The sequence below is a fragment of the Ruditapes philippinarum genome, unplaced genomic scaffold (assembly GCF_026571515.1).
Source record: "Ruditapes philippinarum isolate M1 unplaced genomic scaffold, ASM2657151v2 ctg1099_1_1_1_1, whole genome shotgun sequence".
Classification (NCBI taxonomy): Eukaryota; Metazoa; Mollusca; class Bivalvia; order Venerida; family Veneridae; genus Ruditapes; species Ruditapes philippinarum.
Genome location: NW_026862937.1, coordinates 159,343 through 225,182, shown reverse-complemented (window position 1 = coordinate 225,182; position 65,840 = coordinate 159,343). Strand labels below are relative to the sequence as shown.

The following is a 65,840-nucleotide window of genomic DNA, read 5'->3' as shown; positions in this document are numbered from 1 at the left end:
AACGGGATGTAGCGACAATGCGACACCTGCTGTCATAATATGAAAACAAAATATTGCAACTCGCATTATGCTTACCGCCAACTGCTTAGTGCGTACTGTAAAATGCGACTATAATATTGCTATCGTTGTTTGTTGTCGATGCGCGCTGATCATGTCTTGCATTATTTTTGTAATCAGTGAATATATTGCAGCATATGAATGCTAAGACACGTCAAATTCGCCCAAGTATTGATCAAAATCAATTATTTATTGTGAAATAGTGTCGACAATGTAAGTGGCAGATTTATAGCAAATTAAAGGTACTTTCAGGAACTTACCATTATACATCTAGTTATATAAAGAACAAGCAAAGAATGTTATCTTAAACACTGAACATATTACGCTGTCCTTAAAAAAGATGCAATTAATAGCATATTAAAATATGTGAGTTTCATGGTTCAGAAAACATGAAGTTGCGATTACATGATAATGCATTCAGTAATAATCATGCATGACTGTATTCAGCAAAACGTAGGTTTCCATTGTCATAAAGAAGTATGGAAGCAAACATAATAAAAGTCCAAATATCATCAAGCAAGATGGAATAAATGCACTAATTCTGTTCCACAATTATCCTAAGTCTAGAGCAGATATCATTTATAATGACAAAAATAATACAAGTACTTAAACAAATATAACAATTTTCAATTAAATTTTCCAAGTTCATCAAGAGCTGTTGGAGGACAGCAATGCTCGACTATTCGATAGAGTTGTCACAAGGATGTTTCATTGAGTATAAAAAGGGGCATAAATATGTAAATAAGTAAATCAGAGTTATGGGACCTGTGCCAATCATGTTAAAAATCACAGTGAAAATGTATATTAAGTTTCATTCCATTCCTTTCAATAGTTAGGGAGATACCAGCTCACAAGCAATAAGTTAACCATGAGTTTCATCCATCAAAAAATATTTTAATGCACCAAAACTTTAATGCGGACTCCGGGGCGAGTAGGACAGCTCTCTATATACTTTGTATAGTCAATTTAAAAATCAAAATCATTGAAGGGCCATTTCTTTGATAGATATAATTGAACCCAAAAATGTTGACAAGATGCACAACTAGACTTGTAACTGATCTTTCTTGTAAAGTTTAGATGAAATTGCACCAGTAGTTTTTGAGTAGTCCGGACAAACAGTACAGAAGTACTTACATGACTTTTCCTTTGATCATTTCATTCATTTTTAGTCACACAAGGCTTAAAAGAAGACACACAATTAAAAAAAAATAAAAAGAATCAAAGAAAATGTACCAATACCTATTATTTTCCTAGTCACCAATGTGTTTTGCACGGACAGACGACGGAGAAGTGATCCCTATATGTCACCACTACTCTGTAGAGGCAACACAAAAAGTTACAGAACCACCAACATACCAAAAGTTAGCCTGTTAGACAACTACAACTGACAATGCCTATCAAATGTATACTTTATTCATAAGTAATATAACAAAATTGTATTTTGTAAGTAAACATAGACAAGGAATGGAATAGTCTCCAAAATGTCCGACAGGATACTCACCTCTGTATTCATTTGGCTCAAATTGCACAGGATTTCAACCAAACTTGTATTTTGATTTTATTATGATTCATTATCTTTATTATGATTTACTATAGCATCAAAGAGCAAGGTTTACCTTATGACAAGCATCTCTCCTCACACTGGAACAACTTCTTGTTGTACAAATCTGCCAGCACATAGATGTACTTTAAGCTATTCCATACCATATCCTTCTTGCGAGTATATAGGCACTGGAACTCTCGAAGAACTGATAGTCTTGTCCACTTCCACTTCATCACTCCTCCATGGTCTGAAAAATCACCAGGGTTTACAAAATAACATTCTAATTCACAAGGCTTAAAAGAAGACACACAAGTAAAACAGAATAAAAAGAATCAAAGAAAATGTACCAATACCTATTATTTTCCTAGTCACCCATGTGTTTACAAAATAACATTCTAATCTTATAATGTTAATATTTATCATGTCTTTACAAATTACTTTTCAAATAAGCAGGTAATTATCAATATTTCATTGGTTTTATATAATATGATGACCCATACTTTATTATATGGCAGATAAAGGCCGTCAAAAGAGTTTCAGGGTGGGGCAAGTTCATGCCTAGTAGAACCACTTACCTTCCAGTCTAGCTAGCTAAAAGACTATCTCCAATAGACAATTCCTATCAACTGTTTGTTGAACTAGCTGAACTTTTTTTATCTTGTAAATAATTGATACTTTGCAGGCACAAATAAACGGTTACAAAAAAATCCTTAAAGTATAATATTGAAAATACCTAATTTCTCCATCATGCCAGTTTCCAACCAATGATACACATCTATCCACATCCTCACGTCTTCGCCACAATGTAGAACTAGAACACCAACATCTTCTTTCCAGGTGGTTTTCAAAAAGACAAAAAAACACAAAACATTAGAATATAGGCAAAAAAAAAAACATTTAAAGAACCTGGCAAATAGATCTGCAATACAAAAATATAGGTATTAGAGCAAACAAATACATAATTAAACATATCAAACATAATCATAGTACACAAATTCTAAAAACACAAGTCAAATACAATACGCGAGTATAAGTATATCAAAAAACTGCGGGCGCATCACGTAGCCTGGCCAGAATCACATTTTATAACAACCATCAACAATAACTTCAACTCAACACATTACTAAATACAGGGATAACTTACATAAAGATTTTTTATAAATCGCGAGTATATATCAAAAAACCGCGGGCGGATCACGTAGCCTGGCCAGAATCACATTTTATTACAACAACCATCAACAATAACTTCAACTCAAAACATAACTCTACAGGGGTTCAGGGATAACGTATATTAAGATTTTTTTTGTAAATCGTAAGTATATCAAAAAAACGCGCGCGCATCACGTAGTCTGGCCAAAATCACATTTTATAACAACAACCATCAACAATCACTTCAACTCAACACATTACTAACTACAGGGGGTACAGGGATAACTTACATAAAAAAAAATTTATAAATCGCGAGTATATCAAAAAAAAAACGCGGGTGGATCACGTTGCCTGGCCAGAATCACATTTTATTACAACAACCATCAACAATCACTTCAACTCAACACATTACTAACTACAGGGGGTACAGGGATAACTTACATAAAGATTTTTTATAAATCGCGAGTATATCAAAAAACCGCGGGCGGATCACGTAGTCAGGCCAAAATCACATTTTATAACAACCATCAACAATAACTTCAACTCAACTCATAAGAACATATATAAAGAATTTTTTATAAATCACATTTTAAAACAACAACCATCAACACTAACTTCAACTCAACACAATACTAACTACAGGAATAACATATATAAAGACTTTTTTATAAATCGCGAGTATAAAATTATCAAAAAACCGGGCGCATCACGTAGTCTGGCCAAAATCCCATTTTATAATAATCATCAACAATAACTTCTACTCAACACATTACTAACTACAGGGATAACATAATTATATAAAGATTTTTTTTTAAAAAATCGCGAGTATATAAAAAGAAAACCGCGGGCGCATCACGTAGTCTGGCCAAATCAAATTTTATAACAAACCATCAACAATAACTTCAACTCAACACATAACCAACTACAGGGGGTACAGGAATAACTTACATAAAGATTTTTTATAAATCGCGAGTATATCAAAAAACCGTGGGCACATCACGTCGTCTGGCCAAATCACATTTTATAACAACAGCCATCAACAATCACTTCACAGGGGCGGATACAGAACATGGTTTCCTGGGGGGTGGGGGAGGTGGCTGACATATGGGTGGAATATTTTGATAAAAATAACAAAAAATGTGCATGTTTGAAGATTAGGCCAGAATCCTGTTCATGTGACAAAAGTTGTAATTGATGAGTTTTATAGCTCATCTTATGAGTAGCTGCTCAGTAGCAATAAACTTTATATATATATGTGTATACTATATATTTTTTGTAAATATTTAGATGATATGGAATAAAGAAAAATATGTAATTGGGGTGGGCCTGGGAGGGGTGTCCCCTCCCATAGACTGAGAAAATTTTGAAATATGAGGTTAAAAATGGTGTTATTTCCTTGACTTTCTAGTGCTGTTTATGGTTTTTTTTGGATGGTTTTACATCACACTGTATTTTGTAGAGGTTAGTGTTTCAAATAAAATTACCCTGGTGTTTAGTAGTAAGCATTTACAAAATAACAGCACACTTACCAATGTATGCGCGACCATTATAAAAAATAATTTCAAACACTTGATCAATTTACTCATCTGAATAATAGACAACTTTTTCAAAGTAAAGTGGTATTAAAATACTGCCTTTCTATTGTACAAAAAACATAATTTCAAACACTTAAATATTCAATAAGATTTTTTAAGCCATCAATGAATCCAGAGGTCATTACAATTTAAATTTTATTTCAAAAATATAACTGTGATAAAAAGTTATTAAAAGCAAATGATAAATCATTTCATATTGATAAATATCTTAGTAAAACTAGTTATTAAAACGTGATTCCTTTAATATTATCTTCATTAAACTCGCCAAATCTTTTTTATTTACAAAACAAATAATAATTTTCATAATTATAGGGCTTTCAAAAAGAAAATGTAAAACAAAGATATTAAAATATGGTGTAAAATGTAACACATCAATTTGCCACTATCTGTGACTATTAATTTCATTAGACCTCTGGAAAGTAATAAACCAGTCAATTATGCAGTTTAAACTCAACTCATAACTAACTACAGGAATAACATACATATTCAAAGATATTTTATAAATCGCGAGTACATGAAAAAATAGCATACATAAATAACAATATAAACAATCAAATACAAAAGTTGTAAAATATCATCACACTTACTCTATTAACAAAGAACGACTTCTCACCAAAAATGAACTGTTAGCTCAAATGATGACGTGGACTGTAATCTGTGAAGCGGGAAAATTCGGCATTTTCCGCCGTGCTTCTCAACTCTGACCTTTTCAGTATTGAAATATTGTTGGCCAATATTGGCCTGAGACATTTGAATATTCAATGACCTTTTATCGGCAATCATCGGAATCCGGCATTCAAATAATTATGATCGAGAATGGGAAATCTTAATTTATAAGTACACAGGGGTGGCAGGATAAAGCCATATACGAAAACGCACGAACAGGAATAACATATGGCCCGTTAGAGTAGTGGTTAAGGTCCTTGTTTCGCATGCGGAAAGTCATAAGCTCAAATCCCACAATGGGTGAAACTTTTATTAGCCCTTTGAATTAAATTATTCTATTTTTGTTTTACTTTTTAATTAATTGATTTTTTTATATATTTTTTTTAAATTATTAATAATCATTATTTTATATATTTTTCCATGTATTTCATATACGAGAATGATATAGCTTATAATGTATGGTGGCTGAGTTGGTACACTTTGCGCGTTGCGTTGTCGATAGCGACAACACAACCTTTATCGTTATCGTCTTTTCGTCTTGTCGCTAGCGGAACGCACCAAACGGCGCGTTGTCGCACTGTCGTCTTGTCGCTTGGCTTATAAGCCAATCCTTTGATTTGAGCGACATCGCGACAACACGCCGCACGACAACGCGCCGTTTGGCGTGCTTCGCTAGCGACAAGACGAAAGTAACTAATATATGTAGTAGATATAAGCCGAAAACTGTCCAATATGTCAAATATTTAATTTCATGAGGCGCGTAGCGCCGAAGGGAATTCAATATTTTACTTATTGGTCAGTTTGAGGCTTATATCTTACTTAAATTACTACTTTTACTATCAAATATCATGTTATCCATCGAAAAATTAGACATTATGTATCTTGTGCTAGAAATGTACAATTTTTATGTTTTAGTAATTATTTTTTTCTTACCTGCAAAACCCTATAGGGAGCCTCTAAAATAACAAAATGTCCGAAGCATGAAAATTTCGTGTTTTGAAATAAGACCAATTATGTACATGAACACGATGATATACACAAAATAAACCAGTTACACAAAATGTTGGATTTACACACATACAGTTACATAAATTTGTACATTGGAGATTTTTACAAGAAATAGTAAAAATAAAAGTTTTCAAATTTGTGTTAAATCTTGGATATTTTGAATGCTTGACTGAGATGACTTTATGGATTCTTTTTTTCTCTATTTTATTACTTTTATGAAGGATTTTTACTGACCATTAAGTGTTAAAAATGATATTTTTATTTTTCATATGACTACAGCTATCACAGATGTAAAATGTTGTGTTAAAATGACCATTAGGGTTAATTTTGGATATTTACGCAACGAAATGAGATTTTCTTATTTTTGAATTGATATTTGTCATACCACAGGGGTCTGGAATCGTTTATATAAGTCAAACATATATATGTAATCAAATATAACAGCTTTTGTTTTGAAAAGATGAATTTATTTTCTCTATAATTTCATCTATCTGAAAAGCTGACCATTACACTTATTTGAAAAGTTGACCTTACTGAAGCAGTACGTACATACAATGAATCAAATCAAGTATAATTGTCAATTAAAATACATGTAAAAAGACAAAAACGGACAATAGGCAAGAATTATCAATCCCATTAAAATCATATTTAAACTGACTTCCACTACCTGACTACGGAAGCGTAAACGGTAATATAATTTTAAGAGCTTGGAGATCGAAAACCAGTAGGCTTGAAAATAGAATTCGTGAAATGAGCAAAGAAATCATCGACAGATAACAATATTATTGTTCTTTATGTAAAATTCTGTAAAATACGTAATGGGCAAAGGAAAAACGTTGCATTACTCGTGTTAACTTACATTTTATTTAATCTTTTATTCTTTCTTTAATTTTGATGATTTTCCACAAAATCCTGTGGTCATCGAAGCTTCTTTCATATTAACAGTGATTAATGTGTTTATACACAATTAATTTTGGACTTACACGTTAATATTGGGCACCTACCTGTACTGTATTAAAAACAGTACGGTCAGAACAAAGGAATGACGTCACAGAAGTAATTTAAAGTTATATATAACTATAATTATTGATAGTTAAATAACGATATCAACATACAATTAAGCAAGACGCACACAGCAGAAAGCATAATGTGCATGTAAGAAAGCAAGATGTAAAAGTCAGAATGCAAGATGTACAAGTCAGAATGCAAGATGTACAAGTTAGAAAGCACGATGTAACGTAAGAAAGCAAGATGTAATTTTTGCGTTAATACCCTTCCATATTAAAGAAATAAATCCACATTTAATTGTATTGTTAAATTCCAGTGTTTCTTTTTGTATTTTATATAATTACAAAACGTAGCATGTTTTTTACACGTATGTAACCATTTCATATTTCTTCGTTTAATAATATAAAACATAAACATTTTAATAAGCCACGGTGAACAACTATCAAAACTGACCATAAGAAACTTTCTGTCAAATTGTGTATACACAGTGACCAAAACTACTGTTAACTGTCAAGATATAAACAATAATTATTGGTCGAATCAGAGGTATATTAATCATTATAATAATGATAAACCAGGGTCTTTAAACTATTTGAAAGACCCTTGATAAACATAAGCAGAAAAGTAGACAAATAGTCATTTCGCGAAATAAAGTTTATTTCGCACTTTTCACCACATACCGAGGTTGATCGAAAGGATTGTCAAACATAACAGACAAGTTCGACAAATTCCTTAAATTTTACTAAAGCAATTCGTTGCTAGATGTACTTCCCCCAAATACCATTTTATAGAACAGCCACGCGACTTGTCGTTTTTACTCACTCATAGACAAGATGCACGTTTTATGTAACTCTTTACAGCTTATAATTCGGAGGGATGGTTCCTTTAATTCCGTTTTGCATCATTAAAACGACTCTAAGAAGCCGTATTAATTTGCTTTCCCTGGTCTTATAATTCTAACGACTTGCAAATTGTAAGCTTTGAGAGACAAATAATGCAAAATTAATGCAGTTTATTACGGTGCATTTCTTGCCCTATGCAATATAATGAATATAATTTATGTTTTGCTAATGCTACATAATTTTGATTTCTTGAATTATTTTTCGGGAACGCATTGCTTAGTTCATTAAAGGTTCAAGTTTTAAAATTGTATCTATAGAAAAAAAGTAGTAGGAAGTTGAACAAGAGCAGTTATCTTTACAAATCATTCATGTAAATAAACAAACTAAATAATAATGAAATTCAAATTTTATGTCTGTAATTTGTATAATTTGTCTAAGAATTAGATTTCAGAGAAATATGAAAATAATCAATCAGAAAATGTTTTGAACATAAAACCCTGAAAATCATTCTTCAATTATCACGGTGATAGGGCGTTTACCTCAACTTTTCCGCACAACGTCAAAATATCATACCGCGTATTTTTCTGTCGTACAAAAATGTATGTCAAGCCTAAATATACAAGAAAATTAAAACCACAAACAATTAGAATTTAGTTTTACTAGATAGTCAATCTTATGGAGGACAATCTAAGAGTGTTCAAGGGCTATATGATTCTCAAAGCTAGATACCTTCGTGGCATATTGGTAAAAGTCGCTAAATTCGATTCACTTACGCCTCATCGTTGCGACTTCGAAACCCGTCTGGAGCCATAAATCCTTTCAGAAGAGGAAGCTAGGTACCGATCGTTCTACGCAGGTGGTTTTTCAAAAACAGATTTTGCAAATATTGGCATCAGAAGCCTTCCTAGGCCAGTCATCATTCGACATTAAGAAACCAAAAGGTCTAGTTAGGACCTTTCCTATGTTCAAATGCGACGATAACATTTGTATTGCTTTTCCTAGAAATTTTAATTCATCAAGATTATGCATGATAAAAGCAATTACCAAACAATATACTAAAACATGGCCGTAACTTGGAATTTTATGTAAGGGAGGTAAATTTCAAATCATTGCATATGTTACGGATATGATTAGCAAGAAAATAATATATCAAAACAGTCACATCTGCCAAAATCGACAAAGGGAAGAAACTCTGATTGACAAATCAACATTTGGATAACGTTTTGTTCTTTCCTTTTTCAAAGAATAAGATATGATAGGATGACTGTAAGTGCTTTATTCTCTGCTCTGTGGTTATTAACCTTTCATTTTGTTTACATAAAAATATCATTTATGATGCCTGGATGGGTTAACACGTGATATTTGTTTACGGTAATATTGGGGTCTATGCTTATTTTCCGTTTATTTAATATTTGAATAATAAGTTTAAACATTTTTTCATGGTAAATATTTTCCTATTCCAATGGTATAAAACTTTTCATCAGAGCTCTTTTATATATCCCATGATGAATGCAGAAACAGAAAAATATGTACCATTGGAACCGGAAAATATTTACCTGGAGCATGATGTTCATCATGTTATAACGAAAATTAGCAAAAACCGTTAGAGTTGACCTAATGTTATCGTACACAAAAGACGTCTATAGTCTTTTTGGGATGTGTCTTAACCCACACTGTACTTTTCCAAGTAACGATAAAACTGATTATATTATCATAAAACAGTTAAGTAACAAAGTATTAGATTTTAAATGTTTGTAATAAATCACACAGTCTTACAATCTCTTACATATCAGATTTGGTATACTGTAATTGTTTGTGCTTGTGCCGGTGCTGGAATTTGTCATTTTATACCCCAAGGTGTAACATGAGTTGAGTGCTTTGCATAACGCCATTATTCCGCATGTTTATTCATACACAACTATGGAAGTAATAAACGGCATGAATATTACATTGAGGGTTCCATGCTCACCACTGTTTGAACATATTCGTGGTTGTTTCCATAATCCAAATTTAATCATTGTCTAAATCTAAATGTTTAAATATTAAATAATGCTTAAATCGGTGCTAAGAGACGTTGACAGTAGATTGCGTTTACCAATACCGTTTATAAAACATGCTCAATATAAACAGAGCCACCAAATTTTCAATTGTGCCGTTTTTGGCGTTCTTAAAGGAAAACATTTTATCTGTTCTTTATAATTAGTTGTTTGTTTTTTTGTTGTTGTTTTTATATAAGTAAATATTTTTAAATATAAATATATATTATATGACATGATTTGTGTATTTATTTGCGTTTATTTATACTCGCCACCGGTTGCCCATATGGGATTTTGGAGGATAGTGCAATTACAGATACAGAAAGACCCCAATTACAGAAGCTTCTTCAGGTTCTTAAGCCTGCCAAGCGTTTCAGCACTCATACACGGGACCTCGATTTAAAGTCTCATCCCAAAGACTGATTAGTAATTTTAGCTGGCCAGCCGGGAATCGAACCCGCAGTGTCGAGATTACAAGTATCGCGCTCTAACCGATTAAGCTTTGCGGGCTGTCAATATAATATGAAAGAGGAAGAAAGAATCACTTGTTGCCTAGCAACTAGTGTTTACAGATTGTAAATTTTCAAAGAAACTCATTGTTTAGCGGCGGTAACTCGGTCTTGAAACCGCTGTGACATTTATCATCCAGAAACCAGCAATCACTGTGATTTCTTCAGATACAAGTACAAATGTTGCTGCAATGCAGCAATTGAGAAGCTCCGCGCAAAAAAAATGCGCTCATTACAGATACCTTACCAAATTATTCCTACGCACAGGTCATGTTATATTCAGATTAAGTACTATTGTAGATTTTTTCCGAATGTTTTGTAAACCATTTTTTGCCTAATTATACTTATCTTATGCACTGTCCATAATTAAAAAGAGGGGAAAGATATTTGATATAAAAAGGCTTTCACTGATGCCTACCTGGTAAGGAAAGTAATTCCATTGAATGCAAACAAGACTTACAAGATTTGTAAATGTTATGTGACATGACTGTACTATGTTCTGTTTGTGTCACTACTGCAGTCAGTAACATAAGATGATAAAAATATCAAAGTCTGTTTTTTTATTATTATAATTGTAACAAATATACAAATAGTTACAAAAGGGACTAATATTATAATATATTAATATTGAATGCATTTTTTTCATGTCAAATTAAAAAAAAATGGTATCTTTCAATACTGAAAGTAGAACACACTCTGGAATGAAAAAAAATGGGATGAATTTCAAAAAGACCAAATTCAGGATTTTTTTGTTTGTTATACACGCGTTACATGGTGATACAGTATTTATTAATATAATAGAAGACTGTTACCTGAATTTTAGGCAGGTATGAGGAAATTCACTAATATCATGTTCGTGCGAGTCAAAGATATAGAAGCTATTTGACATTGGTGATATATATATATATATATATATATATATATAAATCTTTTGTTAATTGATTTATTTGGAGATCAATATACTTTATTGTTGAATTGCTTTAAAACCATTCATAAAAAAACATTACACTTCATGTTCAAAATGCAGATCAAATCAACGATGCTTTCTATCTATAGCTAAGCTAATGAGGGTCCATCCGCTCGTAAGGCCACAAAATACAGGTTTCGCTGTCGAGTACGGACCCCGGACATGTCACCAGTCATACCCTTCGCAGGACGAGCTATTTTTTACGGACGCGGACAGTCACGGATAGGTCGCGTCACGACAAAATGCCTCGAACAAAATTAAATACTTTATCGATTTCGAAAGAGAATTTTAAAAAGCTCAACAAAATAGTGTTGGAGAACCCATAAGTTTATGATGCACCAATGACAGATTAAAACATCTGGTCTTCGGTTGCTAAAGAGATGTTATTCAAAAACCTAACTGGTATTCAATCTTTTTCCTTTTTCTTTTTACCTAATTCTTTGATGTTACAACTGGTTTTGGTATTTGAATGATATTATATCATATTCTACAAATAATTATCCTCTGTTCGCTATACTAAAATTAAAAGTATGTAGAAAATAACGTACATATGAAATATTAGGCCGCTATTCCATTTATACGTGATCAGTGGTCCGCGTCCGTCATCCGCATCCGTTACCGATTCGCTAATCAAAGAATACGTTGAATCTATTCCTTTTGTCCGTTTACCATCCGCTTCCGCGACGGCATCCGCGACGTTTCGCAGGATGAGCGATTTTTAACGGACGCGGACAGTCACTGACATGTTTCATCCCTACAAAATGCCTCGAACGAAACTAAATACTTTATCGATTTCGAAAGAAAATACTAAAGAAGTCACCAAAATAGTCTGGGAGAACCTATAAGTTTATGATGCAGCAATGACAGATTAAAAAAAAACAACATCTGGTCTTCGGTTGCTAAAGAGATGTTATTTGAAAACCTAACTGATATTCAATGTTTGTTACCTAATTCTTTGATGTTACAACTGTTTTTGGTATTAGAATGAAATTATATCATATTCTACAAATAAGTATCCTCTGTTCGCTATACTTCAATTAAAAATATAGAGAAAATAACGTACCTATGGAATAAAACCCCACGGACATGCCCGGACACGGATCACTGACGCGGGTCACGGATCACGTACTAATGGAATAACGGCCTACTCATGGACATGCACCGTACACGGATCACGGACGCGGACCATTGGAGTAGCTGGCTAATGAGTTATTTATGAAGCACAAAGTGGTGTGCTGTATCACTGTCGCATTGAAATGTAACCCTTTATACTAAAGTTTAATTATTTCGAAACAACCAATATATCAACATGTTATTATTAAACATTTAATTTCATAAATATAAATTAAGAATAATTATCAAAAGCAAAATTATTAAAGTTTTATGCATGAAATCTTTTTTATATTGACAAATTCAATCATTAATAGTATACTTGATATGCTGTTTGTAACTTAATTCAAAATGTAACAAATTATAATTTCATGTACTACTAAAAAGGGAAATAACAAATGTATAACCTAAGTGTCAAAAATCAGAACATTTATAGCTATTTATAGCTTTCGAATTCATGTACAGCAGAACTGCTTACCTGTTCTGATTCATTAATATGACATGTTGCTAATCACCGAAGGGGAAACCAATATAGAGATCGAAAGGAGTTCTTGAATTCGGATTTATTTTTAGCTGTAAATCGAGGGAATTAAATGATCAAATCCGGGCCCATGGACAAAAAAAATAGTAAACACAAATAGCCCCGCGCCTGTGGGCGCGGAGCAATAAAATTGAGCCGTGCCATGACAAAACCAACATAATTAGTTTGCGACCAGCATCCGCGCAGTCTGATCAGGATCCATGCTGTTCGCTTACCAACCCTATTGCAAGTAGAGAAACTGATAGCGAACAGCATGGATCCTGATAAGACTGCGCGGATGCGCAGGCTGGTCTGGATCCATGCTGGTCGAAAACGCACTATGTTGGTTTTGTCATGCCGCGGCTCAAATATTTACTGCTCTCATGGATCATTATCTTTTATCTTGTTTTCTTTCTTGTATAAATGAGCTAGAATTCTGTTCCACATATCATAAATATAGATCAGTTTACCTATACCAGTCATGCTTAGCTTTCAGCATAAACTACAGGATGTTTGTATCTAATGTTTACATTTGAAATGAGGTTATCTTTTTATGTGTTGTCGTTAAAGAGAGTAATTAGAGGAGGACAGAAACATTGTTAGCAAAAATGTTGACAGAGATGACAAAAATATGCGCTTTCCTAGAATGGCCGTGACAATGTTATGTAAAACCTGAAGAGCCTAAACATGTTTTCTTCCTTTCAAAACTGTTAATTTCAGTTTTATAAACAAAACTTTTTCTAATTATATTACTTCTGATTTTCAGGAAATACGCTATCGGATATCTGCGCTTCGTTGAGTTTGTATTAGTTCTTTTCCCAGTTGCTGAAGTTACCTTCCGCGTTTTAAGGCCTTTTATAATTCAGGACATTAACTTTCTTGCATTTTGCAATGAAAATAACGTCATTTTAACCTTAAAGGACATATAACTATTTTTAATGTTGTTTTGTTATAAATTTTAAAAAGAGGTAAAATTATATTGTTTCCTACAACCAAAGTTGGTTTATCAAATAGTTATAACATAGAATGTTTATGCAGGCGTCACACTGTCCCGAAATTGACACCAGATGGACATACGAATATGAAATTTTTAATTTCGTGCGAAGATAGCCCCGAAATTGGTTGACAGTCTCTCAACAGCCGAAACAAGTACGATTCCTACAGAAGGTCACGCGATCGCATCCGAGCCACACACGATTCCTATCGAAGGTCACGCGATCGCATCCGATACACACACGAAGTCACTTCAAATATGCAATTTTGTACGAAGTAGTTTACCAGCAGGACACGCGAAGGTCACAAGATAGGTATCCGACGTGGTATTTTGAGTACGATGCCTTCTTACGTGGTTACGAAGGCGTCAAGTGACCTTCGGCAAATTTCAGTTGCGGATAGTATTGGGAGCTAATTAAACTACGTTTAAACTTTATTTTGGCTCTTCATATTACTATCAAAAACAATTCTATTCACACAAAACTCTATGATAAAAGTGACGACTTTGATTATGGTATAGTAAACTATCCACATTTAGATGGAGACGTACCGCATGCAACATCTGACGGGGTATATGTATCTCAGTAAATTAGATTCGCTAGAGCTTTTAGCAATGTGAAGGAAATATCTTCATTACTAGCAAGCTTCTCAAACAGGGCTACCTCTATTATAAATTACGTAGATATTTTACAAAATTTAACAATCGTAACTTTGATTTAATCTCAAAATTCAGTAGTGATTCAAAAATGATTTTAACGGAGATGTTATTTACAAACTTCTCTACTTTTGACTCTACTTTTTTAGATATACCGCATGCATAGTGTTCAACACTTTAACAGTTGGTTCTTTCCTCTTTTGATTACATCTGACGGACCAAGTGGGATACTCTATGATGGACAGTTCTTAATGCCCTGTGGGACTGAATTGCCTTAATGTTCGTCTTCTGCCTTGATTCGTCGGGCCCTTGTATGTGATTTTTTTGTTACTCTGTCTTCCTTTAAATTATTGAGTACTTTCGTTATGGTCATATGGGGATTCCTTTATTTCTATCTACATAATCATCTCGGTGTTTTACTTATTTTACCTTTTGAAACCATAACAACTGTTATAAATTTACTTGGCGGGGATTCATTTTATTTACACCGTCTCGTTTATAGGAGCATGGTGGGCTAAGAGTGATTTTTGGTGCACCATTAACCGGTTTAGACTCCCCAGCAGTGCTTATGCTGCTGACCGATCCAAGGCGGCGCCCCTATTTGTTCCTCAGATGCACGTCTTTGTTATATCATACTGTTTTGGTGACACTTTTGTCGGCATCCCTTGTTGTTTTCTCGTCTACGGTAAGTATTTTCCCTTTTGCCCCTAGTTTTATTTATTTTATAAATCAACCATTATTTGTTTTCTTTGATTTCCTTGTCGTTTACCATTATTTCGTCTTATGTATCATTTAAGTGATAAGCCTATCCGTGCTCTACCTTGCGCCCTGTCCGTTTTTCTGGGGGGGGGGGTCCTTTTGGAGTTACTTGGCTCTTGTTGCTTGGTTGTGTGGGAGTTGCGTTCATTGAACGTTGCCTTTCCTTCTTGATCTTGTTTATCATATTTGATAAAACTTTATCATACCACTCAAAGTGTGCCCGTGTGCTTCATTATGTTTTCCAAGGTGTCTTAAAAGTAGCAGTGCTGCTGCCTTTTTTTCTCGTTTGACGCATCATCAAAGCATGTAATTTCTGCATGAAATAAACTGAAAATAATTGTAAATTAATTGTAAATAATGGAAGCTTTTGATGTCTCTGTAGAGATGTGCAAGAGTGACAGATGAGGAAGATGGTCTAGCCGTTTATATGTCCACAATGATAACATGCAAAAAAACGCTTGAGCCACTAAAAATTGCTTTCTTCGGCCTCTTCGTGGTCCCATCTCGATGGCATCGTACCAAAATACGATGGCGACACGACGGTATTGCGGGGGCTTCACGTAGTCGTGTTCCCTTTTTAAGACTATCGGGAATCTTCGTGTTTACTTCGTATTGTCTTCTTGAGGCTAAAAATGTCAGATTGCACCGATGACCACACGAAGAAAAGACGAAGACTACACGATTTGACAAGATGGCTTCACGGCGGCCTTACGAAGGGCAACATTGACATACGAATTCAACACGAAAATGAACCTTCGCAATGTCTTCGGGCAATTCTTTGGCATGCCAAAGATTTTGGAACCGCTCACGAAGTTGCTGCCGGAGCTTGTAATATTCAGCCGGGGATTATACGATGGCAAAAGATGCCCTCACGAATGGCACGATGTTATTACGATCAGATCCGAATTTGAACATTTCCTTATTCGTGTGTCCATCTGATGCCAAATTCGGGACAGTGTGACGCCTGCATTATGATTTGACACACACGAATACTGTAAGTAGACAAAAAAATGTTCCTGCTGCCCTTTTTTTCGTAGGATTTTTACCGTTACATATTTCTTTCAATCATGTAGTTTAGATTTTATCTTTTTATTTTCAAAAATCAAGCAAAGATTTTGTAAACTGCATTCAGCAAAGATATAGCTTTGTACACACTAGAATCAGAAAAAATATTGTTTCTTCAACATGCAGACGTAAAATTGAATCTGCTGTTTAATGTATATATTGAATAGCAAATGCCTATAATGATATGCATATTGAAGCAAAATTTTGCACAGTTCGCAATGTGTTATATTCATTAAAGGGTCACCACTGAGGTTTTATGACATGACGACATACATTTTAGAGATTAATGTTCCATTTCATGTAGGTCTAGAGAAATAAGTTGTTTGCAAATTTTCAGATCATTTGCCTACTCCGTTTTACCAGACTAATTATTCTAATTTTGAAAAGCGTTGTAATGTTTTTCACCTAAATCGGGATAAGAAGAGCACAAAAATACACATTTCAATTTATAACTCAGTAAATTCCATAATTATCTTTTGCTTATCTTTCTGTTTTAAATGCTCAAGTCCATCTATGTTAGAAATTCAAACTTTATGATTTAAGGCTTTGGACCTCTGTAGATTCCGTTTAACCAAATACACATATTTTATTTTCCTCTCATAAATGATGCATAGTATTTGTTGTAAAAATAAGTTCGGCATATTTATTTACCAAGAAAATATACAGTGAACCTATAACATCGAAGTACTGCTCGAATTGAATAAGATGAAAATAATTCAATAAATATGCAGCAGGTGATTTTTGTCAGGTTATATGGCCCTAAATAAACTGTTGTTTGTGGCTCTGATTATATTGCAAATATCGTTTATATACGCCCATATAACCTGCTAAGAATCTTTTATAATAAACTTTTATTATCGTAATCTTCCAAAAACGCATATGACCTCATAAATTGACAGCATCCGTGTAATAGTTTTTATAATACTGCACGTTTGTAACGTCATTTTTCATTGGATAATCGTAACGTTTATATAGTTTTATATACACGGCTGCTGTCGATTCATGAAGAAATCTTACTTTTTTTATAAAAATGATGCTTGCTGTATTATAAATTCGTTATAAAGATTGTTGACAGGTTATATGGCCGTAAATAAACGGCTAACGGTTCGGGTTATATTTACAAATAGCCATTTATATAGGGCCATATAACCTGCCAACGATCTTTATAACTAATGATATAAACGTGGCGAGTATCCAATGAAAAGCGACGTTACAAACTTGCAATGTTATTAAGCGAGAATTAAACGCAGTGATTATCCAATTAAAAGCGACGTTCCAAACTTGCAGTTTTACAAGTTCTGTATTTCCGCAATTCAAATCAGAATTTAAACTGTTGCACGCACTGACTAAATTATTTAATGACATTCTAATTACATTACATTTTTTTAGAAAATTGGCAAAAAAATCATATTCTAATTAAGTTATTGCATTGATGACGGAATTGGAAACCTTATACATTCTTTATTACCCTGTTAATTATGGCTTAAACTTAAATGCAGATTAAGAACATCTGTGAAGATTGAACACATTAATATACGGGCTGATCTAATAAGTGTCATATTGAATTATGAAAGATATGTTATTTAAAAAAATGTGTACTTGTTTCCTCGTGCATGCCGTATTACGGAAACCAAACAAGTAAAAACTAAGTGAAAATCAACGAATATATTAATTTATTATGGAAACCAACCAAGTAAAATTAAAGTGGAAATTAACAAATATATTTAATATTTATGGAAACCAACCAAGTAAAATCAAAGTGAAAACTAACGAATACATTAAATTATTATGGAAACTAACAAAGTAAAATCAAAGTGAAAATTAACGAATATATTAAATTATTATGGAAACTAACAAAGTAAAACCAAAGTGAAAACTAACGAATACATTAAATTATTATGGAAACCAACCAAGTGAAATCAAAGTGAAAATTCATGAATATATTAATTTCATTAAACCCTTCTTTCTTTGAGGTACAGTTCTTATTTTATTTATCATATAATTATGTAAAAAAATTATTTGACATTTGACATTTAAACATTCCACATTTTATACATATGAGCCGCGTCACGACAAAACCAACGTAATGCGTTTGCGGCCAGCATGGATCCAGACCAGCCTGCGCATCCGGGCAGTCTGATCAGGATCCATGCTGTTCGCTTACAAACCCTATTACAAGTAGAGAAACTGATAGCGAACAGCATGGATTCTGATCAGACTGCGCGGAGGCGCAGGCTGGTCTGGATCCATGCTGGTCGCAAACCCACTATGTTGGTTTTGTCGTGACGCGGCTCATATGTATTTTAAATACCATTTTTTAACAACAACATCAATCAGCAAAATAAGAATGATAATTTTTGGATACAACGTCTGAAGATATTGAGTAAACAATGAAAAGTCAAAGTAATGATATAATTTAGTAAAAGTAATGATTGTTCAATAATAAGACCACATTTCTAAATAGTAGATGCGTCCTCTCCATTTTGTACAAGAAGATTCATATTCGGAGAAGCTCTGTCTAGTGTGTTGTATTTTGAAGCAATGGTGTTCATATTGAGACTAATGGCTGAGTTATGTTTCTTTAAACCTATATCCCGTGTTTCCCGACGCCGTCGATGGGAGTGCTTCACCAGAGATGTTACCTGAATGGTAAAAAAAATATGTCATTTTGACGAATATATAAGCAAACAAACACACATGACGAAAACATTGGTCAAGTTTGCGAGTGTTTCATTCATTAAATAATAGGACAGGCAAAGGAACACGGAGGAATAGAATTGGTTTAAACATAATTATGTCTCAGGCGTTGCCTCAAAGGGATGAGCGATCAGAATTGCAGCCTCCGTTTATCCCTGCGTGATCGTAAGAAGAGATTGAATGGGTTCGAATAACGGGAGTTTATGCATCTCTTAGCTCCGGTAGGGGAGGTGATTTTGACCCATGGTGTTGCTTTAAGTTTGTAACATCCTAGGCTTGCCAAAGTCATCTTTCCTGTTTTAGCGCCATATGATCTAAATTGTGTTGGTGCGCCGTAAAACCAATTATTATATTCACACTGTATTACCGGCGCCAGTGATAACAGATTACTACAGTGATGACAGAAATGGTTGGAATATTTACATTGCGCAAATAAGGATCCTTGCATTGCAATAGATTTGCTGTCCATTGACGCGAGGATACTATCAGGTAATTTTGAATTCTCGTTCCCCGATTTCATTAAATGTTTTGAGCGGATAAAAAAAGGGCACCTTTTTAAAGATATATCAAGTTTAGGGGTTTTGTGTAATGCATATTAACAGAAACCATTTTGTTGAGAACTTTACAGGCGTCAAAACTAGCCCGGTCGAACAGACAATGCTACGGTTATAGGCGGAAGTGTATTTTAGAGGCTTCCGACGATGAATGATTTAGGTTTTACTTATTTTTAAAATAGGCTTAAAACTATCAAGTCTGTGTCCTGAAACTAACTAGTACTGGTTTATGCACGTGACTCTAATGCACGGGTTAAGCTGCAGACACTTTAACAACCATGTCATTTTATCCTTTGTAAAACTGATTAAGCATGTTCAGATATATGAAAACATTCTGCACAAATTGTTCTATTCAATAATTGTTTTGCAACATAATGCATAATATAATTGATACATAGCGAGTGCACTGTCCACTTCCTTAGTGATCTTTCCTCCTACTAAAATACTCGGATGAATCGTTGCTGTCGTAATAACACTTTAAAGCCTATGGCCTTTTCTAATTGCAATAATTAGTCAATCGTACGTTGAACTGAAGAATGATCCGGATAAGTCATGATTGATTGCGTGGGGAAACATAAATAGGAAAGGTGGAACAGAAATAGAAATAATTGAGACTTACTTCTCCGTTACAAAGACAAAATATAACTGCTACGAACATTCCCTGAAATATTCAAGTGAGTGTGGTTAACGATTTAACAGAATTGTTATGGTGTAAATAATATCAACTACGTTCTAACTTGAGAATAAAGCACCTTCATTCATCTTTGTAATCAAATATTTTAGATCCTAACGAAAACTTTTTGCCTTCATTAGTCATTATAGCTAGGCCAAAATGTTAATTATGTTAATCAAAACCTAAATGAATGCCGACTTAAGATAAACAAGTATTTACCTGTGAATTAGTTACGAACTCCGAAAACCGTTCGTAATGATAAAATCCCGTAGAATTCGGCGGGAGTCTATAAACTGTGACAAAAAGTTGTACTCCGAAAAGTGGAATCAACACAAACGTGGCTTTTAAAGCTTTCCTGAAAACAAATATCATATACTTTAATTTTAAGCAATATTAAGTTATTAAAAAGCATAATAATGGGTTGGACGGTATATAGTGGTTAAGGTGTCTGGCTCTCAAATCAACACTGGTTATATTTTCGTTCAAACCAGGGTGATTTATATGGAAAAAACTAAAATAACCAATTATTATACTGATTACAGGAAAGCTTATACATTTTAATTTTTTTTACTATATTTCAATTATTACCGACAATAAAGCATCTACCTAAAATGACTTGGCTCATCAGGGTGTACTTGAAGCTGTGTAAGAAGTATTCGAAGTATACTGCACAGGAAATATATATTTGCCTGTAAAATGAATGTTGAAAAGTTAGTTCTACATCGTCAGTAACAAAATGGGGATCAAAGTACTTAAAGGGTATAAAATTATATGTAAAGAAATGATTTTCTAAAATGTTTGTAAACGGTAAAACTTTGAAATTTCAATAATTTTATGGTCGACTCTGGATAGAATTTTTCTGCTATTTAACACATATGGATATTGTATGTAAACGGAATAAAATGTTCATGTACAAAAAACACGCTGTTATTTTTATTGTGTTTTATTTCACAAAGTTTATCAACCTCCAACGTATTGAGGGCTTAAACCCCTCCTTATCAAGGAGTTTGCTGGAGATAGGTTATAAGTCGCATATTTATTATTTATCCTCTTTTTTTCTAACAGTATCCTCGATTAAGTCTAGCCCTTCGAAACGTTGGGGGTTGATCAACTTTGTGAAATAGATAGTTATTTTTTTAATCGTTATTAGTTAATAAATTGACATTTTAATCGTTTAGCAATGATTTCGTGCATATTCCGTACGCTCCGAAGAAAATTTACAAATATATTCTCTCACACAAGTATTTTGGAATTATTTCTTTTTACTATGTTGTTGACTCAAGGCTGTAGTAATATAACTTTATACACTTAAAACACTTTGCTTAGGCTGTTACGTTTAATTCAAGTAAGTTTGAATCTACTATTATGTATTACTGACAACGGATTAGTAGAAAAATACATATATTTATTATTAAATTAACAGATGTCGTTAAACTTACATACTAGATATAGCATCATAAATAAAAAAAGTTTTGCTCACCAGTAATAAGAAAACAAAGTTTTGCTTATCATTAATAAAAAACAACAGTTTTGCTCATCTTTTAATTATGGTTATAAATCAATATTAACTTACAAAACAATTCATTATAACAAAACTTTTTTTATAATTCATTGTTCCAGACGGGTTCAAATTGAAAAGATACAATACACAAATGATATAAATAATGCGACCTTAACCGTTGGTCACCGGGGTACTTCTATGGATAACGCTTGTAAAAAAGGGAAAGAGCATCGATATGATAAAGTACATAAAAAGGGGGAGAAAAGCATAAAAAATGATAAAATACATACAATTAGACAGAATAAGTTAGGTGAGTATAAAATCCACTGTAAGTCACCAATACTTTTAGCCCAGCAACTGTAAAAGAAAGGGCAAAAACATTTTTATTATGTAGAAATAATAGTTGAGTACATGCAAGGTGATTGTTACCTGAAAAAAGTAGCGCTAAATGTTAAATAATTTGTCATAAAAGTATCAAAATGTAATTAATGTAGTATTTTGACTTCCATACAAAATACTTAATCACTGTAACTGTACTTATTCCCAAAAAGAAACCCAAAAAGACAGTTTATGTAATTGGTCAAAGAGTAACATTTTGGAAACTATAATTTTGTTTGTTTGTTTGTTTGTTTGTTTGTTTCATTTTACGCCTTTTCCCAACAGTACCAACAGTATTTCAGTCATCAGTCATATAGGCGGGTAGTTTCCTAACCATCGTTCCTGGAGAGTTACACCAGTACTAGACTACTTTCCTTCGTGCTAAACTACCAAAGTATCTCCCGGGGATCGAACCCACGCCAGAGAGATAACTAGATTAGAAGTCATAGACTCTAACCCCTCGACCACGGAAGCGGTTTGGAAACTATAAAAGTACATCAAAAATTTAAAAAAAAACTTTTGAGAAATAATAATACAATGTAAAATCATTTCTGGGGTATAATGGGCCTTTAAAAATGGTATGTCATATTATGTTTAACTTTCTATTTCACATTAAGAAATGATTGCAGATATGCATTGTTTATATCTATGCAACTTTTGTCAAGGATTTAATCTTAAACAAAGTTAATGCATTTCTATAATGAATGATCAATTATTCTTAAGATAAACGACCCGATCCTCATAGACAATAACGTAAAACCTTTGGTGTATACATAAGCACGTACACATGCCATTGGCTATTAATAAATTCCGGAAAACATCAGACAAATACAGTGTAAATAGTTATAAACATTTATGAAATAACAATAACAAAAAAGAGTCTGCAGAAAGTCTACTTAAATGTAAATAGTAATATAATACCGGAAGTCATACTCTTCTAACTTAAAGACTCATTAAGTTTCAATAAATTTATTCATGTTTTATTCACAAAACGTTAGTTCCCCTTCCTAAAGAAGAAAATATGTATTCATTACTTAGGTATTATGTGTCTTTAAGATTTAATAAGCATGTGAGTAGAACCACCGACGTTCCGTAAGCTAGCTGAAAGCTTTCTAAAATGAAAGAATTGCAGACGCTGATGCGCTTCGAACCTACACTGGTGAAAGGCAAGTGGTTTGAAGTCAACGACCCTAACAGCTCGGCCATGGACAACAACAATTAATGACTGACTGACTGACTGACTGAATGAATGAATGAATGAATGAATGAATGAATGAATGACTGACTGACTGAATGAATGAATGAATGAATGTGTGAATGAATGAATGAATTAATTAATTAATTAATGAATTAATTAATGAATTAATGAATGAATGAATTGCGGAAGGACCCTTTTTGTTTATATGTGATATTTTCCATATTTATCCGTATAAATTACCATATAAACCAACAGAATGGTTTACGTGGTTGTCTTCTTTCTTTACAAAGATAATGGATGGAATGATCTATGACGGACGAACGAACAAAAAAATAATGCGATATAAAGACTATGATACCTTTCATCCGCCCGAGTTATTCGCACAACCATGTAAGCTGTTGTATAAAAGAAAGGACTGGCTGGAAGAAAGAATTTGGAATATCATGATTTGTACAATCAAGCTCTTAATTTTCAAACAATTTTCTCAATACAAATTATCTACATACGAGTAATGATCCAAAGGTTGAGTCAATGGTTCTTAGACACAAACAAATCATAAATAAAGTGTCTAAAATACTGTACTGAAAATAGAAGTTAAAACTACACAAAAAAGAGAGCAGTCATACAGATATGTGTTAATGTAATATATTTTGGGATTTTATGTTTTGTTATTTTCTAAGAAAAAACATTGCTCAGCATTAGTTTGTTGAATATAATGCTAAAGTATATGTGAATATAGTTTATCATATAGTAAATAAGTACATTTCAAAAACTTACCCCATCCTAAGATGTAAAATGGTAGTAATGTTTTAGGTGGAGAAAATGCGTTCACGATTAGCCGGTGTAGGTACAGCCCCTCACAAAACATCAACACATAATTTGTACTCGTGAAATACAATTTCAGGTATGACAGGATTTTACACTCGACCTTAAATAAAAAAATAAAAACCATACATGTCCGATAATGTTAATAAAAAAATCATCACACATCTAGGTAAAAACGTATCAAAAACATACCTGAAACGGAAAAATAAAAAAAAACGTTAAAACGTGTCATAAATATACCTTAAAAAGTATCATAAATTTACGTGAAAAGCATCATTTATAAACGAAAAACGTATCATAATTATGCATGATAAATACTCGTAAAAATGTATCATAAATAAACGTTAAAAAGGATATTCTAAAAAAAAGCATCATTTATATCATAAATGCATGTCAAAACACATAATAAACGTAAGTGAAAAGCATCATTTATATGCTTTTAAAACGTATCATTTATATAAGTGAAAATGAATGAAAAAGCAGCATAATAAATATTTGTAAAAAGCATCATAAATATACGTGAAAAGGCATCATAATTGTTTGTAAAAAAAGCATCATAATTGTACGTAAAAAGCATCATAAATGTAGGTGAAAAAAAAATGCATCGTAAATACATACGAAAACGCACAAGAAGTATACGCTTAATAACATCGTATCATATAAATATGAACAAGCATCATCATTCTACGTGAAACATGACAAAGCATCATAAATATACGCTTAAATCTTCTTTTTTCGTGGCAGCGGTTGGCCAAGACAACATTCGGTTACATTTTGTTCTTAATTATCACTGAGGACAATCCAGAACCCTTCGATATCGCAGGCAATCATTCTCTGAAGTCAGAAATTAATGTCAACCTACCTCCTGATAATAAATGATCGCTACACACTTAAACACTCACTTAGATTGATGGACAAGCTAAGATATTATCTGCAGAGATTTATCGCAATTCATCACGAGTCGCCTAACTGCTTCTTCCAAGCATAATTTGTTTTTTTAACTAATGAATTTTCCAAGTTTGTAATTAAATCTGTCTGTTTTATAACATCAAATTGATATTTACTCTATAAAGAACATGTTTATTTTTCAATTGTCTCTGTTAACATGTGCTGTAATTTCAACCTATTGTTATTATTCCAGCTCTACGGGGGCATACAGTTTAATTTTATTGTCAACTTCTTCCTGCTTTGCAATAATTTACAAGAACGACATGTAAGAGTAATATTTTTTGCCACCTCAGTTAAGTAGTTTCCTGATATTAACCTGTTTAATAAATCAATACACCATTGACGATCAAGAGATGTAACATATTTTATTTTCTTTAGGACTTTTTCCTTCAAAGGCATATGCTTTTAGTTTTCATAATTTTTACGAAGAATTAAGAAGAATAAAATTAGCATCAGTTGTTCGCTTTCCAGTAATGGCTTACTTTGAATTTTTCCTTAAAATTGGGTTATTGTTTTGTCAAGTGAGATATATAGTGAGGTAAGGGCAAATGTAAATTAGAAACAACAGTTGTGGAATATAAAAATAAGTCAGCGCCGACTGTAATTTATTTCGCAATCATAAATCACTTATACCACAATATCAAATCTTTTAAGCAGAAACCCTTGGTCTAAAAAGGCTTTACTGTAAATTATGAACATATTTTTGTTTCTTTGATGTTTCATGGTCTTGATTTTTCTCACCACTCTAGTAACAACATTCAAAAATACAACTAATCAAATGCGTATCTAGATGTTATTGGTTTACATGAGTCAACGTCATCTAACATTCAAACTATTAGTGTCGAGTTCTTGTCATCTCGTTCTCATGGCGGGACACATTCCTGAAGACTCCACAAACAGTGATATATGACACCACATCAGAGCGTTTGTAGCTCCGTCTGCTAATTTGATAATTTTTCATGCCAGGACATATCTTGACAGTTTATTTATTTAGCTGAAAGTTTGTGTATTTAATAAATGTTAGCATTATATTTGTACAGACAACATAATTTATAATGATTTTGATATTGTGGTTGTTGTTTATTTGGTCGATGGGTCTGTTGTTGTGTTAATTTTTTTAAATGATGTTGTTATTGTTGTTGGTTTGTTTTTGGGTTTATTTTGTTGTTTTTTTTGGGGGGGGGGGGTGGGGGTATCGGGTTTTTTGTTCATTTTTTGGGGGGTTTTGTTGTTGTTTGTTTTGTTTTGTTTTTTTTAAGTGTTTAAAAACATAATTCGAAAGTTTTATCTTCATACTAACATGAACGTTATCTCCGATTATATTAAATGTCACCAAGTCATTAAAGCATTCTTGTATGACCGTTTATTCTTATTTTCTAGATTTATGATTATGGTTTCAATTCAGTCTGAGAAGGCATTAAATAGTGTGTGATTATGAGATGTATTACAATGTTGCAACAGTTGTTTGCCGTAAACAACTGCCCTGTACTTGTCATATATTTGTCTGATCATTAAGGAGCAATGAGTCCTAAAGGTCGAATACTGCATAAACCGGTGCTAGCCGGGGTTGGAAGATGTAGCAATTTCCAATATCTTCCATGAAACGAGCCTGCAATCTTCATGTCTTTAATTTTGTTACATTGCTCCCGAGGGTAAATCCTTCTTTTTTTCGAATATTTCCAAATATTTTCGAATATTTCCGGTAACATGCTTGAAGGTAGATTTTCTGATTTGACGATGTCATTAAGTTATGACAATCTGAATCAATTTCAAAATTGCATGTATTTTATATTTTCAGTTTGATGACTAATAAACTAATTACGTATGTACGTAATTTTACATTTATATCATTTAAACTACATAATGTAAGCCGATATAAGCATGATATAATACATGTAAAACCATAGCAACATTATAATTCTTAGTTATCACATATGAGTAGTTTACAAATATTTGGTTAAAACGAAAAACCATATCCTGTCGACATATTCACGATAACCGCCGTATGAACATATCAACAACTGTTTCTAAAGTCAACATTTCACCATTTTTGTGCTTAAATGTTGAATTCTGCATAAGCGGTTGCTAGAGGGCGTTGACAGTAGCTTGAACTTTCCAGTACTGTCCATGAACAGGCTCAATGAAACCGAGCCTGCAACATTTTCAATTTTGCCGTGTTAGGCTTTCTTTAGAGATTCTGTTTTTTCTCTATTTTTATACCGTTTTTTTAGTCAATTCCTTATCCTTACTGAAAGGTCCGAAGGAATGTTCAATGCTATATTTCTTTCATTATGCTCGTACTTTTATTGTAATTTTTTATGTGCCGCTACGAAAATATCAGAATGTAAATGTCAAGTATCTTTAGTTAGTAATTAATTCATCATTTTTTCTATTTTAAGTCAAAAATTATGGACATGTAATTCATGGAAATATCGATATGGTTATAAAATTGCCGATGTATATTTTTTAGTATTTTACCGGCATTTGTGCTGAATAAAAATAAAGTATATATGGCACTTATGTCACTCCGTAGAAAATTATCTTGACATATAGGAGAATAATAATACGAAGCCTTCAGATTATTCTATGAAATATCATATCACCTAAAACCTTTAGCAACAAATATAGTTTATATGACGGATGTATTTGAATAAATACAGACTAAGATCACTTTGCTTTTTACGTTGGATAATAAATTACTACCAATCTACTTCTTACAAGAAACTAGGACGAGCTGTATCACAAAACTATAGACAAAACAGAGGAAAATGGCAAATTGAAATTTCTGCAGGCTCGGATTGCATTTTGTACGCCGCTTTACGTGTCACATTGAATGTTCCATGATCACCGCCGTATGAGCACATCTATGGATGATTCTAAATTCAAAATTTTACTAATACATGTTGTAATGTTGAATACTGCTTAAGCCGGTGCTAGGGGCGTGGACAGTAGCTTTCACCATCTAGTATTATCCTTGAATTGGATCAATCAAATCGAGCCTGCAACATTTTCAATATTGCCGTGTTGGGCTTTCTTTAGGGATTCTATTTCATTCTATTTAATCGATCATGATAATAATCAGTACTGGTAGTTGAAGGCTACTGCCCATGACCCCTAGCACCGGCTGCTTTATCAGAATTCAGCATTGAAACATACAATTGTTAAAACAATCGCAGATGTTATTATTAAACATCAAGCAGAATCGTATTCCGCACCTGTTAAGTGTGTTTAGAAATAATAAGGTAAGACAGTGATCTATTATTGTTTACATAGGATGCGTAAAGGAGTGTCCATTTCGGAAGATTGCCGATTATTTGATTAAATAATTAGCTATATATTTTCATCTCCCTTCGTACAATACAATGATGACGGGCTTTAAATTAGGTTCATTAAATATTAAGGATAACAAATATATGTTCGTAACTATTCTAATGAGATTTAGAAATTGTAAATCATCTGTCATATTGGCGTCATTTAGCGAACATACACCTTTCCAACAAATGTGTCAGTTTATTAGTTTTATAAACAGTCTGCCATATTTGGATTGAAAATACATGTAGAATTACAATGGGTGCTTTTCACTAAGCATATATTATCTCCCCCCCCCTTGTATTCTACTACTATATCCCCTTTCCCGCCCTCCCCCGGTATTCTACTACTACATCCCTCCCCCCCCCCCCCGGTATTCTACTTCTATCAATACGAGCGTATCTACCATCTACCGCTACTTTTCAAATCGTGTCAATTTTTATTTATTTGTTTCTCGTCTTCCTTTATTTTGAATAAGTTTTACACACCTTTGTTTTTGCCCCTTGTAATGTTATGCTATTTTTGTCTCTTGTAATGCAATGCTATTGTTTGTCCCTGGTAATGTAATGGAGTGCATGAAGTATTTAAGAAGAAGTTTTGTTTTAGCAATGATCCTCTCATCCGGGGCATTTTTGACCACACGATAATGATTTGAACAATTTGCAAATATAATAATGAACAAATATAGATGTAAAACTATTGTGAAATATGAGCTTTTTTTGAAGAATATCCGCAAACATCGAATTCCGTATATTAACATCAAATTCGATTTAAGGACAAATGTGTAAAGGAATATATTGCCAGCTAATCATATCAACATTCCACAAATGAACTGCCTATCTATCACAAGGATTCCCCCAGATATTTTTATGCGTATTTCAAAGATAATTATAGACAGATTCGAAAAGAGATACAAAGAGCAACAAGGAAGGACAGCATTCAATGAACGCATTCCTCAGCACAATCCTGCAACACAGGACAACAATAAGACTGGACAATATAGTTTCATACAATATAATTCTACTGTTCTATCCGAGAATGTGCAATATATATGTATAAATGTGTAATAAATTAAACGCTAATGAGAGTTAAATAAAAGATTTATACTTAATGTAAAATATGTACTGCAAATATTTGTGCATATAATATGTAATCATTAAAATATATGCATTCATTTCTTATTGTAAAATTTGACCTAAACTTTATAGAAAATAATTTTTTATTACGTACCTTTATTTACATGAAATGTTTAATTCGGTAATATCTTTTATAAAAAATGCTTTTTGGAAGCTTCAATATTGATAAATTTTAATTTGAGCATCATTTTCATGATTTAAAACCATAAGAAAATTGTGTTACAGGATCTTTAATCTATGAATAACATGTTGCGATTAATCTATGACTGACACTCTCATACGTAATCTATCACTATTAATTTAACATATGTTGAGAATGATAATTTGAAACAAAATCCATGAATTACATAATGTCACATCATATGAAATTCTAAATAATTAAAATGTCATATATATTCTTAGGTAATAATTTCAAACACAATATAGTCAAACGTACGTATATCTATGAATAGGTTCAAGTTTATCAGTACGTATTTACAACATTAAATTGGTCGCAAGGCGCACACGAAGAATTGTTGTTTCGCACATAATCTTTGGATTAATATTTTATTATAATTATTATAATGTTAATGATTTCATGTTACACAATATAAAATCTATGAATTTATAACGTCACAAGATCCTGATTTTATATCTAATACCAGGATATAAAGGCATTAAAAACCTTCATTGCAGGCGGAGGATGAGGCAGATCGATATGTCTCAAAACAAAGAAATCATTACTGTCAGTAGATGGTAAACAATGATAGAAGAGTCTAAATTAACAAAAACAGAGGGAATATCAAATGAGACGAATTGTGTGGATTAAGGAAACACTTTTAAGAAAATAAAACTTAAAAAACTTTCATGCGTTCATCGTTTTATTGGTACAATTAATTTAAATATCAAAAGTTTGGTATACTTGCTTTGCCTGTTTGTTGTGTGGGATTTCAAGTCACAATGAGCGACACAGTAAAGGTCATATGGCGACTTTTCACCTGGAAGACCTCAGGTGTCTTATCGTTCATTATTTTAGGCACGAGCGAGCATTTTTTTTTTAGTAGCAATATGGCGACTTTCCAGCTTTAATACTGAGGTAGGGAGGAAGACCTCAGGTCTTCATTTATATACTTAAACATATCATCATTATACATGGAAATGCATGATAAATATATCTAAAAGAAATTGCCTCATAAATATACGTCAAAAAATATATTTTAAAAAACATCATTTATATAATAAATGTACGTCAAAACACATAATAAACGTAAGTAAATAGCATCATTTATGAATGAAAATGCATGAAAAAGCAGCGTATTAAATATATGTAAAAAAGTATCACAAATTTACCTGAAAAAGCATCATAATAGTATGTAAAAAGCATCATAAATATACGTGAAAAAAGCAACATAATTATTTATAAAATCTTATCATCAGTATTCGTGAAAATGCATCATAAATATACATGAAAACGCACCATAAGTACACGCTTAATAACATCATTATATATATATATATATTTGAACAAGCATCATCATTCTACGTGAAACATGACAAAGCATCATTCATATATACTTAAATCTTCATTTTTCATGGCAGCGGTTGGCCAAGACAACATTCGGTTACATTTTGTTATCACTGAGGATAATCCAGAACCGTACGATACGGAAGGCAATTATTCTTGGAAGTCAGAAATTAATGTCAATCTACCTCCTGATAATAAATGATTGCTATACACTTAAACACTCGCTTAGATTGATGGACAAGCTAAGATATTATCTGCAGAGATTCATCGCAATTCATCACGAGTCGCCTAACTGCTTATTCCAAGCATAATTTGTTTTTACCTAATGAATTTTCCAAGTTTGTAATGAAATCTGTCTGTTTTATAACATCAAATTGATATTAACTCCATATAGAACAGTTTTATTTTTCAATTGTCCCTGTTAGCATGTGCTTTAATTTCAACCTATTGTTATTATTCCAGTTCTACAGGGGCATAAAGTTTAATTTTATTGTCAACTTCTTCCTGCTTGGCAATTATTTACAGAGTAATATTTTTTGCCACCCCAATTAAGTAGTTTCCTGATATTAACCTGTTTTAAAAAGCAAAAACTTGTTTTTGCTGAAATTACAAAAAAAAAAAAAAAAAAAAAAAAAAAAAAATCAATACACCATTTAAGATCAAGTGATGTAACAGATTTTATTTTCTTATAGACTTAATCCGTCAAAGGGTATGCTTTTAGTTTTCATAATTTTTATAGACATGTTACCAGATTGTAAAATTGAACTAAACTTCACACGGTCTTAAAATATGATATCTGAAATATCAAACTGGGGTTAATTCACCCCGTTTTGAATAAAACGCCCCTGAATCTCATTATTTTGCTTCATGTACTTTATGTCATTTCAAGGGTATATAACTAATAAATAATTCTGAAAAGGAAAACAAATGATTTTCACTATTCCCCTGAATTGTTGTCGGTGTTTTTATCTCCCATTTTTCAATTTTGTCACATTAAAAATTTCATGAAATTCAATAACACATTTTTATACCCTATATATATATATATATAATATATATATATATATATATATATATATATATATAGCCAGAGCAGATCAAGATCAGCCGGTACAAATGTGCCTTCTGATCGTGGTTTGCACTAACTGTTCGCTTTTCTGTACTGGCTTATTTTGTATTTTCTCTTAAATTGAGGAATGGTTTTCTCAAGATTTAAAGATCATTTAAGATATTTAGTGATAAGGCTAAATATAAATAATTAGAAACAAGAATGCTGAATATAAAAGTAAGTCAGCTTCGATTGTAAGTTATTTTCCAAGCATAGTATTATGTACGTCAAATTTATATGGCGGCCATTTTGAAAATGGCGGCCATTTTAAAAATGGCCGCCATCTAGAATGAGCAGAGATATTTTTGGCCCACTTCAACTTTTGAAAAATCTACATGATTTAAAGATGATTTCCTGAAAGTTTTATGCTTGTATCACAATTTGCAATATTGTCTAAATTCCCGCTCTCACTATAAATACATGTATAAATATAAAATGGATCGAGTTTCTTTTTATTTTTTGTTTCGAAGACTTTTCGCACAAATAAATAAATATCATATCTTTAAAGCAGAAAGCACTGGTCAAGCAGGCTAACTGTAAGCTGACGTGTTTTTCTTTGATGTTTTATGGCCTTGTTTTTCTCACCAACCTTATACCAAGGTTAACATGTTATTGTTTTACATGAGTCACCGTAATCAACATTCAAACTATTAGTGTCGAGTTCTTGTCACCTCGTTCTCATGGCGGGACACATTCTTGAAGGCTTCTCAAACAATGATATATAACACCACACCAAAGCGTTTGGTAGTTTCATCATAATTTGATAACATTCCATGCCCGGACCTTAGTATCTTGACAGTTTATTTATTTAGCTGAATGTTTGTGTTTTTAATAACTGTAGGCATTATATTTGTACAGACAACATAATTTATAATGTTTTTGATACTGTGAATGTTGTTTTTTGTGGATGTTTTTTGTTGCTTATGTTGTTTTTTGTTGTTTTTGCTTTTGTTGTTGTTGGTTTTTTATGTTTTTATTGTTGTTGTATACGTTTGTTCTTTTGTTTTGGGTGGTGTTGTTGTTGTTGCTGTTGTGTTTTTGTGTGTGTGTGTTTTTTGTTTGGTTTTTTTGTTGTTTTTTTTTTGGTTTTTGTTTTTTGTGTGTGTGTTTTTTTTTTTTTTTTGTTTTTTTTTTGGGGGGGAGTTCTGTTTGTTTATATGTTTGTTTTGTTTTGTTTAGAACTAAGTATAGAATATATAATGTTGCATCAGTTGTTTGCCGTTAACAATTGTCTTATACTTTGCCTCAGTGCTGACATATTTTCCTGTTCCTTAAGGATAATTGAGTCGAATAATTTGAGTGCTAAAGGTTGAATACTGATTGCGGTGCTGGGGGGGGGGGCTTTGGAGATGTAGCAATTTCAAATATCTTTTATGAAACGAGTATGAAATTGTCATGTCTTTAATTTCGTTAAATTGCTCTCAAGGATAAATCCCTTTTTTTTCGAATATTTCCGAACATTCTCGAATATTTCCGGTAACATGCTTGAAGGTAGATTTTCTGATTTGACGATATCATTGAGTTATGACAACATGAATCAATCTCAAAATTGCCTACTTTTAGTTTGTAGAAACTGCTGATGACTAGTAAACTAATTACGTATGTACATTTTACGTTTATATTCGTTTAACTCACACAACGTAGGCTGATATTTTCATGATATATTATAACCAAAGCAGAACAATATAATTCTAAGTAATTACATATGAGTAGTTAACATTCGTTGGTTAAATTGGAATTCCATGTCATGTCGACGTATTCACGATAACCGCCGTGTGAACACCTCTGCAGGGGTTTCTGAATTCAAAATTTCACCATTTTCATGTTTAACTCTTGAATTCTGCTTATATAATAAGCCAGCGTGGACCGTAGCTTGAACTTTCCAGTACTGTCTGTCCATGAACGGGCTGAATCAAACCGAGCTCGCAATATTTCAATTTTGCCGTGTTGGGCTTGTTGCCGAACGATTGTGCTTTATGTGTCGATACGAAAATATCCAAATAGAAATATCAAGTATCTAAGTAATTAATTCATCCATTTTTTCTTTTTTTTAGTAAAAAAAAAATCATGGACATGTAATTCATGGTAATGTCGATATGGTAATAAAATTGCCGATGTATATTTTTTAGTAATTTAAATGCATTTGTGCTGAATAAAAATAAAGTATATATGACACTTATGCCACTCCGTAGAAAATTATCTTGACATATTGGAGAATAATAAACCGAAGCCTTCAGATTATTATATGAAATATCATATCGCCTAAAAGCTTTTAGCAACAAATATAGTTTATATGACGGATGTATTTGAATAAATACAGACTAGGATCACTTTGCTTTTTACAGTGGATAATAAATTACTACCAATCTACTTCTTACAAAAAACTAGGACGATCTGTTTCACAAAACTATAGAAAAATAGTGGAAAACGGCATCCTAAAATATGTCCGAAAAAGCAAAATGAAATTTCTGCAGGCTCGGTTTGCATTTTTACTTTGGAACCATGTGTCGCTTTTAGTGGAATGGCACGAAAGTGTCAAATTAAACGTTCCATGATCACCGCCGTATAAATACATCTGTGGGTGATTCTAAATTCAAAATTTTACTATTACATGTTTAAATGTTGAATACTGCTTACGTCGGTACTAGGGTGCGTGGACCGTAGCTTACAATTTCCAGTACTATCCATGAATTGGCACAATCAAATCGAGCCTGCAACATTTTGCCGTTTTGGGCTTTCTTTATCCATTTGATCGATTGTGATTATAAACAGTTCTACGGTACTTGTGAATGCAGACTACAGCCCATGCTCCCTAGCACCGGCTGAAGCAGATTATACAATTGTTAAATTTTGAATTTAGAAACATTCGAAGATGTTATTATTTAACATCGAGCAAAACCGTATTCCGCACATGTTAAGTGTGTTTAGAAATAATAAGGTAAAGACAGTGATCTATTATTGTTTACATGAATGTACATAAAGGAGTGTCCATTTCTGATGATTATCGATTATTTGATTAAAATGATAGTAACTAATAATAATTAGCTATATATTTTCATCTTCCTTCGTACAATACAACGATGACGGGCATTAAATAAGGTTCATTAAATATAAAAGATAACAAATATATGGTCGTAAATATTCTAATGAGGTTTAGAAATTGTAAATAATGTGTCATATTAGCGTTATTTAGCGGACATACACGATTTTAACAAATGTGTCTATAAAACATTCTTCTATATTTTGATTTGATAGATGCTTTTCATATAGCATATCTTCACTCCCCTGGTAACTTAGTGGGGATACATGTTTTATGTAGCTATTTTTCAAATCGTGTATTTATTCCCTGCGGTCTGGAGGCCGCAGGGTATTGGTACGCGTTTAACTTTTGAGGCATGGAGGAGCATGTGACCAGTTTTCGGTATATATGGAGGAGCATGTGATCTGTAAACCGTACACGATTGGTTAATTGAAATTTTCGATAACCTGGCTAAATACCGTTTGTCGTTACGTTACGGAATTACCTCTAAGGAATTCGTCAGAATTAAATCTAATGAAGAACAAAAACCTATTACGTGATATTTCTAATTTTCTATAATTATTTTACCGTTTAATGTGGAAAAACTTGAATGATTTATTTGAAAATTATCATTGTTTCTTTAATATATGTATCTCAAATTTTACAAACAATAAATTGTTTATACTGAAAATCTACAAAATTAAAATATTCGTAGTGGCATCTGCCATAATAAATAGAGATATTTTTTGCGTAAACTTGTGTGTTTACTTTTTTTTTGCTTGGAATTATTCATAAAATGGTAGGCATATTTAATCATTTTCTTAAAAAGAAATAATTGTTTTATGTTCGACCTTCTCCGGTCATCAACGGTCACCAGTTTCGAAAGACCTTCTTCTATATTGATCGATTATTGTCAACTATATTCCTGATATAAACGTTTATTTATTCCCCTCTCCCAAAACCGTGATGAAAATAGTTAAATGAAATATCTTTATATCATTAAAAATGTTCCCCGCAGGAAACCATTTTACTTGTTTGTTCTTGACTTCTTTTATTTATATGTGTTGCCCCCTTGTAATGTAATGCTATTGTTTGACCCTTGTAAAGTAACGCTATTTCTTGCTTCTTGTAATGTAATGGGGTGACCAACAGGATTTGCAAGGAATATTTAACTTTAATCTCAAGATTGTATGTAACAATGTTAAAATATAAAAACAAAAAGCAGCAAGGAAGGGCGGCATTCAATGAACGCATCCCTCAACACAACCCTGAAACACAGTACCACAATAAGTCTTGACATAATAGTTATAGTTTCATCCCAAGAATGGCTATGTGCAATATATTTTGTATAAATGTGTAATAAATTCAACGCTAATGAGACTTAAATAAAAGATTAATATTTAATCTATGATTAACAATGTTGCAAATAATCTATGACTGATACTCTCACACATAATCTATGATTTCAAATGTAACATATATACTGAGAATGATAAGTTCAAACATAAGCTGTGTATTACACAGTGTCACATCATGTGAATTTCCAAATTATTACGATGTTATATATATTCTTAGATAATACTGTCAAATATAATATAGTCACACGTACGTGTATCTATGCATAGGTTAAAGTATATTACATTAAATTGGTCGCGCGGCGCACACTAAGAATTGTTGTTTCGTACAAAATCGTTGAATTACTATCATATTAATGATATAGTGTTACATATTATATAATCTATAAATCTATAACGTCACTAGATACTGATTTTATATATACTAGGATATAAAGGCGTTAAAAAGCCTTCATTGCAGGCGGAGGATGTGACAGATCGATATGTCTCAAAACAAAGAAATCATTACTGTCAGTAGATTGTAAACAATGATAGAAGAGTCTAAATTAACAAAAACAGAGGGAATATCAAATGAGACGAATTGTGTGGATTAAGGAAACACTTTTAAGAAAATAAAACTTAAAAAACTTTAATTCGTTCATCGTTTTATTGGTACAATTAATTTAAATATCAAAAGTTTGGTATACTTGCTTTGCCTGTTTGTTGTGTAGGATTTCAAGTCACAATGAGCGACACAGTAAAGGTCATATGGCGACTTTTCACCTGGAAGACCTCAGGTGTCTCATCGTTCATTATTTTAGGCACGAGCGGGCATTTTTTAGGAGCAATAATTATGGCAACTTTCCAGCTTAAAACTGAGGGAGAGAGGAAGACCTTAGGTGTCTCCTTCATATATACTTAAACATATCATAATAATACATGGAAATGCATGATTAATATATCTGAAAATGCCTCATAAATATACGCCAAAAAGTATATGTAAAAAATATTATTTATATCATAAATATACGTCAAAACGCGTAATAAACGTAAGGAAAAAAGCATCATTTATATGCTTTAAAACGTATCATTTATATACATAAACATACATGAAAAAGCAGCATAATAAATATATGTAAAAAGTATCACAAATTTACCTGCAAAAGCATCATAATAGTATGTAAAAAGCATCATAAATGTAGGTGAAAAAAGCATCATAATTATTCATAAAAACTTATCATCAGTATTCGTGAAAATGCATCATAAATATACATGAAAACGCACCATAAGTATACGCTTAATAACATCATTTTATATAAATATGAACAAGCATCATCATTCTACGTGAAACATGACAAAGCATCATTCATATATACTTAAATCTTCATTTTTTCATGGCAGCGGTTGGCCAAGACAGTCGGTTTATTTTTTGTTCTTAATTATCACTGAGGACAATCCAGAACCGTACGATACGGCAGGCAATCATTCTCGGAAGTCAGAAATTAATGTCAACCTACCTCCTGATAATAAATGATTGCTATACACTTAAACACTCACTTAGATTGATGGACAAGCTAAGATATTATCTGCAGAGATTCATCGCAATTCATCACGAGTCGCCTAACTGCTTCTCCTAAGCATAATTTGTTTTATTCTAATAAATTTTGCAAGTTTGTAATGAAATCTGTCTGTTTTATAACATCAAATTGATATTAACTCCATATTGAACAGTTTTATTTTTCAATTGTCCCTGTTAGCATGTGCTTTAATTTCAACCTATTGTTATTATTCCAGTTCTACAGGGGCATAAAGTTTAATTTCATTGTCAACTTCTTCCTGCTTGGCAATAATTTACAAGAACAACATGTAAGAGTAATTTTTTTACCACCTCAGTTTAAGTAGTTTCCTTATATTAACCTGTTTTAAAATCAATACACCATCTAAGATCACGTGATGTAACAGATTTTATTTTCTTATAGACTTAATCCGTCAAAGGGTATGCTTTTAGTTTTCATAATTTTTATAGACATGTTACCAGATTGTAAAATTGAACTAAACTTCGCACGGTCTTAGAATATGATGTCTGAAAAAGCAAATTGGGGTTGATTCACCCTATATATAGCCAGTGCAGATCAAGATCAGCCGGTACAAATGTGCCTTCTGATCGTGGTTTGCACCAACTGTTCGCTTTTCTGTACTGGCTTATTTTGTATTTTCTCTTAAATTGAGGAATGGTTTTGTCAAGATTTAAAGATCATTAAAAATATTTAGTAATAAGGCTAAATATAAATAATTAGAAACAAGAATGCTGAATATAAAAATAAGTCAGCTTCGATTGTAAGTTATTTTCGTAGCATAATATTATGTACGTCAAATTTATATGGCGGCCATTTTGAAAATGGCGGCTATTTTAAAAATGGCGGCCATCTAGAATGAGCAGAGATATTTTTGGGTCCACTTCAACTTTTGAAATCTGCATGATCTAAAGATGATTTCCTAAAATATGATAAACAAGATCAACAAGGAAAGGCGGCGTTCAATGAACGCAATCCCCATACGACCCAGCAACATGAACCAGTGGCAAGGAGCCCAGGCGGACACCACACAAAAACAGGACAGGGCACAAGACAGAGCACGTACATGTCAATCACTAACATGATAAATATTTTGTAACTGACAAAGAACACTTTGTAAAGTGCAAACTACCGTCCACGACCCCTAGCATCGGCTTAAGCAGAATTCAACATTTAACATGAACTGGTTTCAAGCTTGTATCACCATTTGCATTATTTTCTCAATTCCCGTTCTCACTAAAAAGTGAAAATAGATCGAGTTTCTTTTTTTTTTTTTTTTTTTTTGGATACGAAGACTTTTTGCACAAATAAACCAATATCTTATCTTTAAAGCAGAAAACACTGGTCAAGTACGCTTACTGCAAGATATTGACGTGTTTTTTTCTTTAATGATTTATGGCCTTGATTTTCTCACTACCCTAATACCAAGATTCACATATGCGTATATATATTATTGTTTTACATGGGACAACGTCATCTAACATTCAAACTAGTAGTGTCGAGTTATTGTCACCTCGTACTCGTGGCGGGACACATTCCTGAAGGCTCCCCAAACAATGATATATGACACCACACCAGAGCGTTTGTAGCTCCGTCTCACCGTATGGAACGAGATACAGTATCGCGTTTTTTGGTTACAGTATAGAATTTTCAAGATGGAGGATTATTTATGGGAAGAGAGGTAGGTGATTTTTATTCCGGTCCATAGAACAAGTAGTTTAGTTTCCAAAAGATTTTTTCAGAATCCGGTATCTAGTCATATATTTCTTCAGACCCTGCACCGCAGATTTATCTCTATATTGTCTCATAAATGTGCAGATTTGACGGTTCAAAAATTCGAATCGAGAGACCAATGCATTTTTCTCCCATTCCGACATCATTTAAGTATGCCTAGAAAAAGTAAATCTACAAAACGTTAGTCCTTTGTGTTTAGAAACGTTTATAAAAGTAAACGACCAGTTGAACCTGTTTTCCTGTTGGTAAAATGCGTTTGAAAAAATAAACAATGTTACAGTATAGAGCGAGGTTAATTTTGCAGGGTTACAGCATAGACCAAGCGACTTTGATTTAATTTTGTTACAGTTTATACCCAGATTTCGGTTACAGTTTAGATACTTGCCATATTTCAAACAAAGTTCGTGTATCCATTATTTTTATGAAATAACCCATACCTTTCTATTTAATAAATTATATTCTTGAAAGGTTGTATTACTTTTTTCTTCAGCAGAAAAATTATAGTTTGCTATTTTCCTTACTTTTAAGTTTCAGATTGAGACTTTTTGCAGAATAATTAAGTAATGTCCTAAGTAAGGACTGTTTTCACAACAGTAACTTTTATCAAATTTTATTGAGAGAACGAAGATTATTGCTTGATTTCATTACACATTATAATAATAATGCCTATTAGAAATAAAATAGAGAACAAGAATAATTTGTAACAGAGTTACCAACGTTCCCCGCCTCAGGGAAGTTTTATATGAAGCATAAAATCAATGCTAGATCTGCAAATGCAACTATAAATTTATTAAAGAAATATAATGAAACACTGAATTAAAAAATATATCATGTTAAGCTTTGACCTCTAAGTGTGACATTGACCTTGGAGGTAGGAACACTGGTGTTACGCATGACATATCATCTTATCATTGTGACTATTTGTGCCAAGTATTTTCAAAATCCCTTGATCTATGAAGAAGTTATGGACGGGACACAAAATATACCATATAACAGACTCTGTTATTTTGACCTCTAAGTGTCACCTTGACCTTGGAGGTAGGGGTGCAGGTGTTGTACTTGACATATCGTCTTATTATTGTGACTATTTGTGCCAAGTTATTTCAAAATCCCTTGAACTATGAAGAAGTTCTACATTGGACACAATATATACCCTTTAAAAGACTATGTTAACTTTTGACCTCAAAATGTGACCTTGACCTTGGAGGTAGGGATGCTGGTGTTGCGCATGACACATCGTCTTATTATAGTGACTATTTGTGCCAAGTATTTTCAAAATCCTTTGATATAAGAAAAAGTTATGGACCGGACACAAAATATACCCTATAACAGACTATGTTAATCTTTGAACTCCAAGTGTGACCTTGACCTTGGAGGTTGGTGACCGATTTTGGACATGACACATCATCTTATTATTGTGAACAATTGTGGCAAGTATTTACAAAATCCCTTCAAAGATAAGAAAGTTATAGACCGGACACGAGATATACACTCAAATAGACAATGTTGACCTTGAATGAGCAAGTGCGACCTTGACCCTGGAGGTAGGGGTCTGGTTGTTGCGCATGACACATCGTCTTATTATGACAAACATTTGTGCCGAGTTATTTCAGATTCCTTCAATAAATGACAAAGTTATGGACCGGACACGAATTATACCCTGTAACAGACTATGTTAATCTTTGACCTCCAAGTGTGACCTTGACCTTGGAGGTAGGTGACTGGTTGTTTCGCATGACACATCTTCTCATTATTGTGAACAATTGTGGCAAGTATTTACAAAAACCCTTAAAAGATAAAATAGTTATGGGCCGGACACGACATATACCCTCAAATAGACAATGTTGACCTTGAATGAGCAAGTGCGACCTTGACCCTGGAGGTAGGGGTCTGATTGTTGCGCATGACACATCGTCTTATTATAAGAAACATTTGTGCCAAGTTATTTCAGATTCCTTCCATAAATGACAAAGTTATGGATCGGACACGGAAGTGTGACGGACGGACAGACGGACGGACAGACGGACGGAGCCTATTTCTATATCCCCCTTTTTTCTTCGAAAAGGCGGGGGACAAAAAAAAGAATCGCTAAAAGAAGTCCATCACGGAAAACATGAAAATGTTGCAGGCTCAGTTTAATTAAACCTGTTCATGGACGGTAGTGGTACTTGCAAGCTACCGTCCTCGCCTCCTAGCACCGGCTTCAGCAGAATTCACATTAAACATGAACTGGTACACATCTGTGGATGTGTTCATAGGGCGGTTATCATGGAACCTTCAATGTGACACGTTATTGCCATTCTATGAAAAGCGGCATATATTACCCCAAGGTTAAAAATTGCGTGTACCCTAAACAAGAATACAATGAGTGATACTAAATAAAATGAAATTTTGAGAGGGGATCGGAGGTTATGAAGCCTGCATACCACAGATAAGCTGTCAAAAGACACAATTAACAAGCAGGCAACACCCTAAGGGTGATTAAACAGTATTTAAGTGAGCAATAATTGCAACCTTAAATTATATTTTATGTTGGAGTTTCCATCTACAATAATGTATTTTATAAGTATTTAAAAAGGGTTTGTTACGTTTGGCTTTCTTGGATTTTAAGTTTCAACTACAGTGAGGTCATGTGAAAACATTCCTGCTTTAGTGTAAAGAAAGACCCTAGATACCCTTTGTGAAACATTTCAGACACGAGCGGGCACCTGACTAGAACCACCGACCTTCCGTAAATTACCTTGATTGATTCCATACATACAAAGAATCCAAAGTCATGATGGGATTTCAACTACAGCAGTAAATGAAAGATGATTTGAAGTCGACACGCTTATCCCTACTTTGCCACTATTCAGGCTCACTAAAGAAGATATTGTAATTGTCTGACCTTAATTTATACTCTATAGCTTTCAACATTATTTTCGTTTTCAGAAACATGAAAACTTCTATACAAGATGTCTGAAATAAGAAAAAAACAGCTTTTAAATAATAATAACAAAATAATCGTCACTTCAACAAAGAAGCATTCGAAATAACGCCATGATCATGATTTGATTTGAATGTTTTGGTATCCCCGATTGCAACCGAAACCATTTGAACAACCTTATTGGTAGAAAGTCATGTAAATTTCATCATATTAAGCCAAGTAGTTACTGAGCGGATGAGATTGCACACACATGTGTACGACAGACGGACGAATAGCCATCGTGCCAATGAGCTCACAGAGATTTAAATGTCTATGTAACATTTATACATTTTACCTAGTATATATAGAAAATATCTAGTCTAAACTGTAACCGAAATCTGGGTATAAACTGTAACAAAATCGGATAAAAATCGCTAGGTCTATGCTGTACCCCTGCACTAACGTTTTGTAGATTTACTTTTTCTAGGCATGCATAAATAATGTTAAAATTGGAAAAAAATGCATTGGTTTCTCGATTCAAATTTTCAAACTGTCAAATCTGCACATTTATGAGACAATATAGAGATAAATCTGCGGTGCAGAGTCTGAAGAAATATATGACTAGATACCGGATTCTGTTTCTTACAAGCAAAGCACAAAAACATATTTTAGAAACTAAACTACTTGTAGTATGGACTGGAATAAAAATCACCTACTAGTCCTCCCAACAAATAACCCTCCATCTTTAAGATTCTATACTGTAACCAAAAAAACGCGATACTGTAACACGTTCCCTACGGTGCGTCTGCTAATTTGATACTTTTCCATGCCTGGACCTATCTTGACAGTTTATTTATTTAGCTGAATGTTTGTGTTTTTAATAAATGTTAGCACTATATTTGTACTGACAACATAATTCAATATATGTTGATATTATGAATGTTGTTTTTAGGTGAAGGGTTTTGTTGCTAATGTGTGTTGTTATTGTTGTTGTTATTTGTGATTGTTGTTATTGCTTTCTTGATATTTTTTTGTTGTTTTTTATGTTTGTTGTTATTTTGGTTTTTTGTTGTTGTTTTGTTATTTGTTGTTTCTTTTTTTTTCTTTTTTTTTTGGGGGGGGGGATTCTGTTTGTTCGTATGTTTGTTTTGTTTCAGTGTTTAAAGAACAGAATTCGAAAGTCTTCTCTTCATATGAACATGAACGTTATCTCCGATTACAGTGAATGTCATTACGACATTAAAGCATTCTTGAATGACAGTTTGTTCTGATGTGCTATAGATATTTATGATTGAGGTTCCAATTCAGTTTGAGAAGGCAATAAATGCTGTGTGATTATGTGATTGCAACAATTGTTTGCCGTAAACAATAGCCATGTACTTAATCTCTGTGCTGTCATAGTTTTCTGATCATTAAGGAGCATTGAGTCCTAAAGGTTGAATACTGCAAAAACCGGTGCTAGGCGGGGTTGGGATATTTAGCAATTTCCAATATCCTTTATGAAACGAGCCTGCAATTTTCACCTCTTTAATTTTGTTAAAATTGCTCTCAAGGATAAATCCTTTTTTCCGAATATTTCCGAATATTCTCGAATATTTCCGGTAACATGATTGAAGGTAGATTTTCTGATTTGACGATGTCATTGAGTTATGACAATATGAATCAATCTCAAAATTGCACACTTTTAGTTTGTAGAAACTGTTAATGATTAGTAAACTAATTACGTATGTACATTTTACGTTTATATTCGTTTAATTCACATAATGTAGGCTGACATAAGCATAGTATATTATATCCAAAGCAGAACAATATAAGTCTTCGAAATTACATATAAGTAGTTAACATTCGTTGGTTAAATTGGAATACCATATCATATCGACGTATTTACGATAACCGCCTTGTGAACATATCTGCAGGGGTTTCTGAATTCAAAATTTCACCATTTTCATGTTTAACTCTTGAATTCTGCTTAAGCCAGTGTGGACCGTAGCTTGAACTTTCCAGTACTGTCCATGAACAGGCTCTATCAAACCGAGCCCGCAACATTTCAATTTTGCCGTGTTGGGCTTGTTGCCAAAACATTGTGTTTTCTGTGACGCTACGAAAATATCCAAATAGAAATATCAAGTATAGTAATTAATTCATCATTTTTTCTATTTTTAGTAAAAAAAAATATGGACATGTAATTCATGGAAATGTCGATATGGTAATAAAATTGCCGATATATATGTTTGAGTATTTTACAGGCATTTGTGCTGAATAAAAATAAAGTATATATGACACTTATGCCACTCCGTAGAAAATTATCTTGACATATTGGAGAATAATAATCTGAAGCCTTCATATTATTCTATGAAATATCATATGGCCTAAAAGCTTTTAGCAACAAATATAGTTTATATGACGGATGTATTTGAATAAATACTGACTAGGATCACTTTGCTTTTTATATTGGATAATAAATTACTACCAATCTACTTCTTACAAGAAACTAGGACGAGCCGTCGAGCTGTTTCACAAAACTATAGTCGAAAAAAAGAGGAAAACGGCATCCCTAAAATACGTGCGAAAAGGCAAATTAAAATTTCTGCAGGCTCGGTTTGCATTTTTACTTGAGAACCAGGCCCCGTGTTCACTAACAAAAGATCAGGATCAGGATTAAGTGATCCTGATTTTATTTTCATTGTTTTATGTTACTAAAATTAATCATGCTTTCATAGAATTGAATGGTATATATTCAAAATGTAAAATATTGCTGATTTGCAAAGAAACCAAACTATTTTGGGATAAAATCAACAAAAAACAAAACAAATACAAAAATTTTCAGATCAAAATAAGGATCAATTTTAGGATCAAGATCAATATTTGGATCAACTGTAAAATGCCCGTATCTTGCAAAAAAACAATAAATTTATTTTAAAATTTCATAAACTTGCTATTGCAAGTCTAGTTTTATCAAATTAATATTAGATATTTAATCTTTGAGGATAAACAATGAAGAATATTAGAGTTTTTAAATTTGATCCTGATCTTGATCCTGATCCTTAAATCTTTGTGAACACGGGGCCATATGTCGCTTTTAGTGGAATGGCACGAAAGTGTCAAATTAAACGTTCCATGATCACCGCCGTATAAATACATCAGTGGATGATTCTAAATTCAAAATTTTACAATTACATGTTTAAATGTTGAATACTGCTTACGTCGGTACTAGGGTGCGTGGACCGTAGCTTACACTTTCCAGTACTATCCATGAATTGGCACAATCAAATGGAGTCTGCAATATTTTGCCGTTTTGGGCTTTCTTTATCCATTTGATCGATTGTGATCATAAACAGATCTACGGGACTTGTGAGTGCAGACTACAGCCAATGCTCCCTAGCACCGGCTGAAGCAGATTTCAGCATTTAAACATACAATTGTTAAATTTTGAATTTAGAAACATTCGCAGATGTTATTATTTAACATCGAGCAAAACCGTATTCCGCACATGTTAAGTGTGTTTAGAAATAATAAGGTAAAGACGGTAATCTATTATTGTTTACATGAATGTACGTAAAGGAGTGTCCATTTCTGGTGATTATCGATTATTTGATTAAATAATTAGCTATATATTTTCATCTTCCTTCGTACAATACGACGATGACGGGCGTTAAATAAGGTTCATTAAATATAAAAGATAACAAATATATGGTCGTTAATATTCTAATGAGGTTTAGAAATTGTAAATAATGTGTCATATTAGCGTTATTTAGCGGACATACACCATTTTAACAAATGTGTCTATAAAACATTCTTCTATATTTTGATTGGATATAGCATATCTTCACTCCCCTGGTAACTTAATGGGGATACATGTTTTATGCAGCTATTTTTCAAATCGTGTATTTATTTGTTCTTGTCTTCTTTTATTTATATGTGTTGCCCCTTGTAATGTAATGCTATTGTTTGACCCTTGTAAAGTAACGCTATTTCTTGCCTCTTCAGGATTTGCAAGGAATATTTAACTTTAATCTCAATATTGTATGTAACACTGTTAAAATATAAAAAAACAAAAAGCAGCAAGGAAGGGCGGCATTCAATGAACGCATCCCTCATCACAACCCTGCAACACAGTTCCACAATAAGTCTTGACATAATAGTTATAGTTTCATCCCGAGAATGGCTATGTGCAATATATTTAGTATAAATGTGTAATAAAGTCAACGCTAATGAGACTTAAACAAATAAAAGATTAATATTTAATCTATGAATAACAATGTTGCAAATAATATATGACTTATACTCTCACACGTAATCTATGATTTCAAATGTAACATATATGCTGAGAATGAAACGTTCAAACATAAGCTATGTATTGCATAGTGTCACATCATGTGAATTTCCAAATTATTACGATGTCATATATATTCTAGGTAATAATGTCACACTTAATATAGTCACACGTACGTATATCTATGAATAGGTTAAAGTTTATTAGTACGTTTTTACAAGTTAAATTGGTCGCGCGGCGCACACTAAGAATTGTTGTTTACTATTTAATTATAATTATTTGATGTTAATGATACATATAATGTTACACAATAAAAAATCTATGAATTTTTAACGTCATAAGATACTGATTTTATATCTAATACCAGGATATAAAGGCGTTAAAAACCTTCATTGCAGGAGGCGGAGAATGTGACAGATCGATATGTCTCAAAACAAAGAAATAATTACTGTCAGCAGATGGTAAACAATGATAGAAGAGTCTAAATTAACAAAAACTGATGGAATATCAAATGAGACGAATTGTGTATATAAAGGAAACACTTTTTAACAAAAATGAAACAAATTTTTAATGATTTATTGGTACACTTACAAGTACATGTAAACGTTTAAGATAACCATTTTAAATTATCCACTTGTGCGTTTGAATAAGAAAAGTGTTAGGATTAACCGATCTTATTTGACTAAATTATAGATTATATTATATTATAGAAAACCATAGGCAGATAAACAACTGTGAACCAAATTCATTGCCTTATCCATGTTAAGAGTATTCAACCTAAAATGATTTGGTAATAATTATAATAATAATATATTTCTGTTTATTGTTGGCTATATTGTAATAAAAGCATACTAGTTTTGTTGGATTTCAAGTCAAAACAAGCGACATGTAAAGGTCATAAGACGACTTTACAGCTGAGTGAGAAATACCTCTAGTGTCCATTCATTCTTTCCGTATTTAAGGCACGAGCGGGAACTATTACTTTAATAGGCGAGGGTAATATTGCAAACTACTGTATATATACGGCCATATAATCTGTCAGAATATTAATAACGAACTAATCTCTTTTTTCAGGAAAAGTGAGATTCCTTCATTAATTGACAGCAGGTGTGTATATAAAACTGTATAATCGTCACGATTATCCAATGAAAAGCGTCTATACAAACGTAAAGTATTATAAGAATTAATGTACTGAAGTATTTTACGAGTCTGCTTTAGAGCAAGTGCTCAACATGACGTCCATATACGTAACAATGTACGTGAGCGTTACCAAACAATATTTCTAGTATATTTTCGATTAATTGTGTTTAACAACAGACAAGATACGTTGTCTTATATTAAGATTGCAGACGAAATATAGCAATTTACTAATGATGTACTGCAGGGAGGTGCTTTGTTTGGCATAAATCACTGAAAACTCTAGATGAGATATTGTTATGATTATCACAATATTTACGATATCTGTAAATGTTACAACATGATTTAGTTGGCGAAATGTTTTGTTTTCCATAGAATACCCATTAATGTTATTAACTGGATGCATTATAGGGAGTCTGATAGAACGGTAATGTAATTGGAAGAAAAGAAACGAATCAACCTAACGTTAATTAAATTGGAGTAAAGGTGAGAAATTTCAGAAAAATTTGAATATACTTATAAACAAAAGTTACAAAAAAATGAAATATGTAAAGGACATAAATGAATGACTGTACCCACTGATGCTTACCTTAGACTGATTTATTAGATATTATTTATTATTTAAAACAATATAACATGCCTTCATATATACATATAAATACAAAACACACTATAATTTAGAAACAGGATTGAGAAAGAAGTCAATGACTTTTTTTTACATTTGTCTCCTGTATATATACTAGTACACTTCTACATATCTACATACCGTTAAGAAGGGAACCTAAATTAAGTCATCAGTGCTGGAAAAATGTCTGAATTATAAAATTCTTGATATTACTTCCATGATACCATTTAACATAATTTTCATAAGGAGAGCATGACTACTTACAGAATTTTTGAAGAGCATCGTTTCAGAAACTTTGTCATTTGTTATCCTATCGTAGGTAACGAGTGTATTCCAGAGAATGGTAAATACGCCACTGAGTATTAAAGAGACAAAGAAATTGACATGTAGCCGAATCCGGTGCTGATGGATAAGAGATCTGCAATAGATGCACCAAAAGGTAAAACTGATGCTGGTTTCATAGCTATAGCTTATAAATGTAAAATGCAATTTTCAATATTGATACAATTTAAAGAAACGTACCTCTAAATTCGTAAAACATGTATTTCCAATTTTTGTTAAAAGTAAGAAAATGTTCAAAATAGTAAAAATATTTAATCTCGTGTCGAAAAACAGAATCTCAAAATGGCAACATTGATAATGTTGCAGGCTTGGTTTGATTATGCCTGTACGTATAAGTTCTGCTGTTGGCGTTTACTATCCAAACAGAAAATCAAAGTATGTAAAGTTAGCTTTTACTACATAAGAAAATGCGTTAAAATCTTATAATAAAAATGATTTCAATGACTCATATGGATTGTCAATATCTATATTTATTAAATTTCAAAAATATATAATTCTTTTTCAAGTTTTTTTTTATTTACTTCCTCATCTGGAGATGACACGCTTACATATAAAATAAATAAGCAACTCATAATTTCTAAAGCTAAAAGTATTGACATAAAACCTATTAGTAGTAAGGAACAGCTATAAACCATTTTCAGAAATGATACATATCTTAGTCTTAAAACTTTATCAACCGTTCAACGTACGACTTAACACTGCCATTATAGCATGTATAATATCTTGTCCCATTGGCTTACACTGCCTTTTACAATAAAAAAAGACTCTTTGCCACCAATTTTATAATGCATTGTGAAAAGGTTGATGTAATCGAATAAAGGAGACACCTACTTGTAACTTATGAAGATGAAAACAGATGGGATCAGACATAGCAGACTAACGATCTGGCATCCAAGACTAATATATATGGAAATCTTCAGCTCCTGAAATTAGAAAAAAGAACAGAATGACAAAAAGTCATGAAATTCTTTATGGAAATGGAATTGAAATGTCAAATAAATGACTTTTGCGTATTGTTAAGGATGCAGAGCACAATGTTTTACTACTGGAGAGTCACGAAGCTAATAAAGATACTAAAACTTAAACACAGTTAAAATGTTTCCTGATTCCTTTCTATCCCCTCGGGTTGCGCATGATATATGTATGGTTTTGTACAAATATTTTCCGAAATAAAAATAATTCAGTTGTTACAGAACAGCTCGAAGATCGAAATATAAATGTATATATTTCATTAAATAGTTGTTTTTTATAATATCTTTATCATTACATTATTTTTAAAGTCAAATATGTTAAATCAGAATTTAAACTTTCTTTGAAATATCATTTATTTGAACGTACAGTGTTACTTTCAGGTAGAACATTTACGATTTACTTATCATCGTAATCAATTGAAGCATTTTCACATAATATAAGTTTATGTATAAAGTTTTCCATCGTTCAAGTTAAAAGGATCGGTAATGCACTGAAACCATATATGCAATGATGGTTCGGCATCAAATATTAAAGGGAGTAATGCATTTCTTAAGAACATGTCTCGCTTACAGCTAATAGTGTGATTGAGTCTCTCTTTTCAGCCATTGCCTTGTCAACATATGAGTACCACACGCTCAATACAAACTTAAATGCTTATAAATCGCACTTAAACTAGACAAATACATACGAATCTGCGGTCTGAAATGTTTAATAATTTACTTATTTTCGACCAGACTGTCCTATATCAAATCATAATGAAAAATATTATCCTCTTCAAGTGTTTGGTCTAACATAATATTAGTGGTAAAATAAATATATTAGACATACCGGTATGTCAAAGTAAGATAAATTCGATCTTGCCACATTTCTTATTTGCACAAAGGTGATATATAAAAATGTTATTTTTTGTTTTAGTTTTTCCTGGTCTGTAACCCAGTAAGTAAAACAATGTCAATAGCAGCGGAGGCGTTTGTCTTTTTTTTCTATTTAATGGATTTATATTGTCTATGTCTTTTATATGTATGGATAAGTACCTGGTAATTAAGACAAGGTGTGTAGTCTGTCCAATCATATTTTCCATTCTTTAACCATGTTCCATCAGGCTGGCATGTCTTCAACGCTGATCCTTAAAAATAGATTAAGATAAAACTTTTTACTTACTCATGTTTAGAAGGGCCTATCCAAATCCTGTGTTCCCTAAATGATAGAAGGATCGGGAGTAGGTGATCCTGATTGATTCTGATACAGAGTGAATGCTTTAAATACAGACCGGTCATTTCTATCTTAAATAATTTGTATCCGGAAATCTTAAATACGTATATTATGTTGAATCATTTATCTATTCAGTTAAAAGGCTTAATAAAAGCTTTAAAGCTTTCTGTATTTATGATACAGAATTGTACAGTATACAATAACTTCGTAATATATCAATACGTGTTGATAAAAAATTTGGATAAATTATAAGTTGCTATTATTTTCTGAATTAATAATTTAAGCATTAAGCATAAAATATTTCTTAAATATTCATTTGTTTAATAAGCTTAGTGGCAAAAACACATTTTAATTGACAGCTTTTTTACATTGACTAACATTAAACAAAATCAAACAGAGTAGCTTCGCCACTTGTGTTTCGTTAACACATTTCTTTCATTGGACGCTAATTGAGATGTTTAAAATCACTATATACAATAATTGGTAAGTTTATTCAATAAAACATTAACTTATTTATGTTAACATAAACATGTTATTTCATTTTATTTCTATGTGTAATATTTTAATTTCCTTTTTATTTCAGTTTATTCAAGAAAATCTAAGAAAATCTGCGCATACCTGAATATCTGTTTTCTGCATTGTAAGGTATCGGTTTCTAACATGAAATATGATCTATGTTTAAAGTTTAATTGCAAAATCATGTATAAACCTGAACAGAATACTAGTATATCACAAGATGCGATTATACGGCAACGTATTCCATCGATTCTGACTCCCAATTAGGACTTCTTGAGAAACTAAGGATAAAATGTCTTCAAAGAAATAATTCAATATTTGAATATAAGGTTACTTGATTGTTATGAAAATCTTTGTATATATGCTTATTTATATTACATATCACTTACTTGTAGGCACCGAGTATTGTAGAAAGTTAGGACACGATATGTCACTTGTAATTCCGGGAGACCCTGCATCCCAACAAGCGAAGCCGTCCCACGTGGCAGCGCATGTTTTATTAATGTCTACATCAGGTGATTGGATTTGACGCTGACAACACGTCCTTGCAGCAGAACAACAAGAGGTCCACCTGTTACACTCATCCGCTGTTAGAGTTTCACACAGACTCTCTACAGCTGATATGTTATAAATATCTGGTACTACTACTTTACTGATTTGATTACTTGAGCCATTTGCTGTGGAAATCAAGTTCATGTTGTTCGCATGAGGTTTAAATTCATGATTTGGAAAGAGAAAATAGTAGCACCAAGCACACGCATGGTTATTGAAGTCGTCTGGGTTGTAGACACCAAATTTACTTCTGCATGTGCTTGTAAAGCAAATGGTCTGAAAAAGAACTCTTATATATATCATATAAGTTAAATAACAGTTAATATTTACAAGTGATAAACATACAGTTTCTCATTTCTTTAATACACACAGGAATGAGATTAACAAAAATATTAAAACATTTAAATGTCCTTTAAAATATGTATTCTCAAATTGGTAATTATTGAAGAGGTCATCAGACCTCTTCAGAGTGTTGAGAATGACTGCTGCTGGCGGCATCCATTTTTATGTATTTAATTGAATTTAATTAACTTTAATTTAAAGCCTAAAATCATTAAAACCAATCTACAAAAATTGTTATGCGCACGTTTCGCTTCAAAATACGACTTTACTTAAAAGAAAAATTAAAATCGTTGTGAACAAATCGTTAAAATGAAAAATCGGAAAATATCATTTGAATAAGAAGAGAAGAGCTTAAATTTCAATCGTTTTTCTGAAATTCACAAATATTATTGCTCAATGTTCAGCCCTTAAATTTATTGTCGGAACATTTCAATATTTCTAAGTGTTCTATTTTCTTTATAAAGGGTATACCACGAATCGGCTTTTATTTTTATTACATGATATAGTTTATATCTGAATTCATTTCAATTCTTATGCAACGCACCAATGTCTTACAGGCAAGACAATGAAAGACAGATATGGCTTCTATAAGTAGTCCCTTGATAGTCATTTCAAAGTTTCGGGGCATTTGTGTTTTGGTAAAGGTGTCACATGAAAGTCTTCTAAAAAACAAGAGATCAAAGAAACATTTAAATCTTTAAAAAGAATTAGTAGACAAAAAGCATTACTCAGAAATATGTCTTCCTGACATTATTGTAGATGTCATGACGACATTTTAAGAGCCAATCCGTCTTAATGACATAATTGTTATTCAAACTAAGGCATTATCTCTGAGGCAAGATTCATATGTTAATATTTATTCAAGTTAAAACTTGCGACCGTGGAGCATAAACACAATCCGCATGATTATTCGAAGATGTAAACAATATCTAATGCATTCACGGACAGTACCGTCATAAATTGCTCTTCACACGGTTGCGCAACTTTAAAGTGTTTACATAAAAATGTCTGTTTTTCTCTTTGTTATCTGATTGCCGGTTTCATGCAATTTTAATTTCAGTCTGAATAAATCTTGTAGTTTGAAATGTATATAGAGTTATAAGTTTATTTGTGCTCAAATGTTGGTATTGTGTGTGACGGTACAAGTAAAAGTTTAACATTTGTAAATTATATACAGTGTACTTCCGTATAAACAAAAGAAACGAGATATATCACATTGAAATATATATTTTACTTGCAATTCTTAATTGGTCGGCTTTTTTTACTGTTATTATTCAGAATCATAACACACTTTGTGTAAGTGCTTCATCTGGTAACTTAAGAATTTTGTATGATTTTACAATTTTTTTACAAGATTTTTATAACGGTTCATAATTTTACATTTCGATCTCAAATATTCATTTGTAGAATATAACCTATCCTTTAAACTAGAGTCAAGAAATTGAAAAAAGGAGGGTAATTGTTGACGCATATAATCTGTCACATGAAAATTCACACTTGATTTTAAGGTGATTGGTGACAGGAAATCAAAGATAAAAATCTTAAATTGTTGAATCAATTTGGTGTCAGAAATGTTTCGGTATAGTAGGAGCAAATATGGCTATTTTATACTGAATTCTTAAATGAGATGATATTTTGTTTATAGGAGTTCTACCAAACAGATGTTTGGTTGCAATTGCAATCTACATGTACAAATCTATAATGTAAGCTTGGATATCAATTAAATAAGTTAACTCTTGTAAATAGAAATAAATTAATTAATTTATTATCAAAATTAAAAAAATGTGAAGCTCGATGTAATAACATTAGGCTTAGAACTTTTTTATCAAAAGAACGACTTAACAACACCATTTTTTACAAAATGTTATAAAATACATTAAATATAAAGTTTGAATGTTTGAAAAAAAGTTGAGTCTTCGTCTTGAGCGAGATATTTTCACAATTTTTAAAAATTATTTATTTTTAATTTGATTTATTATAATGTGGAATAAGAAATGGATATGCATTATAAAAATGCTGACAACTGACAATGCAATAAATTATAAAACTTATATTTTACAAACTCAAGGTAAACTTAAAATTTAATTAAATGATAATACATATGAATGATCTAAAAGTAACTTACAGTTAAAACTGAAAGTATCCATAATAAAGAGAACTTCAAATTGTTCATGCTGGATATAATCTCCTTGACAACCCTTTTTAGACTGCTATCATTCTAGATATCCACTTTGTTTGAAGCCTCAAACATTATTTTTTTTCCATAATGAAACTTGCTATGACTTCGTAACTCTTAAATAAATACAAATTACACGTTTCTTCACGAAGAATTACCGACTATCGGGAAAATCAGCTGAAACTGGAGACTCTTCTTCACACTCGTTCTCTCTCTTTCTACCAATGAAGGTATTCTCCTTCTGCATCAGGTTGTCATTCAATCTGTATTTCCGATTTAAACAGAGATCTTAGATTTTGTTCCTTTTCGTGTACACCCGTGGAAAGCACTCAATATCCCTTTACAGTGTATTAGTTAAATAATCTTAAAGCAGTTGTAAGCTTGTAAAGCCTCGGCCGCTAGACCTTATAACCAACTTGAAGTCTTTTTACTTTACGAATTTACAATAATGCTCAATTTCGTCTTTGATTACAATTTACAATAAATCATAATTTTACTGCAGTTGTTTGTATAGCAATATAATATCACGTCTGACCAATGAAAAGCGACGATACAAATGTGCAGTACATCAAATAATCAATATAATTTACTCTTATTGGACGAATCTTGTCAAAAAGTGGATATAAAATAAATCAACAAGACGCTTTATTATATGGATGAGATTTTGAAACAAATTTGATAATAATACCAAATGTTAATTTTAGAAAAACTGTCAAGTTAAGTTATCAAATGACATCATGGCAATGATCAGCAGGATTTAAAAATGTTACACAACTTTACGGTGTTTGATACGTTGCTTGTTTGTTTTTATGCTGTTGTTTTTTAATATTGTTTTATTGACGACAAGCACAGTTAACAAATCATACAGCTACACCAATAAAGATAAAATGAGTGAAACATGTAGTCATCCAATTATTGTAACTAACACAGATTTATTTTCAACCTTACAACACGTTTCTACATACATTACATTTACACCTAAACAAAACGTTTTAAAACAAAGCTGAAGAAAGCAATGTGTGTCTAATTATTTATGTAATATAAACATTGTACAGTTAACGTAGAGAGCTAATGTTTATCTCAAGTGAAGAAAGATAAATGTTTATTTTACATTTCATGCTTCACAAACAGTTTCTACTGCATATTGTTTAATGTGCCAGTTCTTGAAAATATCAAAGGCTTATGAACAAGTATAAAGGATAAATTATCTTTATTTATATGATCTGTTCCTCATCATTTTCCTTTTCGCTGAAAAAGACATGTTTTATCTTTTATTTCATGATACCGTAACAAGTACAATTAGAGGCATCTATTAAATCACATATTTGCCATAATTGAATCTTATTTGATCAAATGTTTTTTGCAGCATGTATTTAAGTTCTTAGAAAATAGAAAAAATCGATCAGACCTTAGAAATTATTTTATTGCGATATGATTGTCATAAGACTATCAGGGCTTATTTTGTAATGTTCCAACAATGAAACGATCAATGTTGACATGTTATCACACATTCTAAGTTACTAGAGAAAATATGTTCTTGCATAGCAGACTGGCGTTTCCATGTGTTTTACCCATGCCGGAAATTTCATCTGGCATGGGGGGTGCCAGATAAGTCGCGTGCTGTACAATGGCACGCTAAGGATGACGTCATTTTACCGTTATGAATGAAGTTGCAATTTCATACGCTGTTGTAAGAAAATAGTTACGGCTGTAATGATATAAATTTCCGTTGAAAATAAAGATAAAGAATTTAAATTATAATTGAATATTGTGAGAATATGCAAGAAAAAATATCTGACATATGTTTGCGATTTGGATCGGAATATCCGTCCCTCGGTAACCCGCCCATGGGCGGTAACTCGACAAGCCTAGTTACCGCCCAATGGGCGGGTCACCTCGGGACGGATATTCCGGTCCGAACCGTAACATATGACAGATATTATTATTATTATATAACGAGTCGGAGTAATAAAATCATTTCCAAAAAGACTTAACAATCTAAAAGAATGTTTAAATGTTATAGTAGTTTTACCAGTATAATAGTAAACATCGAATCAAGCACGTGTAGTGAACAAGAAAATCTAGTAAATACCAAAATTGAGGCTCTGCTCAAAGGAATGATTCCTTAGTACAAAAAAGTTCATTGTTTAAACATATTATTTATAATTTAGACATATCATGTATAAAATACATGCTTACAATAAACACGAAGCATTTCAAATATTTGACAAAATAGGATTCAAATGAGCGACAAAGTGTCTTATAAACTTCTTCTACTAAGTTAGTAGTTGATAGTTATTCAAAGACTATGGTTATGTTCACGTCTTTTTTCAAATTTTAATTTTTTGAAATATTTTGACTCATCTGAAGGCATGTAGCTTTTAATTGTATGCATGTGGCTATAATAAGGGGAGCTTCGCATTCTAGATAAGAATACATTCTTAGATATACGTATATGTAGAAATAATAAATAAATACAATGCAATCATTTTTCAAAACACTGTTTCGAGGACTTATTGATGATAAACAAAATATGTAAAATACATTTGTTACAATATTAAACAGACAACTGTTAAAGCTACATGCCTCCAGATGAGTCAAAATATTTCAATAAGATAAAATTTGAGAAAAAATGTACTTAGATATAAGGAAAAGTAAAAAGTTATATTTTACATATTATGTTGCGATTAATGACTGATTTTTTCAGTATTTTCAACTATATTTCTACTGCGTTACCAACGCAGTAAAGGCTTTTTTTGCATATTTCGGCCACTTTTTGGTAATTTACGTAGTTTGTTAGTGCCATTGATAATGTGTAAATTGCTTCCTTTTGGTTACTTCACAATATTAGACATTCAAATACATTTTCAAAATTTTTGTCGCTTATACCTATTGACCTAAGAATGGAAACGATAGAAGATAGGCATTGTAATATTTAAACCTATACTCCTACGTGCCGGATAATATTGTTTATATTATCAAGAGAAAACTATGTGGAAAGACAGTCTGTCAACCAGCGCAATATGAACAATAAAGGAATGTAATCCAATTAATATCCCCGTAGTCTCTGTAATAAATACGTTTATTGAGTTGCCACGACCAAGCACTTTGTCAAGAAAGAATGGCATATTATAGCATGGCGAATTAGACACAGCGGTCATCTAAATGTGAATACGTTCCTGTTTAAGACATAAAATGATGTTCATCTTCATTTTGCTTATACAAATGGACACGAACCTCTTTCTAAAATTGCCTAATAACTCAAAATATGCAAGACTTTAGTTTTATTATAGATATAATTATATCAATTAATTTACATCCAAAGAATGTTATGAAGTATTATGTTCGTGAATAATTTAAGTGTAAGTTCTCTGTTTGTTTCAAATTGCAGAAATGACATATGGTCGGTCTGTAAAACTTCTTCTCTCAAGAATTGAAAAAGAATTGACTAAGTAACAGGTTTACAATTCCACCAATTTAATACGCATAAATGATTATTTACATAACCAAAGATTCGACAATGGATAAAACAAAAAAATTATAAAATATTAAAGACATTAACATTACATTTATTGTAATTAATATATTCACATTATTCAAATACTTTGATACAACAAAATGTTTTGATAAATATTTTCCTATTGTTATGTATAACATATTATATGTCTTTGTCGTAAAAATCTTCTTTGATTTCTTTTGAATTCTCAAAGCAGAAATCGATGATATAAATTTCAGTTGAAATATGTTCTTCGTGATTAGACATTTTTGGTAATCAATATTTTAATTTATACATTTAATTCCTTTCAAATTTATTATATAAAGGTTATTAATAATGCAAGTAGTAGTAACACATTTGTAAAGTGTTTTGTTTACAAACTACATGTAATATAATAGTTAATAAGCTTCAATATTTCTGTTCTCCATCGTAATTTCCCTACAAAAAAAACTAGCTAATATCTTCGTTTATTAAAATAAAACAAGTACAATTAGAAAATCCTACTTAGTATCACATATATGTCAACATACCGTATTTTTCGGCGACTAATTTTAATTTTATCATGGTGTTGTACAAAATGTTTTGACAACGTGTATTTAGGCTCCAGAAACTGTCAAATCGATTTTTCTTAGACTATAGAAAAACAAAAATGACTATGAGTTTTCAACAAGACTGGCAAAACTTATTTTCTTTGTTTCCAACAGGATCATTGTTAACACAATATCACGCGAAATGAAAACAGCAAAAAGTAAGAAAAATATTTCATTTCTTCAAAATAACTCTTTTTTTTTTAGAAATTTAAGAAAAACGACATTGTACATTTTTTTACAAAGTATGCAATAACTAGAGTTTTTTTTCTAGACGCCAGTATAACGGCAATTCAAAGTAAGAATATTTTTTCAAAAGATTGCACATTTTGTAAGAAATGACAATGTACATTTTTTACAATGTCTGAAATAAGTTAGATTTTATTTCTAGACGCCATTATAGACTTTGAAAATATCAACATGTGAGAATAACAGGTTTACAAATTAAATGCTCCGACATATCGATTGCTTTGTTTTTGTTTGGAAAAAAAACGCTAGGATAAACAAACATGAAACGTTTTGACTTGAAAATAGTTCAATTCAAAATGTTAAAATATTTAATAAATTAATTAGATCTACCTTATTGATTTACTGCTTTCGTTTGTATTTAGACTTGTACATGATAAATAGTGCATACTAGCAAATTAGGATTATCATGGCTAATGGAATGTATTATTATTGTATAACACCGATCAATTATATACAGATGGAGATACATGTAATATCTGCTGAGAATATTCTCCTATGAGCGTTGTTTTCTTTCAGAACACATTATAGGTATATAGGAGTTTTACATTAAAGGACAAAATGAAGGTATAATAAAAAAAATATAGCTTAGTGAGAAAAACAGGAATAATTCTGCAAACATTTCCGCGGAGTTGTTTCTGATAATTTTTGTAATGCAGCAATATACCTGTACGAAATATTAACGAAAAATATGAACTCAGGGGTAACTTTGTCATCCACAATAATACCAAAAGATCTTTTTTTTATACAAAATGACCTCTATTCTTGTTGTTATTCTGTAAGAAAGTAGTAAAGTGATTTATCAAGGATAGTTTTTGCAAATTAATCAAGTTATTCATACTTCAAACTCAAAATTATATTTGGCAGACAGGTTGTGTATTTATAATATACAAACGATAGATTGGATCCTAATGGATTATTCCTTGGTCTTTTCAAATAATGTTCGGATTACTTAGATGTCATGAACGTTTTGAACATGTAGACGAGTGTTTGTATACGGTAGTATTGAGTGTCAAAAATGTGTCTAGTATATCGAAGACAATTTGTTAAGATGAAATACGTCCTTGGTCTATGTAAAACATTCATCGGATTATAAAGCTGTCTCTCATTTTCAACAAATACATTGCAATATAGCATGATGATCATTCACATGTTAATAAATGTCAGCTATAAAAAACAAGAAATGATGTCAAATATACATAAAGCATGAAAAGACATTCATTTTTGAGTTCATGAAATATGAGTGTGCTTTATTCTGTGTTACATTATAAAGAGAAATGTTTTCAAATAAGCCGTTCTGTTGATGGTGAAAGTGCCCCGTATTTGATGAAAAATATTGTAACTTTTATAACTAATCAAGAGAACAAACCAATGTCATCAAGTGTTTGTCTTGGCATGCTGTCAATTGTTGTTAATTTGAAGATGTGAATATCATAAATAAAGTATAATCAATTTTGTCAAAGACGGAATAAAAGACTGCTATGATGTTGCAAAATATTCACGTATTTTTAAAAATTCATGCATTTTTCGTAAATTAGCTTCTTTTTGTTTGTAACGTTACCTGTTTATCTTTAAATTATTTTATTATTACGATTTTATTGTATGTTTTATCTTGTTCAGAAATACAAAAAAATAATGCTCATGATATGCGGGTAAAACATCAGTTTGTTTGGAGAATGTACAACTCTTAGATTATTTAACTGACAAGTTGTCGTTCGCTTACAGTATTACGAAACATTTCATCCCTGGTAGATACAAATAGGTTATGTTACATAACTCAGATTTATATGTACAATACTTGAATATATATGGACAAGAAAAAAAACGTTAAATCATATATAAACAGGCAGTCTACCTTTCAAGAAATGATGAGTTCCGTTTTTCGAAGACGAGTTCGCATGTAGATACCATTCGCATGTTCTTGTCTTTAACCGATTTATTCAGTTAACGTAGAGACTCAAGTGAAGAAAGATAAATGTTTATTTTACATTTCATGCTTCACAAACATTTTCTTCTGTATATTGTTTAATGTGCCAGTTCTTGAAAATACCAAAGGCTTATGAACAAGTATAAAGGATAAATTATCTTTATTTATATGATCTGTTCTTCATCATTTTCCTTTTCGCTGAAAAAGACATGTTTTATCTTTAATTTTATGATACGATAACAAGTACAAATAGAGGCATCTATTAAATTACATATTTGCCACATTTTTCCATTGAATCTTTTTTATCAAAAGTGTTTGACAGCATGTACTTAGGCTCTTAGAAAATAGAAAAATCGATTAAACCATGGAAATTACTAAGTTGCGATATGTTTACTATACGACTGCCAGGGCTTATTTTGTAATGTTAAAAAAATAAAACGATCAATGTTGACATGTTATCACACATTTTTAGTTACTAGAGAAAATATGTCATATAACGAGTCGGAAGTATAGAAAAGCCTCTTAAAAACTTCTCAACTGATAAGCATTGAACTGAGAATATATTGTGCATATTCAAATATCTAAATATCTCAAATATAGTTCTGAACCTATTGAATGATTCCCTTCGTCTGAAGTTCCTTTTAAGATTATAGTTCTCTGTACACAGCATCTCGGATTTATTGAAAATAAGTTCGAGATAGTAATATAAAAAGCATTTCGTTACAATACGAAAACCGACAACTGATAAATATGTTCAAATAAACGTCTTTTTGAAGAATGTCTTTACGTGTTTTAAGAATGGTAACGATAGAAGAAAAGCACTGTTATATCTAAAATCTATGCTCTTATGCGGATTTATCCTGTTTATTTCATCAAGAGAAAACTATACGGAAAGACAGTCTGTCAACCGCCACGATATGAACAATAAAGGAATGTTATACAATTAATATTCCCGTAGTGTCTGTAATAAATACCGTTTATTGAGTTGCCACGACAAACCACTTTATGAAGAAAAATGGTATACTTTAGCATGGCGAATTAGACACAACGGTCATCTATATGTAAATACGTTCCTGTTTAAAACATAAAATGAACTTCATCTTCATTTTGCTTACAGAAATGGACATGAACCTCTTTTTATCTTTTCTTTCAAAAAATGTCTAATAACTCTGCAAAACTTGATTTTCTTATAGATATAATAAACTGATATATATAGATCTAAAAAATGTAATGAAGTATGATCTTCGGGAATTATGAAAGTGTTTTTTCTTCTATTTATTCTAAATTGCAGAGCTGACGTATAGTTGGTCTGCAAAACTTTTTCTTTCAAAGTTTAGAAAGGAACTGACAAAAGTGGCAGTTTACATTTCCACCAATTCCATACGCATAAAATGAGAATTTACCTAATCAAAAATTAGACAAGGGATAAAAGCAATATTAAAGAAACAATATTTTAGGCAACAAATTCATTGTAATTAAATATATTAATATCATTTAAATACTTTAATACACCAAAATACTTCGTTAAATATTTCCTTCTGTTATGTATTACATATTTTATGTCTTCCTCGTAATAAAGTCAGTTGGAATATTTTATTTAATTTTAGATAGTTTTGTAATCTATGTTTAAATGTATCATAAAAATGCTTAGAGATTATCATGTAAAGGTTAATAATAACGGAATCAGAAGTAAAACATTTGTAAATTGTTTTGTTTTACTCCTTTAAAAGATATTATGGTTTTTTTGAAGTTTTACAATGAAGTATGTAGTGAGGACTAATAAAAAATAAAGCCTTTAAAAGATACGACAGGTTTTACATTTAGAAATAATTCTGCAAACGTTTCGGATGATTGTTCTTCAGCAATATGCCTGAACGAAATACTAGTAGTCAAGAACAGTATAAAACCAGGAGTAACTTTGTCAGCAACAATAATATTGTTATAAAAGACATCAAAATTCTTGTTGTTTGTATCACGTTTCTGATTCTGTAAGAAAGAAGTGAAACTGTTTATCAAAGGATAATTATTGCAATAGAAGATATCTGAAATAATCAAGTTATTCATTATTATGTTGGCAGTCAGGCTGTGTATTTATTATATACGAACGATAGTTTGGTTCCTAATGATATTCCGTGGTATTTTCAATAATGTACGGAGTACTTAGATTTCACGAACACTTGAACATGTAGACCAGTTATTGTGTAGGTTTGTATTGAGTGTCAAAAAATTTCTAGTATATCATAGACAATGTGTTGAGATAAATATAGTCTTTGGTCATGTAATAAATTCAGCTGGTTATTTAGCTGTCTCGTATGCCCAGTTTGTCAATGAATACATTGCAATTTAGCATGGTGATCATTTACATGTTAATAAATGCCAGCTATAAAAACAAGAAAGTATGCCAAAAATACATTAAGCATGAAAAGACATTTATTTTATGAGTACGTTGAATATGGATGTGTTTTATTCCATGTTGCATTCTATAAATAAATCTTTCAAATTAGCCTTTATTTTATAGATCAAGCGCTGCATATTTAATGGAAAAAATTATTGTGTACGGCAACGCAACTTTTATAACTAATAAAGAGAACAAACGTTCCATCTTATCATGTTTGTATGTTCATGCTGTCATTTGTTGATCATTTCGAGAAGTGAACATCATAGTACTATACATGTATAACAATCGATCAATTTTGTCAAAGACGCCAAGTAATTTGCTATGATATTGCAAAATATTCATGTGAATCTAAAATATGTTTAAATCTGGAGTTAATTCTTTGTTGTCTTCTTTTGTTTGTCTGTTGAGCCTTTAATTATAACGATTATATTGTGTGTGTTTTCTTCTTCAGATTGAAATACAAAATTTTTATTAATGAATGTAACTGATAACAGTTTAGTATGTTATTGCGAATTAACACCTCTAAGATTATTTCACAAATCATAGATGACTAGTAGTAGTTCGCTTTCAGTTTTATGCCCGTTTGGTCACTGGTAGATATCTCCTGCGCATCGGTCGAATGTTCCACTATCGCTCACTTCTGAAGTAACGTAAGTGTATTCAGTGAGCTGCGAAGGGAGCGTAGGAAGATTGTTATGTAACATAGATATGAACAATACTTGAATATATATGGACAAGACAAAATTGGAAAAATCATATATGAATAGAACTGTACAGAATTTTTTATCAAAATGACAATGATAAAAAGGGAATGTTTAATTTAATACATTCTGATAAGAAACCCCAGTTTCGGTTTTAGCGGCCCCTTAAATTGCTCTTTGCACAAAATATCCAATGCTCTTATCGTAAACGGCTTTTATCTGTTATGGAACATGCACTTGCCATTATTTGTCTAGTTCCCAAACACATAATCCTATGAACTCCATGAAACTGAGAGCAAGAAAGCATGTCCTCGAATTTTATTTTTTGTAGTTGAATTGGTGCAACTATTTCTTGCACCAATACAAAGATTGATTATGCTCTAATTAAAGGTCTCTTTCGCTCTAAATCAATTTCTAACAATATTAAAAAGAAAGAATGAATCAATTGCCCGGATGAAATATTGTTCTCTGACTTCGATAAATCGTAATTGGGCATAAAAATGTTAATTGGAAATTTCAGATCTGGACAATTTTAAAGGGATTGACTATAATATATGAAGCTGTAATTTGTAATATCTTGACTAATCGGTTTATAAAGAGGATGACATTTTGGAAATTGGCTGTTACACGTTTAGTTGCATTCTGTCCAGCTTTACTAGATCAGATTATTGGGAGAATATGAAATGTGCAAAATCATGACGTAATGTCCTATGCCCGAGCAGACAGAACTTTACATTTAATACGTCAGTATCTTTACATATTTTATTGCGCATGTTATTGAATGTATAACTATGAAGCTGTGTACCTCATAACGTGAAAATTGTTGTAGAATTTGGTACGTAATTACTGATATTTCCGAAATATAGATTTAATTATGTTAAATGTATGTAATTCAAATATATGTATGAATAAGTTTTTATAATTCTGATCTTAAATTGACCATCTCACCTCAATTGACAAGAAATTAAAGGCTATACTGTTATTTTCAAAAACGAAAACACTTACTTTATAAAGACAATGCAAATGCAAATCTTTCTGCCGATTTATAAAGAAAGCATAAATCAGTTTTCTTTTTATCTGTCTGATGTCGTACTTTTGTCAAACAGTATGAGACTTTCAGTGTCGAGAGTATTCCTAGTAGAGCCTCTAGATTATTAAGAAATTAATCGCATTTATAAACAATCAGCTGCATAAAGGCTTTTTATAATGTGTCAAATACGACCATTTTCAATTGCGGGAATATATAGACGCGGATTGAATTTTGATATTTATCACCTTGTATAACCCGAGTCGTTACGTCACAAACTGAATATTGACTTAAGATAAATAATTCCGTCGGATTTGCTCAGATTTTCTTTAAGCATTTTACACAATGTATATAATGGAAGGAAACTTTCCATAAGTGGATTAATGTTATATTTCCTATATATACATGTATTTCACACCTCATGAAAGGTAG

The 65,840-nt window shown here is 31.9% G+C and overlaps 1 protein-coding gene across 1 annotated transcript; it reads right to left on the bottom strand.

Moving 5' to 3' along the window:
- Positions 1-18,625: 18,625 nt before the first annotated feature.
- Positions 18,626-55,337, bottom strand: LOC132720664 (calcitonin gene-related peptide type 1 receptor-like). Its single transcript, XM_060704837.1, has 12 exons — positions 54,976-55,337; positions 52,346-52,784; positions 51,263-51,354; positions 50,088-50,179; positions 49,179-49,332; positions 24,261-24,411; positions 23,842-23,902; positions 22,198-22,264; positions 21,013-21,095; positions 20,626-20,761; positions 20,353-20,394; positions 18,626-19,124 (listed from the first exon to the last, which is right to left on the bottom strand). The coding sequence occupies exons 1-12, from the start codon at positions 55,021-55,023 to the stop codon at positions 18,939-18,941; spliced, it is 1,551 nt and encodes a 516-aa protein (XP_060560820.1). The 5' UTR covers positions 55,024-55,337; the 3' UTR covers positions 18,626-18,938.
- Between the last annotated feature and the right edge of the window lie 10,503 nt (positions 55,338-65,840).

Excerpts from the sequence above, each read along its gene's own strand:
- LOC132720664 (XM_060704837.1), bottom strand. The coding sequence starts at position 55,023 with ATGAACAATTTGAAGTTCTCTTTATTATGGATACTTTCAGTTTTAACT. Across the intron at positions 50,180-51,262 it reads CACCTTGTCTTAATTACCAG|GAGCTGAAGATTTCCATATA; the intron begins GTACTTATCCAT and ends TTCTAATTTCAG. Across the intron at positions 22,265-23,841 it reads ATAACTCGGGCGGATGAAAG|TTGCTGGGCTAAAAGTATTG; the intron begins GTATCATAGTCT and ends TTTCTTTTACAG.